The sequence below is a fragment of the Manis pentadactyla genome, chromosome X (genome assembly GCF_030020395.1).
Source record: "Manis pentadactyla isolate mManPen7 chromosome X, mManPen7.hap1, whole genome shotgun sequence".
NCBI lineage: Eukaryota > Metazoa > Chordata > Mammalia > Pholidota > Manidae > Manis > Manis pentadactyla.
Window position 1 is genome coordinate 144,258,411 of NC_080038.1, and position 72,089 is coordinate 144,330,499.

General features: G+C 43.9%; 1 protein-coding gene across 3 annotated transcripts; it reads left to right on the forward strand.

Moving 5' to 3' along the window:
* The first annotated feature begins 26,005 nt into the window (after positions 1 to 26,005).
* Positions 26,006 to 36,304, forward strand: VMA21 (vacuolar ATPase assembly factor VMA21). Of its 3 annotated transcripts, none has more exons than XM_036887277.2 (4): positions 26,012 to 26,295; positions 30,509 to 30,618; positions 31,208 to 31,351; positions 32,583 to 36,304. In XM_036887277.2, exons 1-3 carry the CDS (start codon positions 26,186 to 26,188, stop codon positions 31,348 to 31,350), a joined length of 363 nt encoding a protein of 120 aa, XP_036743172.1. In that variant the 5' UTR covers positions 26,012 to 26,185; the 3' UTR covers position 31,351; positions 32,583 to 36,304. The 3 variants fall into 3 exon arrangements, with proteins under 3 accessions (XP_057351446.1, XP_036743172.1, XP_036743173.1); XM_036887278.2 differs by lacking the exon at positions 26,012 to 26,295 and adding an exon at positions 26,395 to 26,577 and having other exon boundaries at positions 32,583 to 32,848; XM_057495463.1 differs by lacking the exon at positions 32,583 to 36,304 and having other exon boundaries at positions 26,006 to 26,295; positions 31,208 to 31,452.
* The last annotated feature ends 35,785 nt before the right edge of the window (positions 36,305 to 72,089 follow it).

Consider the following 72,089-nt stretch of genomic DNA (forward strand, 5'->3'; position numbering starts at 1 on the left):
AGGGATACCAACTTAACTCTGTTTACCAGACCTCTTCTCCTTGTGGGTCCTGACTGCCTCTCTTTGTCCCTCCAGCCCTGAAAGACTATGGGAATCCCACTCATCTCCTCAGTCTCTCAGCCACTGCTTGGAATTGGCCTATGCCTTGAGGGGAAAAATGGTGCCCCCCTGTCAAGCTCACCTCTCTGTGTCTCCCTTCTCTTTGGCATCTTGATTTCTCAAGTCCTCGCTGCACTGGTAGTTCCTCATTGTCTACAAATGTTCTTTTTCCACATTTTATTCAACTCTTCTTGTGGTTATCAGCAGAAAGTTTGGTCTGCAACAAGCTATTCTGGCATTATCAGAGGTGAATTTCCTCCTGTGTCCTTGGGATCTGACTCCAGTAAGCTTTGATAAAAAAGCTTTGGTGTCTAGTAAGCTCTTAGACATCATGAGAGGTTTTCAGCTCTGCTGAAAAATCTTGTGTATTTTCTGCTAGAGATCATTTTTTCCAAGCAGTCCATCATTTTCCAATGAGCCTCAGTATGTTCCAGTAGGAAATAGTATTTAAAGACCACAAGCCGGACATTAAAGAATGTTCTTTACTCCTGAGTTGCATTGTTTCTCTGCCTTTTCAGTGGATAGAGCTAGGAAATAGGCACCTTCTAGAAAGCAAAACGACAGAGTTCATACTGACAATTTCAGTTCATGGGAAAGATTATAATGCATTTTATTTCTTTGATTTGTATCTCTTTTATGCTGAAAATTGTTAATAACATTAACATTATTACTTATTTGCTTCTTTCTAAAATGTATATCTATACACACATATGTGGTGTGGTTTATTGTAATCTGTGTGTGTTAAAATAATGATACCATCATAACTACTAACAAAAGACTGAATGCAATTTGATACATCTTTCTGTTTATTTGTCTTCAATATATATTCCACCAGGGATATGCGGTCAAAACATTTTGTTTCAAAATCTTCAAATTATTCTGCTCCATATGATTATGCCATCAACTTGATATAGAGATAGCTTATTTATTTGTGTTTGTTCACAATTTTAAGGGATTTATTTTTCTCTTTGATTTAATTTTGCTTTTAAACTATATGAAATATTAAACAGTTCTAAATCCAAAACTATAAAACAAGTTACATTTAGAGAGTTTTAACTTTCACCACTGTCTCCAATCTCTATTTTCTTTCTTCACCAACAGGCAACCACTTTTGTTAGTTTTTCATTTATTCTTTCACTAAATATTATATATACATCTCTCCAAATCCTCATTTTCTTTACACAAAAGATTGCCTACTATATGCACTCTTCTACTACTTCTGTCGTTACCTTGTTGTATATATTCTATAGATACCACTTGATAGCAGTGTATCCTCAGTCTTTTTTAGTGCAGCTTTATGTAGATGGACTTAAGTTTATTCACCCGGTCCCCTACTGATGGACATTAGGTTGTTGCCAAATATTTGCTGTTACAAACACTTTTGCAATAAAGAGCCTGTGCATATATAATTTTATGTTTTTGTCAGTGTACCTTTGGGATAGACTCATAGATATAGGATTGTTGGCTCAAAGGATAAGTGAATATGCAATTTTGCTAAATATTGCCAAATTCTTCTTCATAGCGGTTATGCCATTTTAAAATGAAACGTCTAGAAACACAAATACAACCAAGTTTCTCCTGTGTCTGAAACTCTTCTGTGGCCTGAGGATAAAATCCAAACTCCTCACCAAGGGCTACAAGAATGGGATAACCTGGTCCCGGGGTCCTCCCCACCCTCACAGCATCAGTCCTTGGTGTACCAGGCCCCCTGGATTTGCCTTGTTCTCTCTGCTCCTTGTCCTTTTCACATGTTGGCATTCTTTTCTTCCCTTTCTCTGCTGGCCTCCCACAGATCCTTCCAGACTCAGCTTATCTGCCACCTATTTCCAGAAGGCCTTCCTACACACCTTTCCATTCTCACATGTGCTCTCACAACTCCCTGGGCTTCTCAGACTGCAGAACTCATCATCTGCGTGCACGCCAAGGGGCTGTTCCAGAGCTTTGCCTCCCTGTGGGACTGTGACCTCTAGGAGAAAGGAGCTGTGTCAGCTGGAGAAGGCTTTGAAGCATGCGGCAGAGCAATGGCATGGTCTTTGTTTTAGATGTAGACCTTGGGCCCATGTGTAGAAGAAGGACCAGAGGGAACCAAGATGACAGATGACAGACCAGTCAGCAGGCTGTGGCCAGGGCCTAGGTGAGAAGAGATGAGGATCTGCTGGGGGAAACGGTGGTGGTGGGGGGGGCAGAAAGGAAGAAAAAACGAATTCCAGATTCATTCTGGAGTCCACATGGACAAGACTGGGTGGGGATTGGGTGTGGCAGCTGAGAGATGGGCGAGCATAGCCTGACTGCACATGTCCGGTTGGATCAGCTGGAGGAGGAAGAGGCGAAGGAGCTCCTGTTTGAGGAGGAGGAGGTGCTCCGAGTTTGAGGCGCCTGTGTGGCATCGCAGTGACGGCAATAGTCGCTATCTTTAGGCCTATGATGGATGTTCTGCTTTTACATGTAATTATAACGACAGACATTTACTGAGGCCTCTTGTGGCTCCAGGAGCTATCCGCACCCGCCACAGCCACCATCTCAGGTAAGCCTGCCGTCCGTCTGCTTTCTGGACCTCTCCACTTGGATGTCTAACAGGCATCTCAGATTTAACGGAGCCCAAACCTAAGTCCTCATTTGTAGCACATCAGCGTGAAGAGGCAGCACAGCCTGGCAGTTAACACCGACTCTGGAGCAAAAGGCTTGGGTTTGGGTTCCATCTCTGCTTACATACACTTTGACCTTCCTAAACCTTCTCTGTGCCTCAATTTCTCATCTGCAAAATGGTCACGATAATAAAGGTCCCTACATTTATCGTGTTGTTAAGAGGCTTAAATCTGTTACTGTACACAAAGCTCTCAAACAATGCCTGGCACAGAGGAAGCACCCTCATTTTTTCCATCAGCACCCCCAAATCCACTCCCCCTGAGGCATTCCTCGGCTGCATTCAAGACCAAGCCTAGATCCCATTCTTGCTTCTTCTCTTTTCATCACCCTACAGACTGCAAGTTTCAGGGCGGCCTCCAGAGCACATCTCAGATCCTGGCAGGGCTGCCTTGTCTCTTCCTAGACAGCTGCGACAGCCCCAGCAGCTCTCAACCCATCCTCTCCTGGGCCTCCCAACGCCAGCTGCCTGCTGCCACCAAAGCCACTTCTCAAAGTGCTTCTCAAAGCGAGCACCGATCTGCTCTCCTGCCTGTTGTGAGCCCTTCTGCACTCAGCACGGGCAGGCCGCCACCTTTTCCTGCCTGGACTGCCAGCCACACTGCCACCTGCCCCCAGGTACATACACGTTCTCTCAGCCCTCCTGAAAATGGGCCAGATCTTCTCATCTAGAAAGGTCTTCCTGGATCTCACCTTGACCAACTTGCAGCACAATAGTGTTTTAAGATCCTTCCATTTGGCACAACTCAATAACTGCACATCAGAGAGGGACAGGAACTTGTTCACGTTCCCACGAGGGGATTCTCTGCTTGCCCCTTTAACGTTTCCGGAGCTGCGTGCATTCCAAGCCCACGCTTAGACTGTTAGAAAGCTGGGGTGACTTTGCCTGGGGCTGCCTTCCCTGAACGAGATGCTGGCTGTGGAAGACCTTGTAAAGTAATGCAAAGCCGTGAAGATGTTGTCTTGAGCATTTCAATGAGCATCTGCTGGTGTCCCTTCCCATCTCACCCTGGCCCCTGCCCTTCCTGCATCTGGCCTGATCCTTGAGGTCGGCAGGCAGGTGAACCGGCCGGCGGGCTGTCCGTCCTGTTGCTGTTGGGGTGATTTATAAGGAGCCTTCATAACGGCCTTACCCAAGGAGCCTCATCCAGCCCTGCCCTTTTGAAGAAGCAGCGTGTGATTCTATGCCAAGGACAGTGTGGAAGCCAAGTTGGTGGCGTGGGGAGCAGCGGCCGGTCCCTGCATCCCACTGCCACGGTTCCTGGGGCCCCAAGCCACCAGGGCGCCCAGGCCCAGGCACGGCTTCCCCTGCCTGCCCCTCCAGGGGGCACGGAACGGCTCTGCAGTGCCACCCAGAGGCCGCCACGGCCAGCCAGAGAGTCGTTGCTCGGAAGGCGGGTTTCGGGGGATTGCCCTGAGGGGCTGGTACCAGGGAGGTGTGGAAGTTGGCCGGGCTGAGCTCTACGGAGGTCATTTCTGAGTGGATGGCTGCACATCCGGCCCCCTCAGAGCCGGTCTCCTGTGGCCGCCTCCCCACCCCTGGCACCCATACTCGTCACACTGTGACCCAGAGAGCTCCAGAGAAACCCAGGAGCCGCCTCCAAACCTCTCGTTTTCACTAAATGGTAGAAACAGGAGAACAAGTTCAGCAACATATTTATTTATGTGCATGAGTTGTTCAGAAGATGAGGTAAGGATAGCATTTCCAACGAACTGCAGCGGAGGGGCCACGAGTGTGGGTGTTTGGATGGTTAGCTAGCCAATTCAGAAAAGGACATCTCAACCTCCACCTCACACGTGCATTCAAGCAACATCCAGATGGATGGAAGAATTTAACGTCACACTAGAAGAAAGTATTGGTAAATATTTTCAAAGGCTTGGAGTGGGAAGATATTCTAAATATAATACCAAACACAGAAACTATAAAGGAAAAGACTGACAAATTTAATTCAAAGTTTAAAAGCTTCTGTGTATTAAAAAAAGACCATGAGAGATAAAGTTGGCCAACAAATATGTGAAAAGATGTTCAACATCAGAGGTCATCAGGGAAATGCTAACCAAAACCACAATGAGATATTACCTCACACCAGTCAGAATGACTAGTATCAAGAAGACTAGAAATAACAAGTGCTGGCTTGGATGTGGAGAAAAGGGAACACTTATACACTGTTGGTGGGAATGTAAATTGGTGCAGCCACTACGGAAAGCAGAATGGAGGTTCCTCAGAAAACTAAAAATAGAGACACCACACAACCCAGTAATTCCACTTCTGGGTTTTTACATAAAGAAAACAAAAACCCTGACTTGAAAAGATATATGCATACCCATGTTTACTGCAGCATTATTTATAATGGCCAAGATATGGAAGCAACCAAAGTGTCCATCAATAGATATGGATAAAAATGATGTGGTACATATACACAATGGGATATTACTCAGCCATAAAAGAGAAGGAGATCTTGCCATTTGTGAAAATGCGGATGGACCTAGAGGGTATAATGCTAAGTAAAAGAAGACAGACAGAGAAAGACAAATATCGTATGATTTCACTTCTATGTGGAATCTAAAAAACAAAAAACCAAGCAAACAAACAGAAACAGAGTCATAAACACAGAGAACAAACTGGTGGTTGCCATAGGGGAGGGGGTTGGGGGGCTAGGTGAAATAGGTGAAGGGGGTTAAGAGGTACAAACTTCTAATCATAAAATAAATCATGAGGATGAAAAATATAGCAAAGACGCATAGTCAATAATATTGCAATAACTTTGTATGGTGACAGATAGTAGCTGTACTTATTGCAGTGAGCATTTCATAACATATATACTTGTGAAGTTGCTATGTTGTACATCTGAAACTAATATAATATTGTATGTCAGCTTCAAATAAAAGTAAAAAATTTTTAAAACTATCATCATAGATGAAGTTAAAAACTAAAATAACATACTCAGAAAAACGACATGTATGAAAGACAGTGATTAATATCCTTAATATATAAGGAGCTTTTACAAATCAATAGGAAAAAGGCAAACACCCCAGTGGGAAAATTGGAAAAATACATAAACAACCAACTCATCAAAAGACAAACAGATGACTGAGAAACACTAAGAAGTGCCCAGCCCAAGTAGTAATCAAGGGCATTATCATTAAAACAACACATAGTTTACATATTTTTCAGCTACCAGATGAACAAAAATTTCAAAGAATGGAACAAACTCATAGACGGAATGGATGATGTGGAGACCAGGCTGGCCCACAGGCTCCTGGGGAAGGGAACATTGGCAGTCTTTCTGAAAGGCAATTTGGTATCACAGATTAAAATCCTTAACAAACACTGTATATCCTTGCACCCAGCAGTTTCACTTTTAGGAATTAATCCTAAGGACATAATACTGGATATGTGCAAAGATTTAACTGCTCAGGGATGTTGACAGGGTTATTTTTAAAGCATCAGCGTATAAAGAGGAAGATGTATACAACTGTTTACCATGATAAGAGAGATTTATTTTCATCATCCTGGAATGTGCATGCTATATTACTAAGTGAGAAAAGCAAGTTAAATGGAAGTAGTATGCATAATATAATGCCTTTTAAGTAAATAAAAATACTGTATGTAGTACATGTTTAAAAATAGATTGGGCTATACAACAGAATATTAACAGTGACTGCTTCAAGGCAGGGAAGGAGGAGTCAGGATTGTATGTGACGTTTTCTTTTGGTTTATTGGTATTCCTTTTATTTCAATGTAGAAATATCCAGAGTACCTCTTTGGTTGCTTTTAGTTTTCTTTAACTTCCTTGGATTTAAAAAAAGATTGTAAGAGTACTACAGGCTTGTTGCAAAACATTGAGACTGGACAGAAGCATATAGAGGCTTTCCCTCTCTCTACCCCATTCCCCAGAGGGGACTGCTGTGGACAGGTTCATATATGTATTTTCAGACATTTGTATGCATATGTAAACATATATATGTATATTTTACTACAATGGGATCACATTATATACAGTGTGCTGTAACTTGCTTTTTTCACTAAACAATATGTCATAGCCATCATCCCATGTCATACATATGGATCTACCTCATACTCTAAAAAGCCACGCCTGTCTTTCAACAGCTGCATGTTATTACCATGTACAGATATACTCAAATCTTTTTATTCTGATTGCTCTATAACAAGTATGTGTTCCTTGTGTGATGGAAATATAATAAAATGTTTTATTGAAAAAAAGAAAGAAGAAGAAAGGAATCCTGGGGGGCAAGGAAGGGAGGACAGGAGATAATTTTGTTCACTTTCTCTTTCATGTAGATTTGGGGTTCCTTCTACTTAGGAGACATCTATGATTCTAGAGAGCTGTCAGGCTTGATGAGGTCAAGAAGAAAGACCCATTTACTCCACGATGAAAGAAAAGAGGTCCAGGCACTTTGGGAGTTCTGGTGGCCTTGTCCCAGTCCAAGGCCCGAGGCTTGGAAGGAGGGCAGTGTCAGAGAAGTCCTCGCTGGGGCTCCAGTGACTCTGATAGAAGAAAAGAATGAAGCCAGAAACAGAATCAACCATAACAACAGCAGTTTCTGCAGCAAAACAAATCACCTTTTAATCTCTTGCCCAGCTGCAGGATGGAAGCCCCTGTAACTCTCCCTCTGCTCACAGCCAAGCCAACTGTCATCAGGAGGTGACCCCTGGATGCCTGCTCTAGGGCGGTCCAGTTGGCCTGCCTTCTTTTACATGAGGAGAAGTAGGCCAGAGGGGAAGGGCCAAGGCCAAAGAGAAGGTAGGGCAGGAAATGAAGGCCCTGTAGCCCAGATAATTTCATGGACAGAGAGATTCAGGAAGAAACAAAGGCTGAATGCAACAAAGCTCTGGTTCTGAGAAAACACCTTTTCTTTTCGATTAAGAAAGAGAACCAATCGGAGATTACTGCAGATCCACGTGACCTAGTATTACAATGCCTCAGAACCAGATAAACACTCTGTGAGGGATTATACAACAACACCCTTTGAGTATAAAATGAAGGCAGTTTTTATGCAAACATACTGGGCCTTTCTTACACTAATCACCTCTCCTTCACAGAATCATTTCCTCTTTACTATCTCCACTGAGCCTCACAGCAGCTCTATGACGGACGAATGGCAGGATGACTGCAGCCCAAACCACATCAAAAGAAGGGTGTGGGGGAGTTGGGCCTGGAACCAGGGCTTGGATCTCCCGACCACTGAGTCCGCTGTCTCCCCCATGTCAGATGAGAACCCCATAGTTTCCGATGAGAAGCATGGGGATCAGGGCATTGGGCACTGGCCCTGGGCGGCGGGAGGAAGACGGCCCTTTGCCCCAGTGCAGGCCAACCCCACCAATTGCCCCCCTACCCAGGACAGACTATGCGTTAGCACTTCGCCACGAACATGAGTGCATATCATTCCTAACTCAGCTCCAGTGGTAGGTAGGGGCGATTATTCTGCTCATTTCACACCTGAGCGTGAGAGGCACAGAGAGATTATTAAGTATATCTTGTCCAAGCTCACACAGCTAGCAAGTCTGAGGTAATTTAACCCAGCTGACCTGATTCAGAAGGACCTCTCCAAAACGGTTCCGTTGCCTCCTGGCTAGACCTATTTTGTTCTGATGACACCACAGAGAAGCTAACTGCTTCTGTTTTCAATCTTGTCTCTTGAGAGAGGCCGTTATTCCCACCCACTCACCCAAACGTTGGGAAATCGCTCCTTGAATCAGTCTAACTAACATACCTGGACAGCTGCCCCAGTCCAGTCATCTGTTTTTCCCAAGACGCTCACCTATCACCCCTCAGATCCTAGGCAGGGTATTGCACTTTTGTTCAGAGAGAGCTGGAGATGGGGTGTTAGCAGGAACGAATTTTATCCACTGCTTCGGGCGTACTTCGCCAGGAGAGCCTAGAGCAAGATACAGACACCTGGTTCCCTAATAAATAAGACAGTTAACTTAGTTTCCCTGGCCTGGGAAGCGCCGGCGGGGTGGGGGCGGGGCTGAGCCGCGCGGCCCTCCCCTCAGCCCCGCCCCCTGCCGGCCGGTTCCCACGCCCCGGCTCCGCAGCCGGGCTCGTTTCCCTGCTGTCGGTGGGCGGTTCGAGGCCTCGCCACGCACCTCCTGAGGCGAGGTCGTGGAAAGCGGACTGGTTGGCCTCCCAACAGGGTCCTCGGAGCACCTGCAAGACGCGGCCGTAGGACTGGGAAGACAGGGTGGGGAGGAAGAGGCCTCTCAAGTGACTTTTTCTGCTGTTAAGAATCATGTATACATTCCCGACAAGTTGTAAAACCACGAGAAAGGGTAAAATGTGAAATAAAAATCAGCCTTAACCTTCACAATCAGTGTGAGCCATTGTAAGCATTTTAGACTCAAGGGATCACCTAGTAGTAAGTTCTCCAGTTCTCTGGCTGTCGTGGCATTTGGGGTGTTTCTTTTTGGTTTTGGGTTTTGGTTTATTTTCTGCCCCATAGCTTAGGTACTGGGACAGTCCAAAACCCAGAAACGCTAATGGGCACAGACAGAAGAGTCCCTAAGAAAAGCCTAATCCTTCTTGCCATATCTGTGTGCGACTGGAAAGAGGGCAGCTCCGAAGGACAGAGCCCTTCCCACTGAATGTGCTTGACTCCGGCACACGCCACACCGGAAGCCACGCTCCTGCTCACCTGGTGCTGCAGACACTGAGGTGGCCCCTATTGACCATCTGCCCTATCTGAACCAGAAGGTACCTTTCTCCTCCCCACCAGGCCCCACTTTATTCAAAATTAACTCAAAATGAATCAAAGTCTGTATGTGAAACACGAAACTCTACGACGCTTAGAGGAAAACATAGGAAAAAATTTTGCCTTAGAATTCTTAGGCTTGACACCAAAAGCATAACCATTAAAAATTGATAAATTGAACTCCTTCAAAATTAAAAATGCCTGCTCCAGGAAAGACACTGTTAAGATAATAAAACGACAAGCCACAGACTAGGAGAAAATATTTGCAAAGGACTTATACCCAGAATGTATAAAGAACTCTTCACTTAACAGTAAGGAAGCAAACAATTCAACTGGGCAAGGGACTTAAAAACTGACACTTCACCGAAGAGGAAATATCGATGACAAATAACAACGTGAAAAGATGCAATCATTAGTCACTAGGAAAACACAAATCAAAACCACAGTGAGACATCGGTACATACTCACTAGGATGCCTAAAATAAAAAGGATAAATAAAAAATACATAAAATATTACCACAACACTAAATGCAGAAAAGGTGGAGAAACTGGATCACTCCCACGGTGCTGGTGGGAATGTAAAATGGTGCAGCCACTTTGGAAAACGGTTTGGCAGTTTCTTAGATTTGGCAGTTCCTTATGAAATTAAACATATTCTTGTCATATGACCCAGCAATCCCACTCTTGCATATTTATTCCAGAGAAATGAAACCTTATGTTCACACATAAATCTGCATGTGAACATTCTTAGCAGCTTTTTGGTAATAGTCAAAAGCTGGGAACAACCCAAATGCCACTCAGTGGCATAAAGAAAATGTGGTGCATTGGTACAAGGAAGATGACTCAGCAATAAGAAGGAACAAACTATTGATACGCTCACCTGCTTGGACGGATCTCAAGGGTCATTATGCTGAGTGGAAAAAGCCAGTCTTAAAAGATTACTTTTACTGCATGACTCCATTTATATCACGTTCTCAAAATGACAAAACTAGTGATGGAGGTTACATCAGTGGTTGCCAGAGGGGTAGAGGTGAGGCCAGGGGAGTTCAAGGAAGTATACCGATTGTGATAGTGGCCAAACAAATCTACGCATGGGGTCACCTTTCAGAGAACTATACACAAAAATAAAAAAAGCCTGCATGTGAAAAGTGGTGAAAGCCAAATAAGATCTGTAGTTTAGCTAATGGCATCATACCAAAGTCAGTTTCTCAGTCTTGATAAATAGAAACTTAAAAAGTCACTAAAGTGAAAGGCAGAACTAAAGCATTTTTAGACGGTAATACAAGACCAGGTTTTTATAACTCTGGAGTAGGGAAAAATATCTTAACTTAGCTACAAAAAAATACAAACCATAAGGGAAATGACTGATAATTTTAAATATGCTACAAAGAACTTCTGTTCATCAAAATAACCCCATATGTTGTCTCCCAGGGCAGCAGATTGTATGGTGCCTTTTAATAAGGCTAATAAGCAAACTGAAGAGGATGTTATTTAGGCACACATAAATATGTAATACAATTTTTAAAAGACAAACGAGGAACACAAAATTTTACACAGTGATGATTAACAATGAGCAGCATAGCAAAATGGCTAAGGATTGGACTGCCTAGGTCCAAATTTTGGCTTTGTCACCAAATGCTGGAGTGACCTTCGCAAGTAACTTAACCTCTCTGCTCTTCAGTGGCTTTGTGTGTAAAACTGAGCTAACTCACTCACAGGGTTATAGTAAAGTTCAAAAGAGTTAATATACAACCGATATGAAATACCTGGCATGTAGTGAGAGCCATTTAAATGTTAACTACCATTATTATTTGGGGGAAATGAATGGCAGAGGGATAGATTAAGCCGTAGGAGAATTTATCACTCATGTTCTAGCTTGGGCAGTAGGTTCACAAGTATTCATTATATCATTAAAATAAAATAATAAAATACAAGATATACCAGTGTAAGAATATAGTTAATGACTCTCTAGAATCTTACTACAGTGATAAACAGTGACCGCAATGGAGGGGGTGAGGACTTGATAATATGGGTGAATGTTGAACCACTGTGTATTTGAAACCATCATCAGATTGTATATCAATGATACTTTAATAAATAAAAAAAAGATATTCTAGTATAGACCAGTGAGGATGGTAAAAAATTTAGAGAGTGGAAAGAGAAGCCACACATTTGAGAAGCTACAGGTTGCAATACACACATCGCCAAATGATTACAGTGTGGAATACATAAAGAAAAGTGGTTGACAGATGCACAAGGAAAAGAAAAATCACCCAATAAGAACAGTAACAATAACGTATGGGCAAATGACATTGCTAGGCATTTAATGGGGAAGGAAGCCAAATAGTCCGTACACATTTGAAAGGGTGCTCAAACTTAATAAGTGCAAATTACAATCACAGCAAAATACCCACACTTTACTAGTTGCCCAGGGCTGTGATAACAAATACCACAGAGTGGGTGGCTTCAACGTCTCAAAGGCTGGAAGTTCAAGATCAAGGTGCTGGCAGGCTTGGTTTCTCCTAAGGCTCCTCTCCTTGGCTGGCAGATGGCCACCTTCTCCATGTTCTCACATGGTCACCCCTCAGTCTGTGTCCTAATCTCCTCTTCTTATAAAGCACCAGCCATATTGGAATGGGGCCCACCTCAATGACCTCATTTAACTTAAACACTCCCTAAAGACACTATCTCCAAATAACAGTCACATTCTGAGGTACTGACGATTAGGAGTTCAACATATGAATTGTTTTTTCAGGAGGAAACAATTCAGTCTGTACCATACACCCACCAGAACGACAACATTCATTTCCACATGTGCATCCGGAGACATACACATATCCAGGGATATTCATAACCGCATATTGGTTATAGAAATCTCACCACTGGTAGGAAGCAATAATAAATTATAGTAGATGAATAATGATGGGATGCTATAAATGGTGGGATGCAGATAAAATTAGTGAAATACAGTTACATGCAACAATACAGATGAATTTTAGGGGCATCACTTCTGGCAAAAACAGCAAGTTGCAATAATACATGCAGTACAACACAAAGTAAAAGCAAACAAAACTAAGCAATATGTTGTTTAAAAACACATACAGGTGTTACATTTAAAGAAAATCAAGGTAATAATAAACAACCAAAAAATAGATAGCGGTTAGTCCTGAGAAGGAAAGGAAAGGGATTTACGTGTTAAGAATAAACTGAGTGTTAGTTCTGTGGGTGTTGTCAAATTACTATTCTTTTAATCTGCACATACATTGTATTTTCTATTCACTCCTTATTTTATCTTTAGGTATCTTTAAAAACTAGGCACTTGAAGAACATGACAGAAAGAGATAGAATTGAAGCCATAATCAAATCACAATTCTTTACAAGAAACAAACAATGAATGGATTCTGCACACTCTCTCAACTGGCATTCCTCACTAGGCAGCCTCTAAAATGTCCCCTAAGACCCTTCCCTCCTTGTATTTGTGTCCTTGTGTACTCCCCTCACCTCGAGTGTGGGCCAGACTTAGTGACTCATTTCTAAAAACTAGAATACAGCCAGAGTGATGGGATGCCTCTTCCAAGATTAGGTACAAAAAGCCTGTGGCTTCTGTCTTGCTGGCCATCTCCTGGTCTCTCATTCCCTTGTTTCTCTGATGGAAGTCAGCTGCTATATTGTAAGCTGCCCTACAGGAAGGCTCATTGGCAGCCTCTGGTCAATGGCCAGCCAGTGAGGAGCTGAGGCCCTCAGTCCAATGGCCTGGAAGGAATGAAATCTTGCTTATAATCATGTAAGTGGGCTGGGAAGGAGATCCTCCCCCACTTAAGCCTTGAGATGACCATGGCTCTAGCCAATAGTTGATTGCTACTTTGTGAGAGACCCTGAACCAGAGGACTCAGTCAAGCCACACCTAGATTCCAGACCTGCATGAACTGTCTAAATAATAAATAATGTATTGTTGGGTAATAAATAAATAAATGAGAATATGCATTTGTTGTTTTAAACCACTGAGTTTGGGGGTAATTTTTATCCATTAATAGACACAAATATAAAGTTTGCTTTGAGGATTTATCTAAAGAAATAAGACATCTTCGCAAAGGTTTATATATATATATATATACATTCATACATATATATGCACACACACAATCTGTTGATTGTATTTATAATGATGAAAATGCAAAAGTAATCAATAACAGGTCAACAATAAAAGAATGGTTAAATAAATTATGATACTTTATATAATATAATATCAGGCAACCATTAAAAATGACAATATACCACAGATATTAACAGGACAATAAGGAGCTACAAACACACTATGTTTAAAATTTTCACAACTTAGATGAACTAGACATATTCCTTGAAAGACACAAACTACAAACATTCACTGAAAAAGAAACAGATAAATGGAAGTCCTATATCTCTTAAATTAATTGAATGGAATTCTGAGTTAAAATCTTCCCACAAATTAAAGCCATATGAATTGATTTCCAACTTCCATAAAACATTGAGGAATATGTAATATCAACTCTACAAAAACTCTTCAAGAAAAAAAGAAGACAAGGTGATACTTCTTAAATTATTATATGATGCCAGCATTACCCTGACACCACATCCAGACAAAGTGGCATAGGGAAAAAACTAAACTAAACTAAAAACCAATGCTCCTCATCAGCACAGTGTGAAAACCCTCAACAAATATTAGCAAATTGATCAGATAATATAAAAAAAAAACAAAGTGGTGTTTATTCTGGTAATGCAAAGCTGATTTAGCATTAAAAAGAATCAATGCAATCCATCATACTAACAGTCTAAAGAAGCAAAACCACATGATCACACATCCATTTGTAATAAAAACCTCAGCAAACTTGGAGTAAAAGGGATCTCTCTGCTCTTGAAAAAGGACATGTACAGAAAAAATGCTCCAAACATCATAATTAATGGTGAAAGACAACATGCTTCCCCCGACCCCCTTAGGACTGTGAGCACAAGGATGTGCTGCCCCCACCACTCCTGTTCAATGTCCTACTCGAGGTCTTTGCAGTAAGGCAAGGAGGTAAGAAGCCTTCAGACTGGAATGGAAAACATAAGGCTGTCTACATTCACAGGCAGCATGATTGTCTATGTAGAAAATCTCAAAGAACCTACAGAAAAGCTACTAGAACAGAACACAAGACCAATATACAAAAAGTCAGCATGAGACATAATAGCAAAAATAGAAGAGCAAAAGTACCAAGTTGGAAAAAGAAGAACAAAGTTGGAGCAGTCACACTATTAAATTTCAAGACTTTCTATAAAGCTATGGTAACCAAGACAACGTAGTATGGTGAAAGGACTGACACATAAATCAATTGAATGTAACACGGTTCAGAAATAAACATAACTGACTGGTACTGCCAAGGTGCAGAGGCACCTCAGTGGAGAAGGTGTAGTCTTTTCACCAAATGGTGCTGGAACAACTGGCCAGCCACATGCAAAGCAATGAATGTGGATCCATATCTTGCACCACTTACAAAAATTAACTCAATTTTTGTTCATTGACTTAAATGGAAAACCTCAAACTATAAAGTGTCACCTCCTCAAAAACGTACCTGATCTTGAGGAGCTTAGAGTTCAATTGCGGGGACAGAATCCAAAAGCAAAACAGCTACCACCTGAGTACCACAGGCAGCACTGGGACAGGAGGAGGGGACGTTGTTGCCTCAGGAAGCAAAGATGGGGCTTGGGATTGGCAAAGTGGCTTCTGAGGATAGCCTGTGTGTGACTAGGGGTGAGGGGTGCGGATGGGGAGGACTCTCACCAGAAGCCCTGCCCTCAGAAGATATGTTGATGTATTGTTCTTTCTGGAGCCATTTCCCCAAGAAACCCAGAAAGGACTCTCTCTGCATCCCCCACAGCCAAACCTTCTGTCCTTCACACTTCATTAAAAATTCAGGGCACTGTCAGTCTGTTCCGTCAGCCTGCCCAGGTAAGTGGAAGCCCAGCTTAGGAAAAAAGTGATGTGGTTCCGCAGAATGGCAAGGCTGAGCCAAGCTTCCTACTGCAGGCCCTCATTAGCTAAGATCTCCAAAGGGCTTTGGCCTGGCCAGCCATCTCTGTGCCAGTGGCAAGGGTTGTGTTTGCTCTGCAGAGACCAAGCAGCTGCCAGACTTGGCCACAAGTGTTTGCCTTTCTGTGTCAGCCAAGGCCTTGGTTCCTTGTTGGCTTCTGCACCTTCTCTAGCTCGGCAGCAAACTGCTTCTCACCCTCCAGGCACCTGGTCTCTGAGAGTACACTCTTGAAGGATCTTCTCCTGCAACCCAAAGGCACTCCTGAGCATGGCAACCATGGGTGCCTTAGCAAGAGCTGGAAAGACTGTGAGATGATCAGCCCCAAGCTGCATGTTCAAGTTGATGCAGTCAACAGTACAGGTCTCCCTGTGAGGCCCACAATGACCATCACATCTAAAATTGCAATCTGCACCTGCCTATTCTAACTTCCCCTACCTGCTGTCTGGTTCCCCACATCATTATCACCTCCTCACCTGATCGCCTTTGTTGTTGCTGTTAATTGTCCATCTTCCTCCACCAGGATTGAAGCCCCACAAGGGCAAAGATGTCTGTTGGGTTTGTCCCCTGCTGTAGGTATTGGAAGTGCCTAAAATAATCACCAGTGCTTGTGTAGGGCTTCCTATGTGCCAAGCACTTGGTATCAGTTCAATCATTTAATCCTCACAAACACTTATGAGGAAGGTACTATTATGGTCCCCATTTTACAGATAAAGAAACTGAGACACAGAGAAGTTCAGTAATTTGTCCAAGGTCACACAGCTAGGAACAGAATTGGTATTTGAACCCAGATTTAGCCTCAACCACTTGGCTATACCATCAAAACCAAAATAAAACAGAGCCTTCCCATAGTAGGCACTCCATAAGTGAACAAATGATTGAACTGATGAATGAACTGTGAAGTGTTCCCCTCCTGTGGGGAATCTGGCCTGCCAGTCCTCCTATCCACCCAGCGTCTCTCCCCAGGAGGCTTTCAGGACAATAAAAGCTAGAGGGTTTCCTCCACAGGCCTCCCTCCCTGCCTCCTTGCAGGAGTGGGTGCAGCCAGGCAGCACCCTGACTCTTCACAGTCTTTTCCTCCGGACGCTCAACAGGGCCGCTAACGCTCGCTGAGCGCTGGTAGCGCTGGGACTAGAGGCCGCAAACGGGCACAACATGAGCTCTCTGAGCTGAAGAAGTGAGCGACGGGCAGGGACAGGCAGACAGGAGGCGCCGGTGCAGAGCCAGAAGCAGATCTACGCAGAGCAGAGCGACAGGAGCGCCAGAGAAGGGGGACAGCTAGGGTTGTGGCGATGAAGAACTAGGGCTTTGACATTTAGAAAAGCCTTATGGAAGAGGTGGCATTTTAGCTCAAGTATTAAGGATGGGTGGGATTTCAAAAGATGTCAATGAGAAGTGCTTTCCAAGGGAAGGGAACCTTGAGAGCCCCGAGGCTGTCGGAATTGTAAGTTTGGGACAGAGTGTCCCCAGAAGGGATGCTTCCCATGCAAACTGGACACTAGCCAGGGTGAGGGGGCCCGGGGTCTGCCAGACGTGTTTGGTGCTCGCCAGTACCCTCCTCTACAGGGCCACCGTCTTCCCTTGCACTGCCACCTCATCATACCTGAGGGAGGCATGGGCTGGGGCTCTTGGTCAAGTCATATTCCCGACTCATTGCCAGCTCCTGTCTGTATCGTTGTCTCACCTCCAGCCTCCCCTGGGTCTGGTTTGGGTCCCACTCTGCCAAGGCGCTGCAGGGCTCACGTAGGTTTCTACCCTGGGCTAGGCCCCACCCCTGCAGCCCATGCCTTGGCTTCATTCATTCTAGCTGCAACACTCTAGGGGTGTATTTGAATGCCTTCCTTTTGAAGCTCCGAGTTCTGTAGGAAAATATTACCATAAAAATGTTTCCAGGTTGGTGTGCTGGCTTCTGTCAGGGCCTCACTGTTTGACAACGGCTGTGCTGATTTAAGTGATATTTACATGCAAAACTGTTTTCTGTGGGACGCCATCATTACCCCTGTGTCAGGGGCCAAGGATAACACCCCATTACAGGCCTTCCCTGTTACACGAAGAAGGATTCATTCACTCATTCAGCTGAGCCCATCTGAGTACACAAATCTGTACAAGGTGCCGTAAAAATACCTCTGATCTCACCGCGGTCTCAGAGATCCCAAAATCATCTGATTCAGGAGGAGGCGTCTCGTCATCTAAGAGCAATCCGCCCTCCACGTCCACCTCCATCCAGGGCAAGAGCCTGCTTTGTACAGCAGCTCCAACAGCTCAACAGATTGGAGGTGCTTCTTTAGAACCACAGGAGGCAAACTCAAATGGCTTCTGCCCTTGGATCCTAGTCCTCCACCCCTTCCACTCGATACTCATCACTAACCTCATCTCCCTTCGCTGTGAAAGCCCTTCAGACATCTGCAGACAGAGCTCTTCCTGGTCTTCTCTTCCCCAGGCTGCACAGCCTGTTCTGGCCACTGTTCCTCAGGTGACAACCTGTGTGCGAGGCCAGGAGAGATCCCCTTAGTCCCACCCACATCCAGCTCTGACATTGACAGATGGGCAACCACAGAGATTTGCTCCAGGGCATACAGGAGTCCCAGGCGGAGTCACACCTGGTTCCGGGATCTTTCTACACTCAGTCCAGTTCTCTTTCTCCCGTGCCACATCAGGACTGCAGTTTATCAAGTGACTATCTATTATACCTGCTTGGTCATCAGATTCTCAAAACCAACCATTTCCAGATGAGGTAAATGTATGCCCAGAAAGGGACATTGACTTGTGTGTGGTTGCACAGCTGGGATGTGGTGAAGGAATACAGGTGGTTCAAGTCCTGGCCTTCAGCTCTAAGTCTAGTTCTCTCCTGTGAAATCCAGCTGTTTCCCCACTGGGTCCCTTGGGTCTCTCTTGTGGAGAGAGAGGTGAGATGTCACAGTGACCAACATGGGGACATACATTTTGCACTGAACTAAAGAAAACCTGACCACCATACTAGGGACCACCAAAAAGATTTCCCAGGCCTAAGTACTGAAGGTTTCATTAACTCTGGGAGTCTCAATATAGTACCATCTGTTAATTAAGTTCAAGGCTAAAAAATTAGCATCTGCATTCCTGTTAAAGGATAAGCAAAATGTTTACCTTTCCCCTTAATTTCCTTTGGGTCCAAGTGCCCCCAGGATGTGTATCATCCCCACCTTTTCTTTGTATAACATATCTTCTGTAAATGAAATGTGCCCCTTTGAAGTTCCATCTCTCTATGCTGCTGACTAGTCAAGAATATAAAACCTTTGTATGGCTTGGGTTGTTTGGAATATATCTCACACATTAGAGTTATATCTTCCTGGGCTTAGGTGCAAAATTTGGCTCAAATAAAACTCTGTCTTTATTTTCAAGGTCATTTTGATGAATTTTTCATCAACACCTAAAAATCCACCCAGGTCAGGACAGAGAAGACCTGGCAGCGCCTGCATAGACAAGACTTGGGGGTCTTCTGACATTCACATAGATGCATTTCAGCAGTGACATGCAGTCACTAACAAGGGTTGGCAAGGTTACTAGAGGCCAGCATCTGAACAGGGGAAGGGATAGATAGTAAGGCTGACCTTTGCCACCAACAGGCTACTTATAGAGGGAAGAAAAATAAGTTGGCTATCTCAGGAGGCACTGAGTTCCTTGTTTCTGGAGGGAGAAATGGAGGCTGGATGGCCAATTGGCAGTCTTCCATTCTAGGAAGGATTTCTCTGGTGAGGTGTGAGCTTCCATTGCCCTATACATCCCAGAGGCAATGTTTGCTCTAACTTGTCTCAGAGCCTTCTTGAGAGGAGAGATAGGGAATGGTGGATGTCTAGGCCAAGCTCTGAGACATGTGGAAAGCCAGATGGCAGTGCCATGGATCCAGATAAAGCATGAGGCATCAATGATAAGGTGACACTCCCAAGGTAAAATGGGTGGTGCCTTCTTGGTAGTTTTCTAGCAGAAATCTTTTAACTACTTTTCTGCAGTCAGATCTCAGCCTGACCTGGAATCAGAGGACTGAGCACACAGCTTCTCCATATCAGGATTTCCAAAAAAGCAGCTATTTTGTGGTGCAAGCTTCTTGGTCGAAAGCCTGCATGGATGTGCCTCTCCAGGAAGCTGGCTGTTCTGCCCCTGCCCTGGCTTCCTCAGGCCTGAAAGACCAGCCTCCACCACAAGGGGGTGCTGGACATAGCTCCTTGCAAGAAAACCTAGATTCCCTAGGGCTTTATGCAGTAGGGTGTTTGCAGCCTAGAGGGTGGGAGGCCAGGTCAGGAGGCACCATGCTAGGCCCTTATGCATTTTAAGTGCACCAGGTCAGCTCTGTACTCCAAGGATTCTTTGGGGAAGTGCTTTGGGAACAGATCTTGTAAATTTGTATTCTTCTGGCTTTAATATTCTCACAGCAGTTTAGGGAACAGAGAAACAGAAAGAGGGTGTGACAGGGGAAGCCAGACAGGTGGCCTTAGTCAGATTCCAAGTGCAGCTCTGCCTGAGGGCAGATGTTCAAGGCCCTGTGCTGTCGCAGTACAGAGAGGGAAAAGCCACCCACCATGTCCTCCTTTCCCCTACTAGTGTACAGTCTTGTGGAGACGACCAGAAGCCCCAAGAATGTTTATAGGAGATAGAAGAGATCACACACTATCATGTGGGCTTGAAGTGCCACAGGAGATTCCAAAAGGAGAGGTGGCACTTGGGAGATGGTAGAAATGGGGGCAATGGCACTTCAGGTGGGGACACAGAAGGAGCTGATTCATGACCTGCATGTTTTGGATGTCCTACAAAGTCACCCGAGGTGTTCGGAATTGGAGAAGGGGAGTTTGTAGGGTACACAGATGGGGGACCTCCAGGGGGAGCGGAGAGCACTTCAGAGAGCCCCACAGGCAGGTCTTGACCTGGGAGCCAAAGGAGCCAGGGTGGTGTCCTGGCAGCATGTTCTCATGCATGTGTGTGTGTGCGTGCATGTGTGTGTGTGCAGGCACATGCACGTGCACAGGGAGATGAACTCACACTTCTTAGCCTTTGGCAATTAGATACTATAAGGGCAAATATAATTAAAAATAAGAGGGTGAATTCTCCTTATTGAAAAATAAGGGAAAAGAGTCCTTCCTTTCCTTTTCTTTCACATTTTCTTTCTCGGTCCTTTTTCAAACGCATGTCAATCTTTTTAGTGGCTAAACTGCTTGCTAGTCTCACAACTCGGGAAAGGTTCCTCAAGGGCCTGGAGCCAAATCTATGCCATGCAGTCAATAAGGTAGCTAACACCCTTTCTCTGGGTCTCCTGGGAGGAAATAGTCCTACCATTGGTTGTCACCTGACTCCAACTGTGGAACCTAGCAAGTGTAATGGCCTGGATCCAGTTAGCTACATAACGATCCTTGTCTTTGCAATCTTTTTGTGGGTTGCCTGTGATGCAGGGCACATTCCCGTGTCATGCTTATTTAATGATAACGGTGGATTCTTTCTCTTCTACCTTTGTGGAGAGGTGTCTTGGGCTGGGAGGAAATTGTATTGCCCCAGCAGTCCACACAAACTCACACACGTACAGATCCACACTCACAGCCCTACATGCTGTATTGCACATGCACCCTTACACCCAGCTGCTCATACATGGTGCACACCATGTACACCCCCTGGCTCTGGCTCTTCTTCCCAAGACAGGCGTGAGAGGAGTGGCCTGGAACCCTCTGCCAGGAAGGCCAAGGCCACGCGTGGCAGGGCCTGCACATTTTCTTCTTTTATTGGGCCTTTTCTTTCCTATGGTGCCCAAACCACCAGCTTTTCTGAGTCTTGCTCCTCCAGCGTTTCATTTACCCTCTGCTACTGCATTTTTCCTTTATGTGGTGTTTCAACCTAATCACAGAAAAAGAAAATGTAGGAACAGAGAACACAATTCATTATGTTGTACACCTGAAACTAATATAATTCAATTACACATAAAAAAAGTGGCGAATAGGAAAACCACCAAAACAAACAAAAACCCAAATCAAAACTTACTGCTTTCTCATTGCAAGTCTCCTAGAACTTGGGGTTTTCCCTTGGATTTCTCTTATTGATTTGTCAATTATGTATTAATTTTATTCATTAAATTTATTCAATGAACATTGGGAGTGCAGCTCGGGGCTGGGCATGCCTGCTCCGGGGAAAGAAAGAACTTGGGAGACCAAGATTTTCCTCCCACGCGAGTCCGCGCTTGGCTCCCCCCCCATCCCCGCCTCATGCCCCAGGCTATGAACCCACCCTGGGAGGTGGCGGGTGGGCGCGGCTTCTTATCCTGGCCCCACCCCTGGCGAGCGGGAAAGCTACGCTGCTCCTGCCCAATGGCGGGGGAGCCTCCAGACCAATCAGAGCCTCCCGAGCTGGAGGCGGGCTGCGGCCCCTCTGCCCCGCCCACTTGGCGCTCTGGAGGACCTCGTGGAAATCTGAGCCCGAGGTCCATGCGCCGACGCCATCGCTCCGCCCTGAGCTGAGTTTCCGAGCCACAGGGTCTGGGCAAGCCCCGGCCTCGCTTTCCCAGGGCCAGCATCCGCTTCCTCATTCAGCCACCTGGTTGGGAGCTCCTCCTCCGAACTCGGCCCTTGTTGAGCACAACGTGTGGGTTAATCTTGAGGTGTGGCTCAGTCACATCAGTCCTCAAGGTGCCCTAGTCCAGTCACCCCTCCCATAGCGTAGCGTTTGGTGTCAGGCCCACCTGAAGAGCACTCGGGCCAGGATCCTTCACCTTGGTGTTCCCTTCTGGGGCCCTGCCGCCCCTACTGGGCCGAGGTTCCTCTCGTAATAGCAAACCCCGTGATGTGCCAAGGGTTGAGACACCTTAGGCAGACCCAGCACTTAAGGTGGGCAGCTGATGGGGCCTGTTTCACGGCTCCTCAGTGCCTACTTCCGCTCTGCCAGAAGGTCCATGGGCTCTCCTTAGTGCACTACAGGTCTCAACTTCCCAGATCCTGTCGAGTCAGGTGGGCGAAAGCGGCTCTCACTCATCCACCACTGGCATTCCCTGACTGCATTAGCTAGTCCCTTCATTAGCTCGAAGATCCCAGTTTAGCTCTTCAGCAGATAGAGCTGGGAGAGGTAGCCTGATGCAAATTTTAGGGAAGTGGTTGCGAGTCAAGAAACAAGGGGCACTGTGAGGTCTTCAGCCAACGTCAAAATATACCTTACCCTCAGTTTTTCCACCTATGAAATGGGGATGGTATATAAATTGTAGAGATTGTGAATAGGCTTGTAAACTGAAGCACTGGACACATGCCTTTGGGCAGTGGTGGTGGCTGGAGGCCTATAGAGATGAGATAATGGAAAGCGGCGGGATTCAAGGAAAAGCCTTATCCTTAAGTAAAACTTGCATTTCATTAGTAAGTGTTTGTTAAGTAAGTTAGTTAATTGTCTGTTGCAAGAGACATAAAAAAATAAACAAAAAAAATCACCTTGTATTTCATTGCCCAGGGTTGCTGGCAGATGAGGTTTTTGCTAAAATAGCCCCCAGCCCAAACCCCTGATTTATTTTTTTTAGAAATGGAACCAAGTTTTTTCACCAGGGGGCATATTTTACCAATTTGTATTTTTAGAAAAAGTAGGCATCACACCCCACATTATCAAGAAGCTAGAGTTTCTCTCTCTCTCTCTCTCTCTCTCTCTCTCAATCATGAGCTTTGTCAATTGTATGATGGAGCTTATTTCTGTTTTCTTCATGGCTTAGCTTTTAAAACACTGCGCTGTGCAAGGATCAGCTTGAGAAAGTGCCATTTGGTGTTTCAAGTATGGCCATTCCCATCCAGCCCCACCACTGGCCACCCAAAGGGGAACTGTGAGAGTGGGGGTGGGGTTATGGTTTTATGAGTCAGTAAAGCAAATTGGAGGTGTTGCCAAACTCGACTTTGGTGTACACTTTCCATGTCACTGGGTTCACAGCACAGAGGTTTAAAACAATATGGTGAGCAAAACACTAGACTGAGAATTAGGAACTATAAATTCTCTAATCCTGTCACTGATCCAGTGAATTTGGAGCAAGTCACTTCCCATCTTTAGCTCTCAGTTTTCTCAACTAAAATAAAAAGGCCAGCCTAGGGCTCTTTCCTTTAAAGAATCATTTTCTGTTTCTTAAGGGAATAACCGAGGCACTACTCTTTGTTGTCTCCATAGTGACCACACCCCCTGACCTGCCATTTCATTTCCATGGCAATAGCTCTGTTGGCTCTCTCCACTGGCCTCTAGTTCTTTAGCAGCTGCTGCAGGTAGGAGGTTTCAGGACTTTGTTGAGGGGCCAGGATACTGGCTAATTTCTTTGTCTTACAGCTTCTGAGTTGATCCTAAAAGTTCTATCTCCACCTTGATGAGCTCACAGTGCAAGTTGGTAGATTGTAGAAGTTGGCAAGAGAAAGAGGTATGAGGGCTTTTGTATATAAAAATAAAAACAAACACCAATATGTAAATGAAATTATCCAGACATTTTTGTCCCGCATCAAATCCCATTTATGGATGGCAGTTGTCAGTTATCATGCAACTGCCACACAGGCTGCTAATGTGAGTGTGTACAAATGCTGGCCTGGGAGGCAGGAGTCCAGCTAGGACACCATTAGATGAACGTGTGACGTCCCACAACTCCCTTCCCTGTCCACAAGTTTCCACATCTGTATGACGATGAGGTAGATCACTGTTACAGGCTGAGCTGCACCCTTCCCCCCAATTCCTATGTTGAAGTCCTAACTCCCAGGACCTCAGAATGTGACCTTACTTGGAAATAGGGTCGTTGTAGATGTGATCAGTTAAGATGAGGTCATACTGGAGTGGGGTGGGCCCCTAATTTAATAAAAAGGAGATATTTGGACACAGATTCAGGCACAGGTGAAGATGAAGGTAGAGGTCAGGGTGATGTTTTTACAAATCAAGGATGACCAAAGATTGCCAGCCCACCACCACAAGCTAGGTGAGAGGCATGAAACATATTCTCCCTCAAGGACCTCAGAAGTAACCGACTCTGCTGACACTTTGATCTCAGACTTCCAGCCTCCAGAACTGTGTGACAACACATCTCTGTTGTTGAAGCCATTCAGTTTGTGGTACTTTTTAAAGGTAACCCTAGCAACCGAATACAACTACATCAATGGTTCCCAATCTTTTCTCCACCAAGAACTCTTTCACTCTTTGTCCTTTTGCAGACCCAATTCATTTGCTTAACAAATATTTATTGAGTGCCTACCATATACCAGGCCCTTATTCTAGGCATTAGAGATACACAAAGTCACAAAGCAAAGTTCCCTCCCCTTGTATTTATTCTACGTTTTGAAAGATTTAGTCGGCCAAGTATACTATGGCTTTAGTTTAATAATAATTTGTGTGTTTTGTGATGAGATAACCAGGGTTGCCTCATTAATGTGATATGATTAGTGTCAAAAATCCGAGAAAGGTGATGCTTTAAGTAGCTGTTGATCCCTTGTAGCAAGCAAATACATTCACTAGATTTTAAAACATACTGAAAGTTGTTCTGAAAACCCTCATTACCAAATTTATGAATCCCTACAGGTTCAAGAACATCATTGCAGGGTGTCTAGCTAAAGCAGAGGTCAGCAAACGTGTCCTGCAAAGGGCCAGGCAGTAAACAGTTTAGGCTTTGTGGACTATAGAGTCTCTGTCACAACTATACTGCACTGCCATTTCAGTGTGAAGCATTCATAGTGCAAACTGATGAGCTGGCTGAGTTCCAATAAAATTTATTTATGGACACTGAAATCTGAATTTCATATGATTTTCACCTGTTGCAAAATATTCTTTTGATTTTTTTCAACTATTTAAAAATGGAATAAGCCATTCTTAACTCATGGGCTGTAGAAAAACAGGTGGCAGGCAGGCTATATTTATTTGGCCTCCTGGCCACAGTTTGCCAACCCCGGAGCTAGATTTTCTTTAATTCTGCTCTAGGTCTGACATTAGGTGGTTCTTATCCCCCTAAGGGTCTGGATGAGGCCCAGAGGAGGATTATGTTTGAACTCAAACCCAGGCTTCCTGCTGCCCAGTCCATGGCCCATGAACACAGCTCTAAGCTGCTGTATTTAGTCATGATTTCAGATGTAGTCTTTGTATCCATGTGGTGCAGAAAATAGATGTGTGGTCAGCGGCCCTCAAGCAATAATCATGTAAGGGCTGTCCTCTTATTAGCAGCCAGTGGCAACGTAATTTTGTCAAGCCTGACCCTAGGCTTACAGAACCCCTTTCGTTTATACCTCTCTCGGGTTGCGCAGGCCCAGGAGGCCCATCTGTCCTTTACTATTTGAGTCGCCGTTGTCTCATTGGTGGCTTTCTGAGCAGCTGCAAAATATGTTTTTAACTTTACGTGTAAGTTAGGGGTCATCGGCGCCAGGCCTGGAACAGTCCCTCTCTGCAAGGGCTTTTTCAGCTCTGACATTCTCTAGCTAACCGACTCTGGTGAGTGTTTTTAACTCCTCCCACCTTCCCACGGCTGGACTTTCACTGTGGGTAATAATTAATGAGGCGTTTGCTCAAGGGCTGGGGAATAATGTGCACTGCTTTTCTGTGTTGTTGTGGTCGGAAACTGCTTGGTTGCCTAGCACCACAGTCGTCTGCCTGCTCGTCCTTCTTCGCTGCTCATCTGCTCTGGTCGCATCGCAACCGCAGCTCGGCGACAAGTGCCAGGACGGGGACAAGAGGTGCCCGCGCGCGCACAGGGGACCATGTTGCGAGGCAAGTCCCGGCTCAACGTGGAGTGGCTGGGCTACTCGCCCGGCCTGCTCCTCGAGCGCAAGCCACTCCTGGCAGGCCGCACGTCGCGGAACCCCGGCCGGTAAGTCACATGAGCACCCGCACCCCCGCCCGAGCCTGCGCCCGCCACGGCCCTCGCGTCACCGCGGCGCGCCGCGCCTGCGCGCTGCCTCCCGCCGCCGGGGGCTCGCCGGCACTTTCTGCGCGGCCCGCTTCCACTGGTCGCCTGCGGAACCGGCGGAGCGCGGCTGCAGAGCGCGGCTGCAGAGTCCGGCTCGCCTCCCATCAGTTGCCGCTGGCGCGGCGTCGCCATGGAGCGCCTTGATAAAGCGGCGCTGAACGCGCTGCAGCCGCCCGACTTCAGGTAGTCCCAGCGGGGCCGGGGCTGGGCAGGGCTGGCCTGGGGCGGGGCATAAGGGAAGGTCAGAGCCGAATGGCCTGGTCTGCAGTGGGCAAAGGTGTAGACGGACCTTCGGGGCCGGGCTGTGGGATGCGGGAGAGGGGAAGCAGGTTGGGGGCTGCACACCTGGCCCCGACCCTTTGCTCTGGAGCAGGGACTCGGGGTCTTTGGGGGCTAGGTCAGCGGGCCTTCGGCTCATGCTTCTGTCCTAGCACTTCCTCTCGCTGTCGTCTGTATTGCGAAATTGCTGTCTGCAATCTCTCTCCCCACTGCAGGGTGAGCTCCCTGAGGACAGGAACCTGGCCTTCTCCATCTCCTGCAGGGCCTGCACCATCGGGGCTTAGTAAATGTTTGCTGTGAATGAACGAATGGAAGGGAGTAGGGGCTGCCCCTGGTTTGAGACTGGTCCGCTTGGGGGCTGCTGGCCGAGTAGAAGGAATCTGGGGAGAGCTGGTGGTTCTGGCCCACTAGCCTAGCCAGTGATACCTCGGTAGGCAGGAGGGTGGGGAGGGATTTAGCCTCCATTCCGTGATGATCATGACCTACTGTGTGCCACGCTCAAACTAAGTGCTTTATTGCGCACTGTAGCAAAATAAGAGAGTGCTTAGTTTCCTTTTTTAAAAGATGAAGTTGACTCAGGATAAGTGACTTGCCTAAGATCACACAGTTGGGCCACCCTTTTACTAAGTGTTGAAGCTAGCGTTTGACCAAGCCCACTGACTCCAAAGCCGGTGATCTTTGGAGCCCCGTGATCTTTTCACTCACAATGTAGGTGTTTTATATTACTGTTTACTAATGAAGATGCCAACAGATATTTTTATTAAGCACACCTACAATATACAGTATAGCCTTCCTAGACTGATTCTAGTGTTTCCTGATGGAATCTATTTGCAATGGAAGTCTTGTTACAAAAGGGACCGTGGTAAGCTCCATCGCTTAGTCTTGCTGCAGAAGTTTATGTGAAGTGGGGAAACTCTAGGTACTTTTAATAGTGGGGACGAAATAAGGTTCATCCTGAATTACTCTTGTGTGTGAGGCCAACTTTAATTCTGGACTTCCCTATTCATTTCTAACAAATCTCAGCAACACATAGAAGAAACCAACTGAATGACATTAGGTGCTTTGTTTTGGAATAATTCATAGGTTATACCCAAGCTGGCTTATGCCAGCAGAACTGCTAGCTGCAGTGGGCTGTGGCTGGAAGTCAAGGAGAAAATGCCCTATAAACACTAGAGGGCATTGGCTAGTTCTCAAACATTTGTATGCTTAACTTTATACTTAGTTCCACATGTGTGAGGTCACAACCCAGAATACAGTCAGATTTTTGGAGCTTAAGGTAAAAAGAGAAGTGAGAAGTGGTTGAAGATGAACTACAAATTGTTAAGCTATGCTGGATGTAGTGTGTGAGGCTAGAAATTAACATGCAGAAAAGAAGACTAAGCTTGGGAGGTGGGATTGTAAGTAATTTTATTTGCTTTTAAGACAGTTTTTTATGGTGTTATATAGTCTTTTCTATAACAAGCTGCTCTCAAAGCCAGACCAGTTAGTAGATACTCAAGAGAGATAATTTGAAGAACAGAAGAACCAGTTAGCTCCTCCTTCCTGAAGCTTTGTTTCTTTTTCACGTTATAATCTGAATTTTGCATACCTAAAACATAATTTAAGTCACCATAGAAACACCAGGAAGCTCAAGTGTTTTGTTAGGGCCCACAAAAGAAATGGCCAAATACCGACTTTATATTTTTTATACAAATACTGAAGACACTCATATTCTTTGAGAATTTTACACAATAAATCCCTCTCAGAATTTATTACTGGGAAACAGTTGAAGGGAGCTTGTGTATATTAGATGATAATTGTAATAGTTCAGTGAGCACCAAAGTGGGATCTGGTAAAAGATGGTCTATTGAAGTCCAGAAAAGAAATGTCAGAGCTACATAAATTTATTTGTAACCATATCCTTTCTAGTATCTTTTTGTACATATTTTATATTTTAAAGAATGTTATAGATTATTTATTTAAAAAATAGGCCTATGTGGCAATATGTACTCAAAACTTTTATTTAATGATGGATTGCAGAGGCGACAAAGTTTGTAGACCATTGATATAAACTTGAGACATTCCTTTCCTTTCTGGAATGCCAGAAACCTTCCAGCTAATTGTATACAGTTATAAAAACCCTTTGGCTGGATTTTCTGGGGGTACAGAGAAATGTGCAGGAGTAGTTGTCACATTAAGCGTTGTAATAACAGGAATGAACTAAGTGTAACTGGCTCCCTGAGCAATGAATCCTTAACAGCTGGTGGAACCGGGAAAGGTGCCTGGAGGAGAGGCTCTTTTGGGGGGTCCTTGAAGGATGCCTGTCTCCTCGAAGACACAGATAAAAACCAGAGCCTCTATCTGAGGACTACCAGAAAGAGAATTAAGTTCTAGTGTCGACAATAAGCATAAAGTTAGAAGTGTGTTATGTTGTTTGAGGATGGTTAGATTTAAGCGGGAAAAGGACCTTAACCTAGGGGATGGAGCTATAGTGCTTCCTGCCTTAATAATGTTTGAGGCAGTTTGTGTATGTTCAGGGTTGCTGGGGGCCTACTACAGAGTGGTGTTGCTCATTTATAACAATCAATAGGACAAAAGGTGACATTTGTTTGCTTACTAAAAGTCAGTAAACAACATTATGGAATATTTTGAAAATGGGAAAATAACTTTATTTTTGTATATTAATCTGGAATCCTTTTTTTGTGTGTACACATTTTTGATATAATTGGAATATATCAGGGATTGGCAAAGTTTTTCTGTAAAGTGCCAGATAGTAAATATGCTAGGTTTCGATGGCCATATAGTCTGATGCCATTACTCAGCTCTGCTTTTCTAGCTCAAAGCAGTCTGAGATGAGGCACCAACACATGGCTATAGCTGTGTTTCAGTTAGACTTTATTTACAGAAATAGGCAGTGGACCCTTGGGTCTTAACTTTGCAGACCCCTACATACATAATACATTGTAATCTGCCTTGTCCATTTGTTACACAAATACTTTCTGAATAATCATTACAATTCTCTTTTAGTGTCTCCATTTATTTGATGTACATCATTTGCAAAGTCATTTTCCTATAATTGGACATTTTCATGTTACCCAGTTTTGTTTGTGCTGTTATATTAATCTGCATATTGCTAATATTTTAATTAGCAATTCCTCAGACTTGTTTTTCTTTAAGTGTATACTTTTAAGAGCTTAATTGCATTCTTCAGAAGTTTTATTGTATTCTGAAGCAAAACTTCTCCCACTGGAGTATTTCCTTGATTTTAAAATAGTCTCTGGACAAAGAGAATTCACTGAATAGAAAGTGTTTTGGCATGAAACTTTTAATGCATCCATGTTATGTGAAGGCCAGCTTAGCTGTACTATAGATATTTAATCAGCAAGAAATTTGAGTAAGTTTCCTTTACCTACATCCAGATTATTCTCAGCTGCTTTTTCTCTGGAGATTCTCATACCCCAATAGCACTGTATTAAGCTAGCCATTGATCAGGTGGTTTGTGAACGAACACGCATTAGTTGTTTTCTCTGCATCTTCTCTGTTGCTATCGCCATTGTAAATTCTGGAATTATGGCGTGCATTTGCATTGTGGAGCACTTTAGAGAGTGAAAAACCACTTTCATGCTGTGACAGTTCCTCTCACACTGGATCTGAATGATAGGCTCTTGGAGATGGACTGGCATCTGGGTCTCTAGTATCTTCCAGTTTTGAGTCCCTAACTCTGCTGTTCCTCTGCTTCCAAGGAAGGAGTAGGGTTCCCAGGATCATCTCTGGGTATTTATGGTGTTTATGGACACAAGAGCGGTTGGAAATGGCTATGCAGGTTCTGATTTTCTCTTTGTTTACTTTTTTCCAGAAACGAAAGTTCATTAGCATCTACCCTGAAGACGCTCCTGTTCTTCACAGCTTTAATGATCACTGTACCTATTGGGTTATATTTCACGACTAAATCTTATGTTTTTGAAGGTAATCCTAGACCATAGAACAGAAGATTTTCTCCCTTGCTGTATTTAAACTTCTCTGCTTTTATGACCTCTTTCTATCTGTAAACTGGGTAATCTTAATTTCACTTCTTCCGTCTGTTTTGCTTTTCAAAACTAATGTTGCATAATGAGCCTTACTTCATGAAATGAATTTTTGCATGGCTCAGCTCATTTCAGCCTGCCATCATATTCGTTTATGGCTTTTTGTGAAATAGCTTGCAGAGCCTTTCTTTTAGTATCTCTTTGAGAGCAAGAGTTGGCTGACATGGGCACAGGAATCTGGGGGAATGTACCTTTGGTGGCAGACATTGGAAGGAAAAGAAAAAGTTTTTTTTTTTTTTATCAAAGTCCTTAGATGAAGTGATAATTACTATTTACATGCAAAATAATGTTCTTTGTGTATAAGAAGGTACTCAGATCTTTAAATGAATGCTTGGTTTATCACCACTCAGAGCATTACTTTTTAATTGCCTGACTAGGTCAATAAATGTATAGCTAATAAAAATTAGTAGGCTGTTTGTTGCACTTTGATAAATTTTGGAATTAAATGAGAACCTTTTTTCTCTTGATAGGCGCCTTTGGGATGTCCAATAGGGACAGCTATTTCTATGCTGCTATTGTTGCAGTAGTCGCCGTCCATGTGGTGCTGGCCCTCTTTGTTTATGTGGCCTGGAATGAAGGCTCACGGCAATGGCGAGAAGGCAAACAGGATTAAAGTGAGCATCACCTTTTGATAGCATTAAATTGATTTTTTTAAATGGTAAAAGCATCCAGTATACTGATGATTTCAGTAAAGTTGAAAACATGTTAAAATCTGTTTTAAGGAGTCACGTTTGACTGGTATCGATTTTGATCCCTCTAATACTGTGGTTGGTATCATCACTTTTAACTGTATGAGCCTCTCATTTGCAAATGAGATTTTAGAAAATTTTAAATTGGTTAAAAATAAGTATACTAAATTGGTTACACATTCTGGGAAGAATTTTATTATCCTACAACAAAAAATGTTTTGTAGTGCTTTGTCTTTTGGTTGGTTTTGAGTTTTACACCCCTGGATAGTTTCAGATGTACACAGTAAAGCAAACCTGAACTTCCCTTTTCACTGGAGTGCTTTTCCTAATGGTCATGAAAATACCAGGTCATTGTATTTTTGGTTGTAAATTCCTGTGGAAAATTGCTTAAATTGTGAGCACTGGAATGAATCTGAATGCCCCTGAGAAATGTCACAGCAAGTGTAATACCTAGTCAGTAGGACTCTACATTATTTCCATGCCTATTCATGTAAAAGGACTGGTCTATTGAAGGAACTAGATAGCAAAGCAAAGAGCTATCAGCCTGGACACTGGCCTGCTCCCTAAAGGCCCCTTGTAGGCCAGCTCTTTGATGATGTGCTGTGCTCTGTCATTCACAGTGAGGTCATGCTTTATTTAATTATAAGGTTTGTGTAAACTCCCTTTAAATTTGTTTTTCCTACATTTTTATAATATATATGAAAAGAATTTACATTTAAATGTATTTGTTTTGCATAATTGGGAGTACAACCAATCCTGAAAATAGATTATTTTTATTACCCAGGAAGTATTCTCTCTGGGATCACTAGTCTAGTCTTCCAACTCAGAGCTGTTACATCCCAGATATCTGTAGTTAGGTAATCCTTGAGGTCCTTCGTGATATAAAAAGACCCTGTGGTTTTACTTCAGTATCCTTAGTCTCTTTTCTTCCCAGCCACTTGGTACTACTTGTGTGCAATCTAAAAACACACCTTGAAAAAAGCATATTCAAACAGGAAGAAAATTTAAATTCCCTGTAATGTTGCCATGTGGAGATAAACACTATTTTGGTTTATATCCTGTGTATATTTCTTAATGTTAGTTGGATATACATTGGAAATTTGGTTTAAGTTCAAATTCTGCCAACTTTTCCTGACAGCTATCTCATACCTTACAGATGAATAATTGTTGGCCATTTTCAAAAAAGGACATCGCATTGTTCAAGTTTCCTGTGACTGGTCATTCCGGATGCAGTGGCCCTTGCCATGCTTGCCATGCCGATTGGTTTATGCACCCCTATGTTTGATGTTACAGAATTGGACTGCAGAAATAGATGGTTAGGCATAAAGCCAAGTAGGCATTTGTATTTAATTGTTGGGGGAAAAAAGATGATTATTGTAGGACTGTTTTTTTCTTATAGTTAAATATTATCTACAGTTCAAATGTCTTCCAGCAGTTATTTTAAATATAAAGTGTTCTCTTTAAAAAAGACTACAGTTTTGCAAGTTGCAGTGCTCCAAAATCTTGCAACTATAGACTATCTACTGTTAAGAGAACATATGGGATGTGAACAGTTCCCTGGAATGTGTTGTTTTAATTTGTCTGATTTTTCTCAAACTATTCAAGTTCAGTTGGACAATATCCATCATATCATTGATAAGTTTTCACAAATGCCTAGGGTGCCTAACTGGTTTTCTTGGTTTCACTGGAGATGGCTGGTAATTACAGGTATGCTTTGGTTATGTAACTGTACTTCTATTATGTTAATGTGTGTGCGCAATTTAATTAGTAGCTTAAAACCTGTACATGCTGAAGTTACTCTACAAGAAGATATGTCAAAGAAATAATCAATCTTCCCATGTTTTCTTCCGTCTGCTACTTCTATAGCTTTTCTTCTTCCTTCCTAATTACAACCCTTAAGTAGAATTTGTGCCTCATATCGAAATTACCAAGTATCATAATTCTTCCAAGTGGTAAAGATACCTCAAGACAAATGCTGGGCATAGAAGCCACAGGGCATAAATCTGCAAAGAAGTAAAAAGCTAACCTTTTCAAAGAATATTGCTTCTCTCTCACTTACCAACTCTACATTTCCCTGTATGGCCCCGGAAGATGACTGGTTAGCCAGAGACGGGTAAGATTCCTCAAGGGAGGAACAACCTAAGACAGGCACAGTCGCAGGGGGGCCATCAGGAGAGAAATTGGGGATCAACAGAGGTGAGGCTTAGAACCTCACCCCCCCTGTTTTGAGAGAAATCTTCTGCATCCGTGGATGTTTTGTTGCCTTTGTCTAGCTTGGATTAATACTTAGTCTATAGGCACACACCTGATCACCTACATTTGCCCTCTTACAGCACTAAACTATGTTTTCTACCTTTATCTTGCATCTACCTACCACTTCAGCATTTTATTAAAAAAATAATAATAATAATAATAAGGGAGAAATGTGGGATTCACATATAAATCAAGTATAAAAATCAAATGAATATTTACATTTGACCTGATTGTTTATAGTTCATAATGCGTGATCAAAACTGAAAGTTTCTGTGATATGACTGCCCTTGCACTGTTCACCATGTAAGAACTTAGTCACTATGTAAGAACTTGTTCACCATGTAAGAACTTGTTCGTTATGCTTCAGAAGATTGGAGACTGTTGAGAATTAGGCTTGGGGTGGATTAATGATTGTGCATTGGGTCCCCTATACAGAATTTTATTGTTGTTAACAACCATTTGATCAATAAATATGAGAGATGCCCTCTCAAAAAAAAATAAATAAATAAAAATAAAGCAAAATGAAATTAAAAAAAAATACTACAGTTTTAGTATGAAATTGTACAAATTTAATATGATTGTCAAACCCCTAGTTTGAGTCTGGGGTCTGGGGCGCTATGCGGTGGATTTCTAGGTGGTCCTCTCTTTAGACGCCTTGTCACCTCATTTCTTTTTCTGTAATGCCAAGGCTTTTCTTGTACTTTGGGGATCTTATGCTTTCTGTAAAATATTAATGTCCAGGGTTGGGTTATTTTGTTTTATTTCAGACATTTGCTGAATGGATAATGGTAGGAGTATTTTTCTGTATTTAAAACAGTGATTTGTGCAAAGCAGTTGTAATTTCCTCTTGGAAAAAGTACCAAGTGTTTAAAAGTTAGAATCAGATGCTAGCACTGACATTTAGGATTATTACAATCTAGGCTTATTTCCAAGCCAGTTAATTTTTCCCTAGGGTTTTAACCGTTAATTTACTACTTTGCTGCTATTGAAATAACATTGTATTTGACATACAGATTTGTCCCGACATCTCACTGATTTCCTCTTGGACAATGTACATACTTCAGAATGTACAGAAAGGAAAGCTACATGGAGCCCTTGTAAACGTTTTAAGATAGTGATATGTTCACTCTTGTTTGAAAATGGATTGTAAGAATAACCTCAGTTAGGAAGTGTAACTTGAAGTGTCAGTATAAGCTACTGATTTAACACATTACCTCCCATTTTGTCCCCCAGAATATAATCTTTTTTCCCATTGTGCTAAAAAATGAAAAGTCTGCTGTAGAATGCATCTGATGTCACTAGCTCTTCAAGTGGTTACCATTTTACATGTAACACCAGAATTCAGTTTTGAGTTTTTACTAAAGGAATTTAAACCTCCCATTTAAAAAACCCTGTATTTCATGGGAATCTAGCAGGAATACCTTGTAATAAATAGACTTTTCATCATAAAAATCTCATCAGCTTTGCCAAAAGAAGCAACTGATTGTCCTATTTGGTGTTTATTTGCCATTTTCATATAAATTTTAGAAATGCAGCTAGAGTACTCAAGGAGACTAGTAAAAACAGTTAAATGACATGTACCTGAGAAAAGATGACAGCTGAAGGTACGTGGAACAGGATCTAAAGCCTGTTGTAGGTGTATCTCGTGTGTGTTTCCCATCTCCAGACAAGTTCCTGTGTACTGTCTTATTTATGCTCTAGTGTAGTTGTAGACTGTTGTTAGGCCTGTTGCATAAATGGTTTGACAGCAGCACGGAATTTGTCACTTGTCTTAGGCCACCAGCGGATTGCTGTGCTGTCCAGCATTCTGTGTCCTCCATCAGAAGAGCACCACCTTATTAATTCAGAGTCTACTCTTACATTTAAGGTAATTAATTGCAAGCTGGGCTGGAGCAGCATGTTAATAACTTGATAAGAGTTCTTTTTGCTTTTTGCAGGGGGAAAGGGTCACCTGAGAAAATAAATGATTTTCAGGGTCTTTGGGAACATGATAAATACTACAAGTAATCTATGAATAGCTTAATTCTTTATATATTCACTAAAATAGTCTGGAATTCTTCAGTTTACCAACACTCTTGACCATGCTTTCCCTGCCTGTTTTGTTGCTGTGTGTACTTGAAAATAATATCTGCTTTCCTTTTAAGATTTTATGATTCATATTTGTCAGTTACACAGACTAGTCTTCCTTTTCCTCAAGTTCAGTGAAATCTCACTGAGCAGTAATAGTAGCAATAGCTAACAACATCTGCACAGCACCTTACAGTTTGCAAAGAACGTTCACATAATCCTCTGGAGTTTTGCACTAGTGAACCTGTTATGAGCTGTCTCTTGACATTGATGCCAGAAGTGTTAGAATCTTTAAACATCGCTTGAGTCATTGAATGTGCTGTCATCTTGAATAGTGTCCTAACCAGGGACAGGGTTTAGATGCCATATGTTGAAAGCTGTGTGTAATTGTCAAAATGGGGGACTTGAGTTCTTCAGCCACTTGAATCAGATTTACTTTTGTTAAGTGATGCTTTTCTAACTGTTACCTAGATGAATTTTGTATTCATTGTATTATTCTAGCCTGTAATTTGTATAAATTTAACATCTGTTGTCATTAAAAAAGTGTTTATAATGCCATTTTGATGTGTCCTGAATCAGTTAATAGAAAGTTCATTAACCTCTTCATTTTTTTTCATTTGTTAATACCATATGTAGTGTACTGTCAAGGGTAAGCATTTATGCAGTAAGTGTAGATCAGAGGTGCTGAAACTGGTGGGGGCTGTGAGGGGTGCTAAGATGGGAAGGCTCATTATCCCCAGTCTGTTGCAAGCCCTTTAGAATTGGTGTGGCATGGGAGGAAAGAAAGCTCCTTGCCCCTTGGTGTTTAAAAAAACCCCAAACTCATTTGGGAATGCATGGGCTGCAGATACTGCTAAAGGAGTGAGGTTGAGAAACACTTTGGGCTAAGTAACTAAAGATGGGGGTGGTCAGTGCCTGCGATGTCCAGCATGCCAGCCCCCCATGCCCATGCCCTGTGTCCTTGCTCCTCTAGCCACCTACTGGACATACTCCATCTCCTTTCTATGCTTCTGAGGGCTCTAGCTGGTTCTCATTAATACATAATATATAGTTCCAAAGAAGATTTGAGATGTCTTAGCATCAAAATAAACAGATTACATACAATCATATTTACATAAAAAGGGTACAGGTTATAAAATGCCTAAGGAACTCAGGACACAGGTAATGGCATTGCAGACACCACTGGAACCACCTTGCAGCACGTACTGCCCAGACCTAACCCAGATCTACTGAGTTAGAACCTCTGGGGGCGGAGCCTGGACATTCCTGTCTGTGACAGGCTGTGCTTTGGCACAGCTGGTTTGAGAACTGCTGCTAGAGATTGACAACTGTATATGTATGTTCTTCATGCTGAGCTTGAAGATGATTTTATAAAGTAGCACTGAAATAGGCACTTTATTAGAATCCTGCATAATCCTATATCGAAGGTTCCATTTAAAATCAGGAGACCTTCACTGGGTCCCTGACTTGCCATACTGATTTTGCTTCATGGTAATGAGTTGCCTTAAATGGGGGACAGCCCACTTAGAAACAACTTAGGCTTTTGAGAAATGGCACTGCTCGTCTGAGGCCTTCCCCTTATTTGGAATCCTCATTGCTGTGGTCTTTGGAGAGGGAACAACACACAGGATTTTAAGCGAATCTGCTTTCAAAAGTAAAAGAAGTAATGGGAGAAAACCGGACATGGTTTCCCAGGCAAGTGTGCTCTGTGAACAGTGTGACTCTCTGCCCCCAAATATCTCTCCTCACTGCATACATCTTCCCACTTCGTTTCTCATCACACTGAGCTGTTTTGCCTGTGAAAGATTCACTTAGGTTCACCCTGTTGGAACACAGGATTCAGTGGAGAGCAGTTGCTCATACCCGCAGCCCAGTTGGTGTGTCCCTCCGAAGGGGCATCCAGCTGCCCTGAGGGGATGGGCTTTGGGAGTTACAATCCCCGCATCTCCACTTCTCACCATCTTCACAGCCATCTCCTGGGTCTAGACCAGCTTCACTTCTGCCTGGTGCCTCTACCTGCTCTCTGCTGTTCTTGCTCCTGTAGTCATTTTGCTGCAAAGCAGCCAGAAGGTTCCTTTGAAAGTATTTGATCAGGCATGTCATACCTCTGCGCAGAATCCTCCTAATAGCTCCCAATCACACTCAGTAAGTAAGATCCAGACTCGATGCACAGCCTACAAATGAGGCCACTTTCTTCATTTCATTCGCTCCCCCTTGCTCCACAGTTGTCGGCCTCTGAGACTTCTTTGTGGCGCCCAACCTCCCATGCTCACTCCCACCTCGCAGCTTTGCCCTGGCTCTTCCCTCTGGCACCCCCCCCCCCCGCCCGCGGATCTTCCCAGGGCTGGCTCTTTCTCACCCTTCAGGTCTCAACTCTTGAGGGAAAGTCACAAGTTCCCCATCGCTCTTACAACACATAAGGGGTGAAATTACCATGTTTATTTATTATTCACCTCCCTCCACTGAAAACGTAAGCTCAGGAGGGTAGGCACTCTCTCACTCACAGAATGTCCAGTGCTCAGCACTTGTGTGAGTAAGGATGTTATTGATCAACTACAGGTAACAGAAAGTGCAGTTCAAATTGGTTTAAACTGTGGAAAAGGCCAGAGCTGGGGCTAATCCATTGGCACAGTTTAATTAGGGTTCTGCTCCATTTTTTTCCCGATCCTCTGCGTGTCCTAATCAGTGTGTTGGCAACATCCTGAGGCTTCCCTCCCTCATGATGGCAAATTGGCTGCAGCCATCCCAAGGCTTCATCACTAGACAATGCCAATCATTGGTGGGTTTATGCCTGGGCAAGTGCCCAGTCCCAAACCTATCACTGGATTGTACTGGTTCATTTAGGCCACTCAATGACCACCCCTGGGGAGGGGCTTGATGCTGGTGTGGCTCCCAGCAATGTTCACTGCAGGGCTCAACAGATTTATTCGGTGAGTAAGACAACATGCAGTATGTACATTTATATGTACATGTGGAAATGGCTGTGGCTGGGGGTACAGATATACATGTAGACATGGATGCAGATAGATGTGCATATAAATATAGACAGATACAAATGGAGGCATCGGGAGGCATGCACTTTGGTGCATGGAACAAATGTCAATGTTGGGACAGGGCAGGGCCTGGGGTGGGGCTCTTCTCTGGAGCACCTTACAGCTGCGTGAGGTCTGGGTGCGCATCAGCGGCAAGATACCAACACAGTCCCTCTGTACCAGATTTTGTCAGCTCTGCCTCAGGAAGAAGATTGAAACAGTTGGAGGGTCACCAGAATCACTGTCTCATCTGTATCTGTGGCTCCCTCTTTCCAGGACTGCATGCTGCTCTGAAGCCCTAAAACACACCCTCTTTCTTAACCGCTCTTCAGCACACATGTGGCTCTTTGGAAATGAGGTATACGTGGGAGGAGAGGTTTATGCCTGCGCACCAGCAGAGCGGCTGTGCAGCCAATGTACTCTTCGCGGAGATGACACCAGGGTTTTGTCATTTCAGGAGGTCCCCCAGAACGCAGCAATTGCAGCCCTGCTGCTAGGATCCAGCTTAAGAGCTGTCCCGCGGGCAGAAGTGCTGGGAGGCAGCTGTCATCCGGTCCACGCATACTCGCTGGTGCCCTGCTGTGTGGTTCTGCGAGCAGCAGCCGCATCATCGAGTTTAGCTCCAGCTGTTAACATGCACAAAACCAGAAAGAATTAGTGTAGAAACAGGATCTGATTTTCTCAGCTATGTGTAAACTATGGAAATATGTTTTAGAGAAAAGTGTATGTTGCATATCCAGATTTTATTGCTTTAAAATATTCACAAGAGAAAATGAAAATGTTTTGGGTCTATGAAAAAAGAAGTCTGTTCACATTTCTATATTTCATTTCTTTCCTAAAAATCGGATGTAGGACAGGCTGAAGGCATCGCTGCCTTTTTACCCTAGTGTTTGTGCTGCTCCTAGCTAGGGGCCCAGTCCTCTGCCTCCCCTCTTTGCTCCCTCCTCCCTCCTGACCCACCTTGGACCAACTAGAATGCAGATTAAATGTTGAGTGGGAAATGAATAGAAAGCCCAGTAAACTGAAACAAGCAAGACACATTAAACCAGCTGTTCCAACTGACTTGGCAAAAGGCTGTGGTGGGGATTGCCACTTGTGATAGGCAGAATTCTCAGATGCCCCTCCAGAGTCCCATCCCTGGCACACATGCCTTGGACCCTCCCCTCCCCTTGACGTGTGAATGTGACAGGATAGTAGCTCCCTGGGTTCGATACCACAGGCTGGGGTGGGGGCAGGGGGCTTCAAAAATGGAGATGCGTGGTCTCCAGTTCTGGAGGCTGGGAGTCCAAGATCCAGGTGTGGCTGGGCCGGTTTCTTTGGAGGCCTCTTCTCCTTGGTGTGTAGATGGCCGCCTTCTGCCTGTGTCCTCACTTATAAGGACACCAGTCAGAGTGGAGTAGGGCCCACTCCAATGACCTCATTTTACCTTTATGACCTCTATAAAGATGTTCTTGCAAATGCAGTCACATTTTGAGGTAATGGGGGTTAGGCCTACAACATGCAAATTTGAGGGGGGGCACGGTTCAGACCAGAACAGTTATGGTATATAGTCTGGGAGGCAGAATAATGACTCCTCAAAGATGTTCACATCTTAATCTCTGGAATGATCTCTGCACTCTACAAGTGCAGATAGAATGAAGGCTGCTCTTTAGCCGACCTTAAGGGAGGGAGAGCATCCTGGATTATCAGAGTGGGCCCAACGTTACCACAGGGTCTCATTGGGGGATAAAAAAATGGCACCCAGAAGATAGATTCACTTCCTAAATCCCTAGGACCTATGAATATTACCTTCTGTGGCAAAAGAGTAGATATTACCTCCAATAGAAAATGACAGGATGAAATTAGGATCTTGAAAGGAGGGCCTAATCTGGATTATGCTGGCAGGAGAATCTTCAATAATCCCTGATAATTTAAATGCAATCACATGTATCCTTATTGGGAGTTTGAAAGAGACTCACACAGAGGAGAAGATGGGGTACAGACAGAGGCAGAGACTGGAGGGCCATGGTCACAAGCCCAGGAAGTCTGAGGCCCCCCAAAACTGGGAGAGGTAGGAAGGACCCTGCCCTAGAGCCTTGATTTGGACTTCTGACTTCCAGAACTGTGAGAATAAATTTCCCTTGTTTAAAATCACCAAGTGTGTAGTAATCCATTATGGCTGCCACAAGAAACTAAGACAGGTCCTTAAAAATGGAAGAGGGAAGCATAAGAGGAAGGCCCAGTGGTGTGTGAGAAGGACCCTGGCTTTCAAGATGGAGGGAGAGACCCAGGAGGCAGGGAATGTGGGCAGCCTCTAGGGGCCCGTGACTGCAGTTCTCGGGATAGGTCATCAGATTCCGAAAACACCTTCATTAGCCCAGTGGTGTTCCAGGGGGAGCTTCAGGATTCTCGAGGCCTAGGAATTAAACAATGGCTTGCTTTTCATTTCAGTCAGCCCGACCACCAGTTGCTCCCTGGGCAATTTTGCTCACACTCCGTATGCCCAGTGCCCCACCCTTTGCCTGGTACAGTACATGTTTTGAGTGAGTGGATGTCATTCTGTATTATGTCCCTTTATAGAACTCTTTCTTTTGAGTTTGACATTAATATCGGCCTTCTGTACCCTTGAGCCCCTGGGCCTGCCATGGAGGGGGAGTGCTGGTGGGTGGAGGCAGTCCTGCTAAGGGCTCTCTCCACACTAGTAGGGGGCAGCCTCCAGAATTAGGCCCCAGATCTGCTCTCAACACAGTGTTTTACAGAATGCACATTATTCATATTGGATATCATTCAAAGATAAGAGCAGAAATTGATGAAATTGAAAACAGAAAAAAAATTTATGAAAAAAAGAACTGGTTCTTTGCAAAGGTCGACAAAATTGACAACTTCTAGCAATTCTGACCAAAAAATATATATAGGCACAAACCACAAATGACCAATACCAGGAATGAAACTGGGGATATGATGGCAGACCATGTAGACATCAAAATGATGATAAGGGCATGTGATGAACAGCACACACACATACATTTGATGATTTAGACAAAATGAACCAATGTCTGTCTGTGGCTTGGGATGTATACATATATTCTGTGCATTTGGACCAGCGCCCACTGATGCCTTCCATCATGATGGTACCACACTGGGGTTATCACCGCCCTGATAACCTCTGTGCTCTGCCTATTCATCCTGCCTCCTCCAACCCCTTCCCTGGCAACCACTGATCTTTTCCTGTCTCCATAGTTTTGCTTTTACAGAATATCACAGAGTTGGGACCATACAGTATGGAGACTTTCCAGAGTGGCTTTTTAAACTTAGTAATATATGTTAAAGACTCCTCCATGTCTTTTCCTGGTTTGATACATCATTTCTTTTAAATGCTAAGTAATATTCCACTGGCTGGATCACTGCAGTTTGTCCATTCACCTAGTGAGGACATCTGGTTGCTTCCAAGTTTTGGCAACTGTAAAAAAAGCTGCCATCAACATCCATGTGTAAGTTTTGTGTGGACATATGGTTTCAACCTGTTTGGGCAAATACCAAGGAGCATGACTGCTGTATGGTATGGGAAGAGTATGTTCAGTTTGGTAAGAAACTTCTGTACTGTCTCCCAAGTGGCTGTACCATCTTGCATTCCCACCCACAGTGAAGAAGGCTCTCCATTCCTCCATATGCTCACCAGTGTTTGGTGGTGCCCGTGGTTTGGATTTTGGCCATTCTCAGGTGTGTAGTGGGGTCTCATTGTTTTCATTTGCAGTTCCCTAAGGACATCTGACGGTGAACTTTTCATGGGTTTACTGTCCATTTGTGTATCTTTTTAGGTAAGATGTTAAAGCACATCTTTTTTTATAATTTTTAATTTTTTAATTTTGGTATCATTAATCTATAATTACATGAAGGACATTATGTTCACTAGGCTCCCCCCTCCAAGTCCCCCCCACATACCCATTCACAGTCACTGTCCATCAACATAGTAAGATGCTGTAAAATCACTACTTGTCTTCTCTGTGTTGCACAGCCCTCCCCGTGCCCCCCCACACACTATACATGCTAATCGTAATGCCCCCTTTCTTTTTTCCCACCCTTATCCCTCCCTTCCAACCCGTCCTCCCCAGTCCCTTTCCCTTTGGTAACTGTTAGTCCATTCTTGGGTTCTGTGATTCCGCTGCTGTTTTGTTCCTTCAGTTTTTTGCTTTGTTCTTATACTCCACATATGAGTGAAATCATTTGGTACTTGTCTTTCTCTGCCTGGCTTATTTCACTGAGCATAATACCCTCCAGCTCCATCCATGTTGTTGCAAATGGTAGGATTTGTTTTCTTCTTATGGCTGCGTAATATTCCATTGTGTATATGTACCACCTCTTCTTTATCCATTCATCTACTGATGGACATTTAGGTTGCAAAGCACATCTTTATAATAAATATTTTAATGAAGATAAACATCATCATGTTCGTTTGGCTGTTGCTTCCCATTACCAGTAATAAACATTTTGTAAAATCTACAGTCCATGAACTAAATATATAAATCAAGAATGCCTAATTTTGGGGTAGCACATTGGTCAAGGAGACAGAAGATCTGGGTTCTGGTCCCTTCTTGCCACCAAATGTGTCATCACAGGCAAGTCACTTCCTTTTCTGAATCTCACTGTCTTCTGTCGAGTAAGGGGAATGGCTAAGGTGATTTCTAAAATTTTCAAAGCTCTGAACTTTCTTTTATTTTTGTGTTTGATGTCATTCTCTAGAGTGGCCCATGTGAATATACAGACTTCTGAGCCCTTTGATTGCTTCATGAAAACTTTCATATTATCTCTTGAAAATTTTCCATACTTCTTTTCTGTACTGAAATGAAGAGTTTCAATGAGGCCGAAACCTAGCAACCGACTCGCTCTCCTGAAATATCTCACTGAATGTGTTGTCCGTAGAGTGTATCAGGGGAGAGAATATGCAGCAAAAATGGTAACCACGCTTCACATTAATTCCATTTGGTGACTCACCCACTCTGTCATCCAAAGATGGCATTGATCTAAATCACGACCTTTTCTTCTATCTCATACCATTAAAATAATGCCAGGAAAAGGGCAGTGACTCACCCCTGGAGCAGATTCTTGAGAAAATTAGCAGAGCTTTGTTATGGAAATTCTGGTCCAAGGGTCTTTTTATTAACTTCACCTGGTGAGCAAGCCCATCCTTTGCCCAGCTAGTTAAGGGCCTCTTTACAATATGTCCTGTGGATTCAATCTAGCTCGACTATATTATTTTGTTGATTCTCTCCCCTTGCAATAGTACTCCAGGCTTTGAATGCACAAAGTAATTTTCCACTGAATCAGTTGCTAATTGTCATTGCCTCTGAAATTTGAAGGGGCTTAGGGAGTTTGTTTTGCACACTGGAATAGTTTTCATACAAAGTTTGTGGATACAAATCCCTCTATGCATACATATTAATTGTGTGTCTGCACTTGGAGAAGTCGATACCTGGAGTAACATGAGTATTAAAATTATTGTTTTCCAGTTACCACAGGAGCACATCAGGGAGAAGAAAAATCTGGGTGTTTGGTATTAAAAATAAGGCCTAGGAATTAGACAATGGTTTGCTTTTCATTTCAACATACCCTGGTCTTATTAAATTATATGCCATGGCAATATTTAATAAGAATGATAATTGTCATTTGTGTTAATTTAATCCACACTTCTCTAGCCTCCCAAATTCTAGAAGGCACTGGCTGTAACTGTTTATATTCCTTTCATAAAATACTAACATAAAAACTTAATAAATACCTCCCACAGCTGGCAGCAACTATGCCACGATCATCTAGTCTCACTCTTCATTGTACATCTGGGGCCCAGAAAGGGGGAGTAGCTTGCTGAAGGTCACAGAACAAGTCATGGAGAAGCTAGGATGACACCTCAGTTCTCCAAGGCGCAGGCCAGGCGCCTCAGTATCACAGTTTCAGGGGATAATGTTGCATGCTCAAGAGAGTGTTAAATGATATTCTGTGCCTTCTGCCTAAGAAATACATAGTACATTTAGAAGCACTGCTTTCCCAAATGGTCTCAGTGTATAAGCTCTGGGACTTCTAGGGGGCTGATTAAGATATTCTCAAAATTCCCTTCCATGGTCCCTCTTGGTCTCCAGTGAACAAGATGCTTCTAGATTCATGTTTGCTTGCAAGTCAGCAAGATCGATTTCCACAAGAGACACAAGAAATTTAGTGTCATAACTTCATGAACACCACATAAAGACCTTTGCTTTGCCAAAAGTACTAAGAAAGTCTTTTCCCTAAAATAGTGGAAATGAAATCACTCAAGTGTCATCACTGGAACAGATCCTTCTGGAGAATAAGGAACCAATTACTACCTTTTTGAGGTAATAGTAGCTATTTTTTCCTTGGGTTAGGTTGCTAGTTAATGTCTGGTCATCCTTGTTATAAATTTACTTCCTAGCAAATAAGGATTTTCTTCTCTCTGAAACTTTGCAGACTTTCACAAGAATACTGCTGGAACTGAGAGTAAATAACTGAGTCAATTGCTTATGTTTCAGAATAGTTTTAAGTGAATTTTAAGAAAACTTAGGGCAATTCAATAGTTGGTTGAATCATCATGCGAACGTGGAAGCTTCAGAGGCCATAAATAGCAGTATTTACTGGTTTTAAATATCCACAGGGAAGAGTTGGTTAGATTGGATTCTGTCAGTCATCTCCCAGTCTGCATCATTCTTAACTTCATTTTTCTGGAGGCTAAGGCTGTAGAGATCAGACTTTTATTTATTCATCCAGATATTAATTCATCAACTATTTAGGGAGTACCTTCCATGTGCCAATTCCAGGGGGACAGAGAGGCATGAAGGACATGGCACTTGAATGCAAGTAGCTCCCAGCCTGGGGAGGGGAAATGGCGAGTAAGTAGGGACATTCCCTTTCTAGAGGTGCTCCCATACATGTCTGCAAGCCGTGTGAGGAGGGCACACAGGAGTCAGTGCCCCTTGGGTCGGGTGGGGGGTGATGTTCCCTAGCGACTTCATAGGCAAGGGGACACCTAGCCAGCAGGGGGCCCTGGTGGTGGGGCTGGAGCTGGGGGGAGGGCGTGGGAGGCACAGGGCAGAGCAGCAGGTGTGACATCAGGGTGTGAGGAGGTGAGAGGGCCGTGCAGCCACAGGGCACTGCGGGCCTTGGGAGCATTCTGCCTGGCAGAGGAGAGGCGGGCCGAGGCACAGGGCTGCAGGGGCAGAAGCACAGGGCTAAGGGCTAGGAGACTGGGCAACAGGGAGCCCGTACTGCTTCCTCACCCGCGGTGGGAGGAAGTGACGGGATAGTCCGCTAGTTTCCCCTGTCTTACCAGTACAGGCTGTGCTCCAGTGCACACCGTTGTGCAGGTCTCCTTGGGCACGAAGGAGGCCCAGAGAAGCGGCCAACTTCCCCGGAAGCTGGGGAACAGCTGGATGAATTGTGACTTATTCACACAATGGCGAAAGTGAACAGACCAGCTCTACACATAAAAGCACAGATAACATTGCGGGGAAAGAGGAAGTTGAAAACAGCCTACATGCAGTGCAATACCATTTATTCAGAGTTTAAAAACACACAGAACAGTAGGGTGCGTGGGATACGTGGGAGCTCGGGAGTACCCAGGGCGCCTAGAAGAGCTCTCTGGGCAGCGCGGGGGGATTGTGTGCCTCTGAGGGGGAAGCAGGGTTTGGCCTTTGGCTGTCTGGTAAGGCTTTATTTATTAAAAAAAAAAAGGTTAACTGAAGCAAATATGATAAAATGTCAACCTCAGTTAAATCTGGGTAGTGGGGACATAGGTGCCTGTTGTATTATTTTCCGTACTCTTAAGTATGTTTGAGATATTTCAAAAAAAATTAAAAGTAGAAAAAAGAAAGGAAAAAGGCTATTGTATCAATTAGGTACTCTTGGCTAAAAGTGAGAGAATAAGAAAGAGGTCTAGTGATAGGGTTATTTATTTATTATTATTATCTCATCAAGGGCTGACAAACTGCCGCCTGTTGTGGGCCAAATCTGGCCTGTTGTCTGTTTTTATACGGCCATGAATGGGGAACAATTTTTACATTTTTAAATGCTTGAAAAAAATCGAAAGAAGAATATTCTGGGATATGTGAAACACGTGAAATTCCAACTTCAGTGTCTACAAATAAGGTTTTACTGGCACACAGACACACCCATTCATTTAAAGACCCGCTATTGCTGCTTTTGCAGGGCAAGGGCACAGCTGAGCTGACACAAAGATGGGCCGCAAAATTGGCCCTTCAAGGGAGAGTTTGCTGACAGGTGCCATTTAACAAAAAAGTCCCAAGGTTAGTAGTTGCAGGATTGGTTAATTCAGTAGTGTGATGATATTGGGGCTCTAGGTGGCTCCCTATATGCATGGCTGCCATGTTCCCGCCATATCTATGGCTGCTATAGTTCTGAGCATCACGTATCACAGGACAATGTCCAGGGGTTGTGGTGGGGCTCGGGGTCTTGCGTCCTGTGTCTCTCACTTTTTAACAGGGAGGATATTCTTTTCCAGAAACTTTCTAGCTGATTCCACCTTAAATCCCACTGGTCAGAAGTGGGTCACAGGGCTGGACTTCCTGAGTCCAGGGAAGGCTTCACCTTGGGAGGGAGGAGGGGATAGAGCAGCAAATGCATGGGCAGCAGAACCTGCCCCAAGTATCAAGCTAAAAACAAAAAGATTGGGTTGGAAGGGGCAGGAGGGAATGTGGGGAGACCAGTTAGGAGGCCAGTGACCAGTGCCATCATCTGGGAGAGACAGGACGAAATGGTGGGCCTTGGACCAGAGTGTTGCCCGGGGTGGGCATGGTTGGATTCTGGGTATATTTTGAAGGAGGAGCCAGCAGAGGAGGGGATTGAATCACGCAGGACCCCAGGATTTCTGGCTTGGACAGCCAGGTGTCTTCCAGGAGATGGGGCAGGCACAGATTCCTTGTAGAGGTGAGGAGCAAGTCTCAGCGTGCTCACTGTTTGCCATATTTCTAAGTAATAGAGAGGTGGGAAAAGAAAGGGCAGACGTAGTATTTTTGCTTAAAAGTGCTACATCTCAGACTGTTATTTTTCTGTCCTGAAGAAATAGTCATTCACGAGTAGGTGGAACAATGTCATATGTGGGTCCAGCATTTTGCAGTTTACAAAGTGCTTTCATACCCACTTTTCTATTTGACCCTCCACTCTGGAGATTGGAGGATTCCACTTCGTTTTACAGATCAGAGAACTGGGGTGCAGAGACAAGACGTCAGTGGGCTGGCATGGAAGAACGGGGCAGAACGGGGTTGTTAAAACTGACCCTTGTCTTTCATGTGCAACATGCTTCCTTTTGTTTTTATCTCTGGTGTACACCTGGCTGAGACTCCACTTTGTTTTTTTCCTCTTTAATATTACATGCAAACTTTACATTATTTTATATTTTAAAATATCTTCCTGTTATTTTAATATCTCCATACCAAAAGAGCAGACAGTAATTTGGTTGTTCGCTTATTTTTAGGTAATTGCACGTAAGTGTTTTGAATCATCTCTAAAAGCTTATTTCCACAGCACATAACAAAATTAATTGAATTGGTTTTTGAAGCTATGCTGTTTTGTTTCCCACTGAAACGATGACTCATGAGGTCTGACTGAGTCTCATTTATATTCCTCCCCCAGGAAGTCATTTAAATGTGAGTTATATAGAAAGGAAAAGAAAGAAAAAGCAAGGGAAACAACCGCACACAACAAGAAAACTGTCCTTGTTTACCTTTTTGACAAGTTGTCTTGGATGCGGAGTTACACGGTAGCAAAGGTTCTTAGTGACAGCGGCTTCAGTATCTGACATCTCCATGTCCTGGCTTGTGGAAATGGTGCAGAGAAGGTAGATTTTGGCCCAACACAAGGATATGCTTTCTGATGTGCCTAGATGCCCAGCATTGGTACTGTCTGGCTTGGGCGGCGGTGAGCTCCTTGAGGCATGGGTGTGCCAAAGTGGGTGTGGCCACCTGACAGAGAAGGCGGCTTGGTGACCTCGGGGAGGGGTTTAAGGATTTTTAAACGTAGCAGTGTGTGGTCCCTGCATACTGAAGGACTAGTTAGGATCCCAGCCAGTCGGAGCCATGGGAGACCAGGGAAGGTGGGTTTGGGCTGGGAGGTGTGGCAGGATGACGGAGCATGGCGAGTGGAAATATCCTGAAGTAAACGCTTGTTTTGACAATCACTTATTATTTTGTAATTAGACACTTTTCAGTCATTGGAAACAGCACCGAGCAGGCAAGAGACATATAATGAATGCTTGCTGGATGCCCACCTCCAGGGATTAGGAAGAGGAGGAACGGCTGCATGAATGGGCCAGGGCATGACAGGGTGTGGTGGCAGGAAGAGCAATGGGAGGGACTCAGATGCCCTTACCTGGACCTTTGAAGACTGGCTTTGAACTAAGGGTGACTTGGAGCCTGCATTCTGTGTGAACCTTGTGGCTTTGAGTTCTGGTGTTTCTTCTGGTGGCAGTGGGCGTCAGGGGTGGACAGAACCCAGCGACTGATGCTAGGTGCAGACGATTCAAATCCCCTTTAATATTTTCCATTTTCAAGAGGCAAGTCATGGAAAAGCAATAACATTAGGGAAAGTATATCACAAGTTTCAAGGGACACTTCTGGCTGATTTCCATAGTCCCCTGTGCCTTAATGTCCTCAGGGGTAAGTGGAGACCACGCTCGCCTGCGGTGCACCAATTTGTTTGAAGGGCAGCCAGATAACGCCTGTAAATTGTTCTGTGCACAGCAGGGGTGAATTCAAGGTGCCCTTATTGAGATTGCTACTCCTGTTTCTTGATTCATGGTGCTCATTTTAATATCGATTCTGGAAAAATTACCAAACAAAATGTAAATCCACTCCTGTTGCTAGCATGATCCACTTTGTGAAATCACATATTTCACTCAAAGGCAACGTTCCACAGAAAATAACTGCGATTTAGAAATATGAGTCTTTGACAGAACCACCATCGAGTCTGCACCCATTTCATTGCCCTTCCAGCTATGGCAGAAGGACCTCTCGGGCTGCTTGCTAACGGCATTCATTACCTGCAGGGCTGGGAACAGGCAGGCACTTGCAGGTCAGAACACTTCACCAGGCCCAACACTCCCATGGTGAGCAGAAACCTTCATTTGTAATCTCCAGTGGTCACTGCCACCCTATGCCAAGTCCAGATACACAATTGCCACCAAAAATGAGGGATTAGCTACAAAAGTTCCAGAAAGACCTTCTCTTTCAAAGTCCTTTTTTACCAAGTACCTCCAAACAGAAAATGAAAGAATGATTCATAATATAATAACTACCCCCTCATTATTCCTTAATCTTTTATTAATATTCTTATTATGAATTAGAGGAATATGCTAAAAAAGGAAATATTGTTCTTTCTGCCTCCATAATAAACAACATTAATTATCTGCTGGAGTGCATCCCACTTCTCTACAGGGAATGAGTATTTGCTTTAGGACTGAACAATATGAGAAATTATGACATCACTGAATCCACTTTTAAAATTAATGTGAAGCACTTGTCATGAAAGTATGGATCTTCCCAACTGGGAAAAATGTGACTAACGTCAAGTGAATCAGAAGTATGGGCATGTTAGGCTGTTATTTACCTGAGCTCTGTCCGGGAAGCCTTGGAGGCCATTGGCAGTTGTGAAAAGAAACACAAAGACAAACAAAGAAGACCAAAAATCAAAATCAAATACAAAGACATAGTTGCCACTCGAATTCTTGCTAGCTGGCTATATTTTCACTGACTTCCTATCTGATATGAAATAAAGTTGCAAAAGAGATCATAGACTCTTAGAGCTAGATGAGTCTAGATGTTTCTTAACATCCTTCTTTTTTCTTTTTTGAAACACAACATCTTTTCCTATGCAAATTTCATGTGGAGGATCATTATGGGAACGTTTTGTGAGCCCAACTACCCTGGCTGAGGTGCATGCATATATATTTGTGCGTGTGTGTGTGTTTATGTGTGTGTGCATGCACACGTGCATGTGCACATATGCATGGGGGACTGAGGAATGCTCTCTCACACCCACTACACCCACCTGCAGCCCCTGAGCACCTTTCCAGCAAGGTCATGGCCTTGAGGAGTTTAAGCAAAAGACTGGCCTAATCTAAAGTCCTCCGGTAAGAGCGGGCTCAGAGTCACAGAGCTGGCCGGGGGAGGCCCGAGGCCGCTACCCAAACAAACCAGAGCCAAATCAGAGCTGAGCCTTCCAAGCCGGGCCCCCTCCACACATGGGGCTCCTGAGCTGGGCTGTGGACATCTCACGCTCCCTTTTTTCTTGGCCCCTTTGCTTGAGGAAATTTGCCTGGACACTGAAGGGTGTTGCTATCATTAGTCAGCCCCACATTTCAGATGTTAAGAGACTTCACAGCTGGGATGTTAATGTGGATCCAGTCAGAACTGAGTATTAGGAATGAGTAATCTGTGGTCCTTTTGTCCTTGATTAATTTCATGACATTTATTTCTGAAAGGAAGCTCTGAAGCTGGAAATATCCTTCCTCATTAATAATAAAATTTCCCTTTTGGTAATGTGAACATAATTCAAGACCCAATTAAGATGTCCCCACTTTTTTTTCAGTAGGGAAAGAACGTTTATAATTCAACCATATGCTCTTGTCCCAAATGCTTGTCATCTCAATTTAATTGCTCATAACTGTTGGGCATGTAGAAGCTTTTGCAGAGTTGGATGGTCGTATTCCAGGGCTTATACACAGAGCATTATCTGATCTCTTTCTATGGATGCTGGTAAAGCCAACTTAGATCCTGGTGCATGTGCTGTTTCTAATGCATTCTGAGACATTAGTAACTGAATTCAGTTGATCTCTGCTTCAACACAACTGCCTGGCTTGCCGTCATTTAATTGATGAAAACTGGTACAAAATAAAAGGCTATCAGAATAAAGCTTGAGTTACATTTGTGGGGCAGTCTGCTGTCTTGAAACCAAACAGCAGGGTTAAGAACATCCCAGCAGTCCAGTGCTCTTGCTCAGAGACCTGGTAAGTAGTTACTGTGCAGGGGCTGCCCCCACCATCTGGAGCTGTTCCAAAGGCAGGTGCCATTCATCCACATTGTCACAAATGGCAGAATAGCCTCCCTTTTTCAAGGCTGCATCATATTCCCTTACATATATAAGGCATCTACTTCTGAGACTAGGTCATCAACAGCAATACTACCACTGCCTTACACTGTTGGGTTACTTGTTCTGGGGGAAACCATCACCATATCATCAGGGCGCTCAAGCAGCCCTATGGAGGTCCACATGGTATGGATTGAGACCTCCTGTGTGCTGCCAGCACCAGCCTGCCGCCATGTGAGTAATCACCTTGAAGGCAAGGCCTCCAGTTCATTTAAGCCTTAAGATGACTGCAGTCCCAACAGACATTTTGATGGAGACCTTGAGCTGGAACCACCCAGGTGAGCTGCTCCCAGATTACTAACCTGCAGGAAGTGTAAGTTAATCAATATCTAATTTTTCTGTGGGCTAGTCAGTTTGGGAGTAATTGGCTATGCAGCAGTAGATAATTAAAGCAAGATTTGCTGTATTTTTTATTTCTGTGACTTTTTAGTGAGGCTCACATTTTTTACAAATATCTGTTAACCATTTTATTTTCCTTCTCTATGCCCCTTGAATCATATTTTTGGGGTGTTGGTCTTTTATTAAGAATATTAACTTTTTGTCCATCATAAACTGAATATTTTCCTTCTGGGTTTATTTTCCTGAGGTGAGGTGTAAAGGCAAGAGGTAAAATTGGATGGTGGAGAGAGGCCATGAGATTGCAGGCAGAGGAGCGTCACAGGCTGTGCGGGGAAGTTGCAGGAGGCAGCTGAGAACAACAAGGGAGGCAGGAGCACCAGGAAACTAGACTAGTGCTTCTCCACCTGAAGAATCACATGGAAATCTGCTTGGAAGGCTAATACGGCAGGTCTAGGGTCAGGCCTAAGTGCCAGGTAATGCTGATCCTGCAGATCTGGGCACCACACTATGTCTTTCTTGGTTTATGTTTGCTGTATTGCAGTATAGTGGACGTACACGATATTAGTTCATGTGTACAACATAGTGACTCAACAATTATGTACCTTATGAAATACTCACCATGATGAGGGTAGTAACCCTCCATTACCATGTAAAGTCATTATAATCTTATTGATTGTACTTCCTATGCTGTATTCTTCATGCCTGTGGCTTATGTATTTTAGAATTGGATAAATTATATGGCAACCACCAGTCTATTCTTCACGTCTATGACTCTTATTTCCGTTTTGTTTTTTAGACTCCACGTATAAGTGAAATCATGGGATATTTGTCTTTGACTTATTTTACTTAGCGTAGCACCTTCTAGGTCCGTCCATGTTGTCACAAATGGCAAGAATTCATTCTTTTTGATGACTGAGTAAGATCCCCCTGGGGATCACACTTCGAATGGCAAGTATTTAGAGAGGTAGTTAGGAGATGGTTCGTGGAGGAAATTTTAGAAAATAGCAATAAACAAACAAACAAAAAGAAGTTAAAATCACTCCTAGTCTCATGGTCCAGAGACAGTTCTGTGTTATACCAAGGAGTTGGGCCTCTATCCAGAAGGGAGCAGAGAGGCATGGATATCTTGATATATATTTTTGAAGGTGGTGCTATTAGGGTTTGGTGCCAGTGTGCCTGCATTGTGAGAGTAACGGGAGGGGGTCCTCGGGGTGTCTGGTGTGGGCAAATGTCACTGTGGCGACTAGGTGCAGAGCCCATGCTTTTTGGGGGTGGGAGAGAGAATGAACTCTGCTTTGGACTTTCGTCAGACCAGAGGTGCTTGCCATGATATGGAGTGGGTGGGAAGGTGCGCATACACAGTTGGTAGAGGTGCAGCTCAGGAGACAGGGCAGGTCTAGGGTGTAGGCTCTGGAGGGCACAACACATGCTGTGGCTAAGAGCCAAGGCTTGGGCATTGGTGAACTCCCCAGGGGCACTGTGTAGACTGTGACACAGCCTTTGGGCCCTGGGGTTAAGGGGCAGGCAGAGGAAGAGGAGTGCAGAAAGAAGACCAACAGGCATGAGAACTAGAGTGCATGGCTTCAAATAAGCATAAAGATTGTTTCAAGAGCTACTAGGCTCAGGGATGGCAAGTGGCCATGCTGCTCCATCCCACTGGGGTCAGGGTCACAGGGACAAGTGAGAAGCAGGGAGGCTGGCTAATGGGAGTGGGACACACCAGGTATCTCACAATTCAAGGAGGTGGCTTAAACTTTTTTCCTCTGAACTTCAGCAATATAAAAGCAGCACAACTGATTTCTCAGGTGATAGACTAAACCTTATTTTGTGCGAGAGATAGCTAATAACATTAGACCCTCTAAGCTTTTACTTGGGGCCAAGTGATATGTGCAAGTATGCTCATTTTTATAACTGGCAGGTATAGCCTTTTTTATAAATGAAGAAATTAAGGGTTAGAGACAAAGGCGAGCAGTGAGTCCAATGTCACACAGCCTGTCACCCAGCTTTTCAGCAGTCGTGCTTCCATGCATGCTGGGTGGGGAGCAAGGAGAGTCATTTTGCTCAGAATGCATAGATCAGTAGGAGTGTCATCAAATTTTGTTCATTGTGAAAGATTTTTTCCTACAATTCAGTCATATGATCATTGTGGCAGTGTATATCAGAAATCTTTGAAATAAGCAGGTTGTATTTTCTCCCTCAGCTTCCAGGGCTCCCTAGTCTCCTGGTTCTCCTCTTGCTGTATTGGCTGACTCTTCCCCATTTCCTTTGACCCTCATCTGAAGGTTCCAGGGCCGCAGGACTCATTCCTCAGGCATCCTCACTCCGTAACACTCACTGCCTTTCTGATCTTCCTCAAAATCATGGCTTTGAGCCCATGTGCATGCTCCTCCCTGATTAATGCCTCTCCCTTGAACCCCAGCCTTGCACACCCAACTGTGAACCTTGCACAGCACTGGGATGTGCAATAGACATCTCAAATCAAGCCCCAATCTTCCCCGCTGAATGCATCCTCTCACTTGCAGTTTTCTACCTCTCAGTCAATAGCAGTTGCTCAGGCCTTGGAGCTCAACTTGATATACTACTTTCTCATCCCCCAGTCCAATTCATCAACAAACCCTGCCCAGATTTCCTTCTGCATATAGTCACCTCTCACCATCAGCCCCGCGCTCCACTTGGGTCCGCATCATCACCACTCTGATCTCTCAGGAGCCCCCAGCCTGCTCTTCCTGCTTTGGCTCCTGGCTCGTCCCTTGTACTCTCGGCACAGCTGCCACAGTGACATGCTCAAAGCAGAACTTAGATCGGGTCACTCTCCCGCTCAGAACTCTCACCTCGAGGGGAGCCCAAAGTGCTGGATAACCATCCTGCCAGTCACCCTACCCCGTCTCCTGTTACCTCTTTGATTCCCTCCTCCACTCTCTCCCCCTTGGACTTAATAAACAAGCTTGGGAAGGGGGTACAATTAGCTTCAAAGAAAAGCTAAGGCACATGTGGTGTAACGTATACATGAACCCAAGAAAGCCAGACTGGTTCTTAGCACCTGCCAGAACTTTCTGCTTCCTAATTACATGGACTCTGGGCAGGCCGCCCCCCCAACAGTTTTCCTCACAGAGACTCAGGGCTGAAGGCCACTAAGAGCCCAGAGGGATGCCAGGATTCTTTTAGAGACAGAGAGAGCCATTGTTATACTGAGGTTTGGGGTGTTGTAATCTTTGCCTGCTTGTCTGGGATTGTTTTGAGTCTTTTAATCCCCTAAGATGTACCACAAAAAAGTGTCATAATCAGATGCAGGCTATGAACACAAAAATTAGAGGACCACTTGTCTTGATTACAATATTCTTGAACCTAATAAAAAAAAACCCAGTAGCAATTTTTGAGGCTAATTAATAGACTCTGGTGGACTATTCTGCTGCCCCTCATTTTGGAGATGGGGTGAGAAGCGACCTTAAGCAGCTTCACCCCAGAAGGCTGTTGCCGTGATGTCTCCCAGCGATAGTGCTTTGGGGAATTCGTGAAGGATGCGGTGACGGATTTCCCCGGCATTAACGATCTTGAAAATGGGTTCACTTTTTTTCTAATTCACATGGAGTTGAAGTATTTATTTTACAGGATAAGTGTTCTCATCATTTACAGTGTCTTTCAGGAGAGGTTTTGATTTAAGAGTTATCAGTCAATTTCTGCCAAGGCGGTATTTTGAAATTAATACATTATTTCCAGTGTTGGTAGAACACTGGGCTGTATCCATGAGCTCTGCTGTCATGGGAAACTTAAAAGCTCCTAATGGATCCACAGATTCTGAGAGAAATGGAATTCATTTCAAACTTTATGCGAAAATGGGTCAGAAAATAAAATCATGACAGTAACTTGAAAGTGAGTATAGATCCACAAGACTAAATGGGCTAAAATTGCTCATACACATCTAATTGGGGTGTGCTACCTTTCAAATTTTCATATAGAACTCTGAGTTGTTTTTGAAACTCTTTGCTTGCATTTTGGGAGACATCAAAGCCAATGCAAAAATTACAGACTTGACTGAACTTGGTCACATCAGTCCACAGATATCAGTGAGAAGTCAGGCAGGAATCTTGATGTTGTAATGCTACAAAGCAATACAGTGCACTTCAGACCTGAGGAAGGAGCTAGCCATGTTACACTATAAACAAACTCAGTCAAGAAGCAATCTGCAAGTGCCCACTTTGTGCCCTGGAGCTGTTGGGCAATGACAGTGACAGTTTTACTTCTCTTCCTTCCAATTTGGGTGCCTTTTATCTCTTTTACCTTGTCTGATTGCCATGACTAGGACTTCCAGTACTATGTTGAATTAAAGTGGTGAGAGTGGGCATCCTTGTCTACAAGTGTCCATCAATAGATGAATGGATGAAGAAGAGTGGTACATATACACAATGGAATATTATTCAGCCATAAAAAGGGAAGAAATCCTGCCATTTGGGACAACATGGATGGACCTAGAAGGTATTATTCTAAGTGACATAAGTCAGGTGGAGAAAGACAAATACCATATGATTTCACTTGTTTGTGGAATCTAAAAGCCAAACAAAACAAAATGAAAACAAAGCAGCAATAAACTGATAGACACTGAAAAGTGACTGGTGGTTACCACGGGGGAGGGAGTGGGGAGCGAGAGGGGGGAAAGAAGCACAAAATCTCAATCCTAATATAAGGTGGTCATGGGGGTGGAAGTGCAGCATGGAGGATATAACCGATGATTCTATAACATCTTTCTATGTTGACATATAGTAAGTGTACTAGATGAGGTGAGAATTTAATAATGTGTGTAACTCTTGAATCACTGTGCTGTATACTCAAAACCAATATTGCGTATCAACTATACTTCAATTAAAAAAAAGAGTAAGGCAATTAATGGTTTCTTTTCATCTGAACCCTCAGAAGGGGGAAGTCAGTGCGTCCTGAGTGCTGGGCTGGAGATGATGGGAGACGACACGGAGGAGGCAGGAACAGAAGAGTTCAGAGGCAACAAGGACAGTGCATAGTCCAGGGCTTCTCAATTATTTTTCACATAAAGAGCTACTTAGAAAATGATAGTATTGTATGGCGTGCTGGAGCTGAGCAGAGGAGGCTGCCCACAGCTCGAGCCTGAGACCCTGCCCTGGCCAAATAGAAAGGCCGAGGGGGTCACCATCCATACAAGGCTGCCACTGATGTGCAGCCTATTGATTGGGAAGCTCTGGCCTAGAGAACTTAAAGGTTCCGTGACCTGTACCAGCTCCTTAAATCCTTTCTGGAATGAGGCAGAGGGTGAATGAGTAAGACCTCACATCAGTCCTACTCTTGGCTTTGCAGTGGCCAATAGCTGGTGGCACTGTTTCCTGAACTATGTTGCCAAGGACTGGGGAGGGGGCCTACATGTGCACAAAGACTGAAAGCCACATGGATACATATCTTTGGTGCCCTCCCCTCATTTCCCTGCTTTTCCATCAGAGCCCCCCAAATTCCTTCTGCATCACCCGTAATGCTTTGTATATCAGCACTCAATGAATACATGTTGAGTCGGGTTGACTAGATCAGGCTCCTGGTAAACGTGGGAACACGGGTGGAGCAGTGGCCCTGAGCTCCCCACTTCTCTGTTCTCCTCTGTCTTTCTCTCCAGGCCTTGCTCACTGAGCCCAGGTTTCACTGCTAAACATGACTTTCCACTTGCAGTGACACTTGGTCCTACTGGCCTCCCCCAACTAAAAACAGCCCAGTGGCCAAGTTTCCAAAGCTAGACCTTTCATAGAAGAAGCAAAAGGAAGGAAATTCTGACCCATGCTACAACGTGGATGAACTTTGAGGACATGATGCTTGGCGACAGAAGCCAGGCACAAAAGGACAGATACTGTATGATTCCACTCATATGGAAGGTACTAGAATGGGCAAAGTCAGAGACAGAAAGAATGGTGGTTGCCAGGGACTGGGGGGTGCAGGAATGGGGGGTTGTTGTTTAGTGGGAACAGAGACTCGGAAGATAAGAAAGTTCTGGAGATGGAGGGTACTGATGGCTGTACATCCATGTGAATGCAATGCTACTGAGCTTCATGCTTAAAATGGTTAAAATGGTACATTTGGTGTTACATACATTTTACCACAATTTTTAAAAAAAATTAAAAAGAAAGAAAGGGGTAGCAAACTAGTCTGTAGACCTTAGAGAGAGCAAACTGCATGAAGATTGAGCAAAGAGCTTGACCCTTCATTTTATCATTAAAAGAGAAAGCCCAATTTATGTTCAAGTTACTGAAATTTTCAACTGCACTTTGCCATGAGCTGAGTCACCTCTCATTATTTTCTCCCTCTGTCTTCTCTCTTTCGGTTTTGAAATGGATTTAAAATGTACTTGGATGGGTTGAAAGACTCTTTCAGTTGAACTCGTCAGGCCTCGTGCGCACCGGGAGGGGATGAGGGCAAGGAGGAGGACATGGGGTGGGAGGCCCACCAATGGGAGATGTGGCCCGGCAGACCCCTCACTCAGCGTCAGAGCAAGGCTTTGCGGAGGCTCCTGCCCTGGGGGTGAGTCCTCGGGAAAGGGTACTCGATTTGCTGTCTTCCCCGTGGCTTCTGGCCCTTCCCAGAACAGGGTCGTGGCCCAACTGAGCCACTGGCTTGTGAATTTGGCCCAGTTCCTTGTGGGATTGTACGGTTTCTAGGGGCCCTGTAGCCCTGTCAGTCCATGGGTCCATGCTCCAAGTGTGAAGATGGTGCTTTCCCCAGGGACCAGAGTACATGCTTGACAGGTGTTATGGGTCAAATTGTATCCCCCCACAAAAAAACACGTTGAAATCAAAACCCCTAGAAAGCTCAGAATGTGACCTTATTTGGGTAGTGTTTTTAGAGAAGTACTCAAGATACAATGAAGTCGTGGGTGTGGGCCCTAATAATTAAAGGGTAAAACTGGACACAGACAGAGACACACATGCAGGGAGGATGGCATGTGAGGGGACACAGAGAGAGACAGCCGTCCCCAAGCCATGGAGAGAGGCCTGGGACAGACTCTCTCTCCTGCCTTGGAAGGAACCAGCCCTGCCCACATGTGATCTGGGATTTCTCACGTCCAGAACCGAGATAAAACATTGCTGTTGTTTAAACCATCCAGCTTGTGGTATCTTTTTTTACTTTCTTACAACAGCCTTTGAAAACTAATAGAGCAGGTAGAGCAGATGTCCCCCAAATTTCCTTCACTGGGAGCTGACACATGGCTGTTTGTCACTGAGGTCCCCTGAGAATGCCTTTCACCTCACCTCTCAAAGCAGGCATTAGAGGTCCCAGCGACAGTGAGTCCCTCTGCGGAGGAGGTCTCCGTCTCCGTGGCCATTCCTGTCTCTTCCTAACTGGCAGGTTCTAGAAGTGGCGGGAGAGAGAAGGCTGGTGATGAAGGGTTTCTTTATCAAAGGGCTTTAAGTATCTTTCATGGAACAGGGAAGGTACCAAGTGTCCGCACCTCAGTGCCTCAGCCCCAGAGGTCCCCGGGGAGAGGGTAACTGTGCTTGCTGGTTTACACAGCTCCCTCTTAATGCACTGCTTGTCGGGTACAAAGGGAAGCAAATTCAGTGCTGAGATGGAGGGGCTCTTCTAAGGAACTGGGGAGGCTGTAGGCTTAGTCATGGGGACTCTTAGTGCCCCTAATCAGTAGCACTTGGCTACTGTTCAGGTTTGAGGAAGTCCATCAACAGCCTCTCACCTCCTCTCAGTTCATTATTTTGTGCAGTTAAAGTGCCTATTATGGGAAATATGTACTGTCATCAGTAGCTTACACATGAAATTACGTTCTGTATGTAGTTGGTCAAAGCATCTGCACTCAGCTCATCACGATTTCTCAACTAAGTTCAAGGAAATTGCTGTCTGATTATTCTCTCCAGCCCCATCAGTTAAGGAGCCTTTTCCAATTCAGTGTCTAAAGAGTTGACCAAAATAGGTTTTGTCTAAAAAGACTGATCCTGAAAAATGCGATGAAGAGCTGTTCAAAGTAGTTTCCGGAACAAACCCCATTTCAGCAAAGTACAGTGTCTTCCCTCACAAATCCTTTCTGGCCTAATTTCTCTCCAGGAAGTTTCATTGCCTGAATTTGTGCAAAATTTGTAGCTGTTGTGGTAACAAAGATGTCATGTTGGAAATTAAACCAAATGTGTTGATTTTCTGTTGAGATCTTGGCATTTTTTCCCAAAGGTTTTGCTTTTTTTTTTTTCTTTTTCCAAGACTGGCTCCAGGGAGGCAGCAGGGTGAGCACTGAACACAGCCACCCAGCTCCGTGTCCCTAAGTTGTCCTGTCCTCAGTGGGGCGCTCTGCTTGTCTCTGCACCATCCTAGGTCGTCCTGCCCACACCCCAGTTGCCATCTTTATGCCAGTAATGCCCAAACATATTTTTCCAGCCCAGCCCTCTTATCTGAATACCAGGCCTGGAGAGCCACCTGCCTCTTGCACGCCTCCCAAATTCCTCAAACTCATCCTGTACAGGAAGGTAAAAAATGAAAATCACCATTATTTATTCCCCCCAAAGTTGCTTTCCCTTTACCAGCACCTCAGGGAATGGCAGCCAGGGATTTGCCAAGCTCTGCAACTCCTGCTCAATTGCCATCCTCACCAACTTTCCCTTCACCCCATATGAGAGTCAAACCTTGTTAACTCAGTCTTCTAAATCTCTTCTCCCCTCTCTATCTTCACTTTGCTCCAGCTGTTTAGTGTTGGTCGCTGAACAAGGACGTACCCATCTGGGATTCCAACTTGCTGTGGAGGATACATGTAATGGCCCTGCTCATGAGTGGGCCTCCCCAAGTGCCTGTAGGTGGCATCTCCATGGAGCCTTTCCTGGCAGCACATGTGAGCAATGGGTTTCCCTTTCTCAAGTGGAGGCCTGGGGCAAGGGGAAGGAGAGAAGTTCTGCCCAGTGGCATGGAGGCAGGATGGATGGTGTTGGCATACTGTACCTCCCCACCCTCAGACCCTAGAGCTCCATGAATGGAGGATGGAGTAGGGGCCAAAATACACTCTTCCTGTCTGGCAGGCACTTCTCATCTGCTATTTGGATGAAGGTATGGGAGGCAACACGTGATCTGGGCCTAAATTAGGAAGTAGGTGGGCTTTGTGTTTGGTGCCTCCCACCTTCCTTTCTTTATTTTCTTCTGGAGCCCCCTAGGCAGTCAGTGCCCTCAGGCTGACCTTAGGTGGCCACAACCCTTGGTTTCTAGGCAGTGGAGTCAGCCCTGTGATTGCACCCACGGATGGCCTGGCAGAGGTCTGATCACTCACAGCACTAGCAGGGGCTGGTTCTTATTCAGAGGATAAGGGATGCCACCTCTCTTTCCCCTAATCCTGTCCCAGCTGTAGTCTCCAGAATTTGGGCTGTACTAGAGAAACGTTTGTGGTTGATAATGATGGTGACCACATAGACAGACCTTATTCCTAGGGCTCTGTGTTCGAGTCTCAGCTCTAGCCCAAGAGAATACCAACAGGGAGGAGTTTGTCTCTAAATTGGGATCAGGGGATCTAGGCTGTCATGTGCACTTACTCCTGTTCAAGTTACTAACAAAATGCTAGCCCCAAGGGCTCGGCACTCACGTGACGTAGTAGTCTTCTATGCACATTGGCAGATCGCCCCAATGGGTAGAGGGCACGAATGGTGTGCTGTTCCCACTCACTTGCTCCCAAGCTTAGAGCTTCTGTACAGCCCTTCTCTTTTCTATCCCACCTGATGACTAACCAGTCCTTTGGCTTAATTTTTTATTGTAAAATATATCAGACATACAAATGAGCAAAGAAGAGAAATATAGTCAATGCCCACCACTTAGCCTGAGTGTTTAAACTGGATGAATGTTGTTGAAGAACCCTGTCTGCCCCACCCTGATTCCATTCTTCTGCCTCCTCCCCAAGGTCACTGCTACTGTGAATTTAGTAGTTTTCATTCCCATGCCTTTCTCTCTTCTTTTACTCAATATATATATATCCACAAACATACGTAACTTTGTTTTGCATGTTTTCAAGCCTCACAACATGGTATTATGCTATAAATTATGCTTCTGCAACTTGCTTTGTTCATGATCTGTTCTTGGGATTCATCCATGTTGATGATATATGTACTTTTGGTTCATGTACTTTAACTGCTGTATAGTATTCCACTGTAGGAATATAGCACAGTACAATTACCCGTTCTCCTCTGATGGACATGTTGCATTTCCAATTTTCTGCTTTTACCATGTAGCTCTGGACATTTTTGTGCATGTCTTCTGGTGCAATAATTTCTCTAGGAGAGTTTTCTTTTCTTTTTTAAAACAAGTTAATTTTGAAATGATTTTAGACTTACAGAAAAGGTGTAAAAATAGTACAGAGTTCCCATATAATCTTCACCCAGCCTCCCCTGATATAAATATCACATAAACATAGTACAATGATCAAACCGAAAAAATCAGCATTGGCAAAATACTGTCAACTCATCTACAGACTCATAGAATTTTAGAGGTTATGGCAGTGTTTTTCAGCCTTCATGTTGTGACTCATTAATTCAGTGTTTCTCAGTTTGGGCTCTACACTGGAGTCACATGGGGAACTTTAGAACTACTGGTATTGGGGTTACAGTCCCCAGATACTCTAATTGCCCAGGAAATGGAGATTTGAAAGCTCCTCAGATACTTGTAATATGTAGCCAAGGCTAAGAATCACTGCATTAGTGGATCATGAGATCAGTTTAATTAATTGTGCTCAGCATTTAAAAAATGAACTGGAATTCAATAGAAAATATTGGAGTGTTTTATGTGCAGGATAAAAATTCTCATGGAAAACTTTTGTCTCAATTATAAATATACATTGGGTTACAATTTAAAATTATTTCATATTATGACTCAAGACCAAAAAATATTTCAAGCCACTATCTAGGTTACAGATCTGGCCTGAAATTGTTGGGTCACAAAATACATGCATCTTGAACCTTACTGGATGTTGCCAATTTGCTTCCTGAAGGGTTTGCACCAAGTCACACACTACCAGCAGTCTATGAGAGCACCGATGGTCCCACTTCCTTGCCAGCACCTGACACTGTGAGACCTTTTAAATTTTTGCAATTTGATGGGTGTAAAATGATTTCTTATGGTGTTTAGACAACCAGAATGGTTGAACACCTTCTTACATATACATCAATCAGTTTTCCTCTTCTGGGAACTGGCTGTCCATGTCTTTTGCTCATTTGAAAAAAAGCATTTAAAAAAATATTGGTGTCCTCATTATATATTCTGGAGAGTAATCCTTCATCAGATACCCGTGCTGCACCTATATTCTAGCACTTTCTACCTTGTGTTTACACTGTTAAAAATGGTATTTGCTGCACAGAATTTTTATTTAGATGTAGTCACATGTATCAATCTTTATTTTTATGGTTTGTGCTGCTTCTGTCTTTTTAAAATAAATCTCCCCTTACCATTAGGTCATAAAGATATGGGCATACCTCATTTTATAGCACTTCCCAGATCATGAATGTTTTACAAATGGAAGGTCCCTAGTCACCCTGCATTGAGCAAGTCTACTGACTGCCGTTTTCCCAGCAGCATTTGCTCGCCTTATGTGTCTGCGTCACATTTTGGTAATCCTCACAGAATTTCACAATTTTTAATCATCATTATATTGGTTATGGCGATCTGTGTTAAGTGATGAGATCCTGCTGAGAGTTCCGATAATGGTTAGCATTTTTTAGCAATAGAGTATTTTTAAATTAAAGTGTGTACATTGTTGTCTTAGACATAATGGTATTGCACACTTAACAGACTATGGTATAGTGTGAACATAACCTTAACATGCACTGGGAAACCAAACAATTCACTTGACTCACTTTGTTGTGATATGGGCTTTATTGTGGGGGTCTGGGATTGAACCCACAATCTCTCTGAGGTATGCCTATGTTCTCCTTTGTTTTCTTCTAAAAGCTGTAAAGCAGTGTTTCTCACATTTTTGGTCTTTAATGCCTCTGTACAAATCAAACGCAACCAGAGAGCAGACTTGAAAATTCCTTGAGCAGACAAAACCAGTTAGTCATACAAGCAAAGCTTAATTTAGCTTATTTTGCAACGCAGGTGAGGTTAACTTGACCTGGGTCACTGCTTGCTTTCGCCTCAAGTGAAACTTAAGTAGCTCCCCACAATTGAAATGAAGCAACTACTAACCAATTTCCTTTCATTAAAGAAAATTCTAATATGTCAACCAATCGCTGTAAAGAATAAACACTCACTGCCTTCCCACTGCATAAGCAGTTTTATAACAATCACCGCTGAGCCTCAATCCATGTTTGGCTTGAGTGCTCCCTGTCTGCAAACTGTCTTTTTTGTGTGTGCACGATAAACTGTCACTAATTACTGCCTCAGTGATTCGCTGGTTTTAATTTTGCTTTTTGTGAATTCTGGACACCTCCTTGGACTTTTTTGTAAATGAGGTCACTGTAGATTCCATGCAATTTTGAGGAATAACACAGATCTCATCCTGGGGATCTGTTCAGAGACTCTGTCCAGTTTCCTCCATAGTAACACTTTGCAAAATTCTCATAGAATTTCACAACCAGGATATTGCTATGGATACAACCCAAAGATCTTACCCAGATTTTTCCATTTTTACTGGTGTTAGTATGTGTGTGATATATCTATGCAATTTTACCCCCTGGGCAGGTTGTGGATCCACCACCGCTAAAACACAGTCCTCTCATCACGACAAAGACCCTTCCTATCGCCCTTTATGATCACCCTGACCTCCCTCCAGCATCCACTCTCTGATCGCGTCCCTAAGCCCTGGCAACCATTCATCTGCACTTCATCTCTGCATTGTCATTTCATCTCAAGAATGTTTGTATAAACAGAATCATCTAGTATGTAACTTTTCAGGATGGACTTTTTCACGCAGCATAATCCTCTGGAGAGTCATCTAGGTTACATGTACTGTTAGTTCATTCCTTATTATTGGTGAGCAGAACCCCATGTTATGGCTGATACCTCAGTTTGTTTATCTATTCACCCGTTAAAGGACATCTGGGATGTTTCCAGTTTGGGACTATTACAAATAAAGCTTTTATAAACATTCGTGTATGGTGTTTTTGTATGAATGTAAGTTTAAATTCTCTGGACTAAATGTCCAAGAGTGCAGTTGCTGTGTTGTTTGGAAGTTGCACGTTTAGCTTTATAAGAAACTGCTAGTTTCCCAGAGTGGCTGCACCATTTTACATTCCCACCAGCACTGTGAGAATGATCTAGTTTCTCCACATCCTCCCCAGTATTTGATGGTGTCACTATTTTAATTCTAGCCATTCTGATAGGTATGTAGTGACATCTCATTGTGGTTATAATGTGAATTCCTTGGTGGCTAATGGTGTTGAGCACCTTTTCATGTGCTCTTTGCAATCTGCCTACCCTCCTTGGTGAAATGTATCTTCATGTCTCTTGCTCATTCTCTAATTGGCTTGTTATTTTTTATTGTTGAATTTTGAGAGCACTTCATATATGCCAGATACAAGTCGGATATGCATTTGGAAATATTTCCTTCCAGTCTGCGGCTTGTCTTTTCATCCTCTTCACATGTGCTTTGCAGAGCAAAAGTTTTACATTTTGATCAGGCCCAGTTCATTGATCTCTCCTTTTAGAGATCATCCTTCTGGTAACAACTGAGAACTCTTTGCCTAATCTAAGTCCCAAAGATTTTGTCCTGCTTTTTCAGGACAAAAGCTTCATAGCTTTGTGTTTTACATTTTAATTCATGATCCATTTGAGTTAATTTTTGTATAAGGTGTGAGGATCAGGTTGAGGTTCATTATTTTTGCCTATGGATGTCCAAGTGCTCCAGCACCATTTGTTGAAAAGGCTATCATTCGTTCATTGGATTTATTTGACACATTTGCCAAAAATTAGTTGAGCAGATTTGTGTGTGCCTCATTGGTTTCTTAACCTTTGTGGGGCTTTAACTAGCTCCAGGTCCCAATATGCATTGCCTTAATTGTCTCTGAGATATATATAGAATCATCATTTTGTAATGATACCAATTCATAATTATCAAGGATTTTGCAACAATATCTAATTAAACACTGATCATGCCATATGAATTTAACTTGATCATTGTTAGTCTGAATTCTTCAGGGGCTAATTCTGACAATTAAATTAGCCTGGAGCCATAGAGAGTTGAGATGATCAGAACTTACATGTATAAAAATACAATTATTTTTTACCTTGAAAGACTAAGCAGGGAAACTTCAAGACTATTAGGTCATAGAAATGTTAGAAGAGAAAACAGCAGGAGGGAGTGGCCTGGCCATGGGGTTCTGTCTGAATTTCATTCAGCAAATGGAACTAAGGGTCTCTTTCCGTTCCTTATACTAGGTGAGACTTTACTTATATAGTTATGTTCCTCTACACAGTAGTTATGTTCTTAGAAATGTGTGCGTATGTCACACTGCCCCCTGTAATATACTAGAAAGAGCCCTCTCAAGACAGGGAGACAGTAGACCTGGTTCCTAGTCCCAGCTGTGTCTCTAACCCATGGCACAACCTAAGGCAATCACTTGGCAGGGTCTTTTCAAAGATGATGTCGTAAGCTGTCAGGGCTGTTACAAGGATTAGGTGAAGAGAATACCACTGATGTATTTGGCATGTACTTGGATAGACAACATCTTCTGGAGTCTGGTGCATAGGACACCTTCAGAAGAGTGTGGTGGGCCAGACATTTGTGAAACAAATAGAAGGAAGCTGTGAGCATGTCAGACAGTCCTGCCAGTGGCTAACAACTCCCTTGTGCTCGGATGACTTGAACAGCGACAGCTGGCGTTTGTGAAGAGTCCCATAATATTAGTAACTACAGCTCTCTGGGGTTGCATTTAAGGTCCCAACATGAATGGGGAGTATAGCTAAGAGGGAACACCATTCATATCAAATGTTCTACAGTGAGAACTAGTTGAACCTGGCTGGCAGTTAAATATGGGCACAGATGGGGTCTGTTTCCATTTTTCTCCTTTAACTTGGCAACTTAGCTGACTAACTAGGAGCACAGATACCACTGGAACTAATTAGAATCCTCCCAGACTCTGTGCCCTGAGGTTGGCAGATGACCACAGTGGTTACAAGATGGTAGAACAACTGGGGAATTCCAACATCTCGGCGGGGCGGTGGGGGGAGGGAAAGTAGTGAAGACTTTCAGTGCTATAGACAAAACAGCCTGAGGCTTCTGTGAGGTCACCTGCCTGGGGAGGAATCAACCAGATCCAGCTCGGGTCTGAGGGCAGGCAGAGCTGGAGTGTGTTGTGGAGTGTCCCCTCCGTACCATAAGGACCCCAGTCCGAGGCCTGGCCCCGAGGCGGTGCTCAGCAAACCTTTGGGGAAGGAGTCTAGTGGGAGACTCGTGGATTGGTGAGGAACCCGAAGAGCTTTTGCTTACTTGGTTATACATTTTTGAGCTCTGAGCTCCTATGCTCAGGGTGGCATTTCCCTCGTCCCCTTGGAGGCCTTGGATATGCCGAGCAGTTTTCCTTTTTTACAATTACTAGTTGGAACACATATGATGTTCCAGTACAAAAAAGTTGCTGGTACTAAGGAGGGCTTCTATCTGCAGCAGAGAGGCTACACCTTGATGTAGCTCAGCCAGATGTCCCAAGGCCTGGCACTGTGACACTCAGAGACCTCTCTGATGTTCCCTTCTGGGCTTGGTGGCAGTGGGTCCTTGGACATGCCTTTCCCTGGCTCTCACATGATCCCCTGGTTGCGGCAGCTCATGAGGCCCTTTAGAAAGACCAGCTTGGAATTGGGTATTAGGAAACTGCCCCGAGAAGACTGTTCTTGTGGGAGTTTTTTCAGTCCTTCAGCAAATATTTGTTGAGCGCCTATTTTGTGCCAGGCAGTGCTCTAGGTGATTGAAATACATCAGTGAATAAAGCAAAGGTTTTTCCCTTAAGGAACTGACCTTCCAGCAGGGGAAGACAGATAGGAAACGTGATCCATACATTAATTTTATGATAGTAAATTGGAAGGTGATAAATGTTTATAAACGAAAGCGTACAACAGAGTAAGGTAGATTGAGAGTGCAGTGTATGTGTGCGGGGGATGTCGTGAGGTTGGGACAAGATGCTGTATTCAACAGGGTGGTCTGGATAAGCCTCACTGAGAAAGTGTTGTTTGCTTAGCAGAGACTTGAAAGAGGTGAGGGAGTTAATCTCATGAAATTCCAGGGAAACAGTACAGTAGCAAGAGGGCTTCAACAATGCAAAGGCCCTGAGGCAGGAGTGGGACACACCTATTTGAAGAACAGCAGGGAGACCAGTGTGGTTGAACAGAGAGGGCAAAATAAGTGGCAGAAGATCAGACAGGTAACAGGAAAAGGGGCCAGGTGGTACAGGGCCTTATGGGACATTGTAAGGACTTGAAATGTTTCTCCGAGTGAAATGGGGAGCAAACCAGTGACATGATCTGACAATGTGTTGGAAGGATTTCTTTGGCTGCTGTGCTAAAAATACACTATATGGGTCAGAGCCAAAGGAGGGAGCATTTAGAGGGTTGATGCAATAATCCAGGTAAGAGATGAGGGTGGATCGGACCAGCATGCTGGCAGTGGAGATGGTGAAAGTGGCAGGATTCTCAATATATTCTGAAGGTAGAGCCATTCGAATTTTCTGACAGATTGTTGTGGTACGAGAGAAGTGACAGTTGCTGTAGAGGTTTTTGGCATGAGTAACTGGAAGGGTGGAACCGCCATCCAATGAGAAAGGAAAAGTTGTGGGTGGGCAGGTTTGAGAAAAAAATCAATAATTTAGTTTTAGACATGTTGAGTTTGAAATGTCTTTTGTTCACACAAAGCCCTGTGTGTGTGAACATTTGTAAAAACTTTATTCATAACTTTCAAAGCTGAAAACAACTCAAATGGCTTTCAACAGATGAAAGAATAAACACTTTGTGGTACTTCCAGATAATTGAGTACTGCACAGCAATCAAAGAAAGAAAATGTTGATACACACAATCACACTGATGAATCTAAAATGCATTATGCTAAGCGAATGAAGCCAGACTCAAATGGCCATCTATTGTGTAATTCCATTTATATAGCATTCTGTAATTAGCAAAACTGAAGGGACAGAAAATAGTTCAACAGTTGTCAAGGAAAGCAGATGTCAGAAGGGGTTGACTACACAGGGGCACAAGGGAATTTTAGGGGTATTGGAAATGTTCTTTATCTTGATGGTAGTGATAGTTACACAACCCTTGTGTTTATCAGATCTCATAACTCTATATGCTAAAAGAGGTGACATCCATTGTATATAGATTATACTTCAATAAATCTAAGTTAAAATATTATAGAGCCCATTCTTCATGTTGCTGGGGCAGAAAACATCTAAGTTGAGTGAAAATAAATGAATCAATGAACATGAGACAGTATTTGTAGCAGGGAGGAACCATTGCTTTCTGTGAATCAAGTTTCTCCTCTGAGGTCTCTTAAGAGGGAGTAAGACTATTTTGATTCTAAGTATTGGTATCTGAAAGTGGTGACCGATCTTGGCCACTACTGCCAAATGCACAATGTGTGATCATCATAGACTGACAGTCTTAGTGAGGAAAGAGCATGTGGATTAAAGCAGTTAACACCCACAAAGCACTTGGCAGTACAGATACGGTGAATGTTTCTCTGGTCTCCTCCTTCCTGCTGTGGGGTTTGTAGCTGTGTTCTGTGTATATCAGAGGGTAGCTTTGAGCTGTGCCCCAATGGGAAATGGAAAATGGAAATTTCTGGGAGGATTTTAAAAATTTACCTATTGTAAAAATTTAGCCAAACTGACTTTTCTTGATTTTTCTAAATAGTTTGCTCCAATTTGCATCTGTGGATTTTTGTTTAGAGGGCAGCTGTAGAGAATTACAGCTCTCAGCCTCAGACTTCCAGACTCTATCTTTGCACATTCTGAAATCAGTCAACGTTATTTTAGAGGCTTGCAGCTTGAGGATTCCCTGAGCTCTTTGGGGGCCCCTCAAAGGGAAACAGCCTGCTTTGGCCGCCGCTTTCCTTCTCTGTCTTCATTTTGCAAAGTTCCGAGCAACACAAGAATTATTGTACCTTGTCAGACACAGGAAGGCTCTATGTGTGTCCCAGGTGCCTGGAGCTCCCAGTTCTCATTATTAGCTTTGATAGAAACTTCCAGTGGGGCCAACCTAGACAACAGCCCACAAGTTATTGCTATTAGATGGATTATAGTCACAAAAATCAGCCTTGGACTGTGAGCTGCCTGTAGCTTATCTTAATGCCACAAGAGCATTGAAGTGAGTGCCTCTAATTAGCCAGCCATATGGCTTTGCTGCATGCATGAGCCCTCCCAAACACAGTCAATCAAAGTTTATGGGCTTGTTTCCATTCAGTCCCCTGTCTCATCTGCCCTTTCTCAAGTCCGTGCCATTGCTATTACTGCTCCCTCCACCTGGAATACTCTCTTGCTCCTCGCCCCTCCCAGGAATGCCATCCTCCAAGGCCAAATTCCCATCCCCTCTCTTCTGGGAGGCTCTCTTGAAACTCCGCCCTGGAACACTTTCTTCCTCTGTTGACCCATCTGGAGTGATACGTATGTCCCTTCTGAGTGACGGGAGCATAAAGACGGGGTTTAGCCATCCCTGCACCGGTCTAGCCGCCCCCCTGCTCCACCCCTACCTACTGCACATCTCAGCTCACAGGGCTCTGCTCAGAATGGGCAATGAGAAAATGTCTGCTGTTGTGGAAAGCCACAAGTCAGAATAAACAAACGATTGAAATCTGCTCTCTACATCAGCCCGCGGGAAATCAGACAAGTTTTGAGTGTGTGCCACGTGGCATCCAAATATCTAATGTTGTCTTTAAGTGTTTAGAATTTCAATATATAAAGTTCAGTTATAATTAAGACTTCAAAACTCTATAGATTTCTTCCACCTCCACCCAGAAATTGAAAAACACTTCAACGAACAAAAATGAATGTCTGCTTGAATTTAAGAAACTTGTGGATTCTGATTGAAGGGAACTTCAAAGCAGAAGGGAACTAAGCAGTATTCAATAGTGATTATAGGGGAGACATACTATTCCCTGTATGAATGGCAGCAAAAGGCTGTATTGTCGATTAGAGAAAGGAACAGAAATCTGGAAGTTTTATTCATACCTTATCTGATTTGAAACCTGAATTACTTACTGTTGAGATTTATCTGAGATTAGATCTCTCTGCTTAAACGCTAAATCAAGCTTAACAGGAGATATTGCAAATAAACAATGTTCTCTCAAATGTTGTTTTTAATATTTTCATTAAAAAGGAAATCTAGCTGAGCTTTGTATTGCAGACATTGATGACTCTATACATTCTGATGAGCCATGCACTAGAATTCACATGCCCTTATTAAGAGAAGGTGCTCCTTACTGATTTATGGATGCAACGGGACTTACAAAGCATTGGCAGAGGGCCCAGGAAGTTCTGGGTTCCAGTCTTGTCTCTGCTACTGACTTGGGCAAGTCCCTTTTCCCTGGGCCTTGGTTTCCACATCTAGAGAGAATTGAATCATGGTTTCATTTTCTTTCAATGAGCTTGGGCAATTAAGTAAAGATAGTTACGTTGCAGTTTTATGTTATTGTTAATTATTTAGTTTTTTTACAACCACACCTGATAGTTTTTAAGAATGGCAACAACCTAAAAGACTGACATAATGTCAATATTTTCAAATGTCTGACATTTCGTCCCTCTGGCTGCATTAACCTTCTCGTCATTGTGATGAGTCAGTGGTAAAGTGAAAGAAGAAAATGTCAAACTTCTGTCAGTTTCCTCGCTTGCATTTGTTACTATGGAGAAACATCATTGAAAATATTGCATTAAAGCAATATCTCT

What these genes read in the sequence shown, in the direction of transcription:
- VMA21 (XM_057495463.1), top strand. Translation starts at nt 26,186, where the DNA reads ATGTTGCGAGGCAAGTCCCGGCTCAACGTGGAGTGGCTGGGCTACTCG. An exon ending in ACGTCGCGGAACCCCGGCCG is followed by an intron (nt 26,296 to 30,508) that starts GTAAGTCACATG and finishes ACTTTTTTCCAG; the next exon opens with AAACGAAAGTTCATTAGCAT. An exon ending in TAAATCTTATGTTTTTGAAG is followed by an intron (nt 30,619 to 31,207) that starts GTAATCCTAGAC and finishes TTCTCTTGATAG; the next exon opens with GCGCCTTTGGGATGTCCAAT.